Raw genomic sequence first — 60,948 nt, forward strand, 5'->3', positions numbered from 1 at the left:
ACGTGCCAAAACAAAATCTGGCACGACCACAGTACCAGAGAAGAAGGCCTCAGCAAAGGTCAACGCGGTAGACCGTCCAAGCAAAAACGGACGAGGCAGACGAGACAACGAAGAGAACCAGGATAAAAGATGGTTAAGAGTCCGCACTGCCATAACCACGGTCTTCAAGAAACCGATCTACCGAATTCTAAGTGAAATACGGGAAGAGCCTTTCGTCAGATGGCCCGCTAAGCTAGGAGAAGCACAGAAAGACTATGACGAAAGATCACGATGCACCTTCCACAAAGAAAAGGGGCACCACACTGAAAATTGCACGCCATTGAGACAGCACCTGGAGGAGTTGGTGGCAGCAGGTCACTTAGATAAATACATTGAAGGAGGGGCCCAACCAGCCCCCCAGGGCTATAATAACCCCAACGGAATGCCAATCGACACCCCACCTCAAGGCGTTATCAATGTGATACATGGAGTTTTCGAACCTGAGCGTGTATGCGAGCTCAGAGGATCAATCAAAAAGGTTGAGCATTTAAGAGAAGTACAAAGTGCCCAACCTGCCATCAAGAAGGGAAAGACAGAGGCCACGAACGTCATGTCTTTTTCGGATAAGGACTTGATAAGGATATATTGCCCTCACAATGATGCCTTGGTTGTCACTCTCCGAGTCAAGGGTTTTGACGTCAAGCGGATTTTGATAGATCAAGGCAGTTCATGTGAAATAATGTACTACGACACCTTTAAACAGTTGAAGTTACAAGATAAAGACTTGGCACCTGCCGTATCTTCCTTGATTGGATTCAACTCCATGCCAGAATGGCCCGTTGGCAAAATAATCCTCTCAGTCAAGGCAGGAAGCGTGACGAAACAAGTGGAGTTCTGGGTATTAAAGGTCCCCTCCACTTATAACATCATCTTGGGCAGAACATGGCTGCATGCCATGCGATCGGTGGCGTCATCCTACCACCAAGTAATGCGGTTCCCCAACGACACTGGTGTAATTGAAGAGGTCTATGGAGATCAGATTATGTCCAAGCAATGCTTTATCATGGTGAATGGCAGCCACGCTGCCAAAGGATACGTTCATTCGGTGGAAGAACCTGAGAGTAATGAACTATTCACAGATGTAGGCAAAGCAACTAATCAGAAAGCGGTGGAAGACTTGGTAGAGGTAAGAATAGATGAAAAGAACCCGGATAAGTTCTTTTTGCTCGGTTCATCGTTGTCCAGCACTGAGAGATTAGAGGTCTTGGAATTTTTAACCTCTAATATCGAAGTGTTTGCCTGGACACGATACGACATGCCAGGCATTGATCCCAACTTCATCTGTCACCAACTCAATGTCCACCCATCCGCCAGACCAATCATTCAACGCACCCGTAGATCGGCACTCCACCATGCCGAGATAGTGGCAGAAGAAGTAGGAAACCTGCTGGAGGCAGGAGCAATCAGAGAGGTGCACTACCCAAGATGGATCTCCAACACAGTCGTGGTGCCAAAGAAGAATGGCAAGTGGCGTGTCTGTGTCGACTACAAAACAGTCAACAAGGCATGTCCGAAAGACAGCTTTCCTCTACCACGGATAGATCAACTGGTCGACCTAACGGCGGGGCACAACCGACTTAGCTTTCTGGATGCATACAGAGGCTACCATCAAATCGCCATGCATGAACCAGACCAGGAGGTCACATCCTTTACTACTCCAAGAGGACTATACTGTTACAAGGTCATGCCCTTTGGCCTAAAGAACGCAGGGGCAACATTCCAACGGATGGTCACCAAGATGTTTGAACCATTGTTGGGTAGAACAATGAAGGCTTACATCGACGATATGGTGGTCAAGAGCAAGGATGAGAATGACCATCTCAAGGACCTAGGCGAGATGTTTGAGATCCTGAAGAAGTACAAGTTGCGCCTCAATACGTCCAAGTGTGCATTCAGAGTAGGATCTGGCAAATTCCTGGGCTTCCTTGTGACCAACCGGGGTATAGAAGCAGACCCCTCCCAGATCAAAGCAATCCAGGATTTGGAGAGACCAAACTCAGTAAAAGAAGTGCAGCATCTCACCGGCATGGCAGCTGCGCTCAATCGGTTCATAAGCCGATCATTGGACAGACTATGACCATTCTTCCATGCACTAAAAGCCAAGTTTGTGTGGGACGAAGAATGCGACCGCGCTCTAGAAAGCTTAAAGGAATATATGTCCTCTTCACCACTGCTTGTCACCCCAGTACCTGGAGAGGAACTCTTCCTGTACCTAGCAATCTCTCAGCACGCAATTAGCGCAGTGCTGGTCCGTGCAGAAGGAATCCAACATCTGCCCATCTACTATGTCAGCAAGACATTGCTGGGAGCTGAAATAAGGTACCTGCCACTCGAAAAACTGGCTCTGGCCTTGATGATAGCCTCAAGGAAGTTGTCACACTACTTTCACGCCCATACCATAGTTGTCCTCACAGCCTTTCCACTAAAAGCTTTGTTTGAAAGGGCGAACTTTTCTAGACGAACTCTGAAGTGGGCAGTAGAGTTGGGGCAATACGACATCAAGTTCCAACCCAGGACCACAATAAAAGCTCAAGCATTGGCGGATTTTGTCGCAGAATTCACACCAGGAAGTCATCACATCTGCCCAGTCGACATGACTGAAACAGCCGAACTGGGGACGGAAGTTGATGCCGGAATAGTGCAACCCCTGGTACGGGATACTCAGCCAGACACCAAGGCAGACCAAAGCAAAGCAAGGAAGGAAGACGCAAACCATGCTACACCAAGTCAAGACTCACCAACAAACAAAGACTTGGTACAATCAAATAGCGAGGGGCAGACAGCAAGCATGGACTTTGAAGAAAACACCAGCAACATTCTTGACCCCACGACATCATCTGATCCCTCAACTTGTTGGAAATTATTCGTTGGAGAGATGTGGAAACTCTTTGTGGACAGAGCATCCAACAGGCATGGTGCAGGACTTGGCATAGTCCTCATCTCACCAGACGGCCTGGTTGTGGAGCAAGCAATAAACCTTGGCTTCCCAGCATCAAACAACGAAGCGGAGTATGAAGCACTTCTTGCAGGACTCAAATCAGCATTCTACATGAAGGCCACCGAACTAATGGTCTACAACGACTCACAGCTGGTGGTAAACCAAATTTCTGGCGACTATGAAGCAAAGGATAACAGGATGGCCAAGTACCAAGAATTGGTCAAAACAGAGATCAAGAAATTTGAAGTAGTAAGGATAGAACAGATTGGCAGGGAGGAAAACAGAAGAGCAGACGAATTAGCTGGCTTCGCTTCAATGGCAGATACATCCATCCCTCATCCGTTGCTCATCGACTACTTACCAAGACCGAGCATTGAAGACCCCGAACTAGAAGAGGTATATTGTGCCGAACTAGGCCTCTCATGGATGGATCCCATCATACTGTTCTTAAAAGATGGCGTCTTACCGGAAGAAAAGAAAGAAGCCAACAAAATTAGAGCAAAGTCACAGCGATTTTGGCTCTCCCCATCCATGACATTGTACAAAAAGTCATTCTCTGGACCTTATCTAAAGTGTGTTCACCCCAGCAAAGTGGAAGCATTCTTGTTCAAGATACATGAAGGTGTGTGCGGAAGCCACCAAGGAGGAAGATCGTTAGCTTACAGAGCCATTTCACAAGGATATTGGTGGCCATACATGCAAGCAGACTCAGAGAAGTATGTGAAGAAGTGCGAGAAATGTCAGAAGTTCGCACACCAAATTCATCAACCAGCCAGAGAGCTCCTACCATTGACCAGCCCATGGCCCTTCGCAATGTGGGGCTTGGACATAGTAGGACCACTTCCAACAGCACCCGGAAACAGGAAGTTCTTTCTCGCAGCAACAGACTACTTCACAAAGTGGGTGGAAGCAGAAGCATTGGCATCAATCAAGGAAAAAGATGTGAAGAAGTTTGTCTGGAAAAATATCATTAGTCGATTCGGTATACCAAAAGCCTTAATATCAGACAACGGTACTCAGTTCGATGGCAGAATCTTCAGAGGCTTTTGTGATGAATACAAGATAGAGTTCTACAATTCTATACCGGCATATCCCCAAGCCAACGGTCAGGCGGAAGCATCAAACAAGGTCATCTTGGATGGACTAAAGAAAAGGTTAGAAAAAGCAAAAGGCAAATGGGCTGAGGAACTTCCTCATGTTTTATGGGCTTACTGCACCACACCTCGATGATCAACAGGAGAAACACCATTCTCCTTAGCTTATGGCATGGAAGCAGTAATCCCACTCGAAGTCGGCCTCCCCACAATTGGAAGCGAAAATTTTGATCCAGACTTGAATAGAGAAGCCATAGCATTGGAGCTCGACCTTGCGGAAGAAAGAAGAGAAAGAGCACTGGTTCACATTGCCTCATACCAACAAGAGTTATCTAAGAAATACAACAAAACAGTGCATCCAAGGCAATTCAAGATCGGAGATTGGGTACTGCGCAAAGTGATGGGAAACACCTTGGTACCAGGAGATGGCAAGTTAGGGCCTAATTGGGAAGGACCTTACAAAGTGGTCGGATTAGCTGGCAAAGGGGCATACCACCTAGAAGATGAGGACGGCAAAGCCATTCCAAGGCTATGGAACACTGTCAACCTCAAACTATTTTATTTTTAGCTTTTTTTTTTACAAGTATGTGTAATTTTCCTTTCTCTCAATAAAACAAAGTCAATTCTTTTCAGCATAGTTGTTTTTTAAGAGATTGTATTAGTGAATTAGGGACATCAAAAGCAAGGTTGGCTGGAAAAACCAATCTATAGGTTGGCTGGAAAAACCAACACCCCCTCCTAAGCCTAGGATAAGGATCCAGGCTGCAGGACGTTTGGTCGGAATAACAAAACATTTTACTCTAGATTGGCTGGAAAAACCAATCTATAGGTTGGCTGGACAAACCAACACCCCTCCTAAGCCCAGGATAAGAATCTAGGCTGCAGGACGTTTGGTCGGAATAACCAAACATTTTACTCTAGATTGGCTGGAAAAACCAATCTATAGGTTGGCTGGAAAAACCAACACCCCTCCTAAGCCCAGGATAAGGATCCAGGCTGCAGGACGTTTGGTCAGAATAACCAAACATTTTACTCTAGATTGGCTGGAAAAACCAATCTATAAGTTGGCTGGAAAAACCAACACCCCTCCTAAGCCCAGGATAAGGATCCAGGCTGCAGGACGTTTGGTCGGAATAACCAAACATTTTATTCTAACTTGGCAAGATTAACCAATTTAGAGGTTGGCTGGACTAAACCAACTCTTAATACTCTTTAGCCGAAGTAAGAACATCGGCTAAAGAGTGGTTGTCTGGACTAAACCAACTCTTAGTACTCTTTTAGCCGAAGTAAGGACATCGGCTAAAGAGTGGTTGGCTGGATTAAACCAACTCTTAATACTCTTTATCCAAAGTAAGGACATCGGCTAAAGAGTGGTTGGCTGGACTAAACCAACTCTTAATACTCTTTAGCCGAAGTTAGGACATCGGCTAAAGAGTGGTTGGCTGGATTAAACCAACTCTTAGTACTCTTTAGCCGAAGTGTGGACATCGGCTAAAGAGTGGTTGGCTGGGCAAAACCAACTTAGAGGATGGTCGAATTAAACTCTTATTACTTTTCAGCCGAAGTAAGGGTCTAGGCTGAAGAATAATTGACCGAATTAAACCACTCTTGGTACTTTTCAGCCGAAGTAAGTATATCAGCAAAAGGAGTGGTTGGCTAGTAAGGTCAGTCAAATGGCACAGGTAAGACTGAAATAAAGTATCTCGGCCGAAAAATAGTATGGTTCAAGTTACAGTTAGAAAGCATGCTCAAACAGGAAAGTAAACCAAGATAACAGTTGGAGCAATAGAAGTCATTGAAAAGTCATTACAGGTACAAGCATACAGATCAAACCGGAATAACAGTTAGTGCAAAAGAAGATGATTCTCATTAATCAAGTTCAAAGCGATTACAAGGGAGGGGCTCCCAGCCCGGGTACAAGTCGAAGCAAAAAGAAGAAAAAGAAAAAATACAGAATCAATCAAAAAGGTCTTCAAGATCGGCTTCAATATCAACTTGAACACCGGTTGCAGATGGAAGATCAGTCTCAGTAGCAACTGGCAGCACGGTGTCAGTCGGCAGCTCAACAGTTAGGTCTTCAACCGTTGGCTCCAACCGAGCTGATTGGTCGTTGCCTTGCTCATTGACTACCGGAGTAACAGTTGGCTCATTTTCTTCATCTTCATCATCTGAACCCTACAAAAATTGTTGTTGGACAGAAGCAGCATACTCCGCTAGTGAGGCCAGAATGAAATACTGAGGAGCATTGTAGACCTCGGTTTCGAGCCCACAGCCGAGCTGCTCCACAGCACTTCTCCAGCCGCACTTGAAAAATAAATCCTTCGCTGCCTCACATTGTGGAATGTAGAGGCCCTCTGCCTCCTTGAAACCTTCGGCATTGACACCATCCACCTTCTTCTTCAGTTCAGCGATTTCAGCGTCCTTCTTACCTTCGAGCTTGACTAGCCCACGAAGGTACTTATCCTTCATCACAGCTAGGGCCTTCTGTTTGTCTGCATCGGCCGAGGTAACTAGTCCGGTCAGTCGAGCTACCTCGGTCTCTAGCTCGGATGTTTTCTGGTAGGACTCCTTCAATTCGGTTGTTTTTGCTTCAACCTCTGCCATAGCTTGCCTCGCTGTGTTCCTGAGCTCCAACACCTTTTTGTGCACAATTTGGCCCTTTTGCACGGCCTGAAAGAGAAACTAATGACAAAACCAAACAGAAAGTTGGTGATATTTAGAGAGACAAGAAGAACAACTTACCAGGATCATTGATTTTGTGGCCGAGCGGATGGCCCTTAGCTCGGTCAAGTTCTTGTGGTGCTCCATGTCGGCTGGGAGGCACACACTCTTAGCAAGGTTGAAAGCCATCAGATGGTCTTTTTCAGCGACAACTAAATCACTGTCCTGAATATCACGATTCTGGAAAGTCAGTTTGGGTGCCCATTTAGAGGAGCTTGCTCGGTCGACGTGCTCCGGTTGCGAGCTCGGTGGAGGGCTTGGTGGTAGAGTGGTTTCGTCTTCATCAACTAAGTGTTGTTCGGTCAGAGAAGTACGGGCGCGCTTAGTTCGGCGTGATGAGGAGGGTTGTTGTGATGGTAGGGCCACCATGGTTTCTTTTGTTTGGTTTGGTGGTGGTACCTCGACCCTGTTTGTCTCGGTCAAGAGGGCCCTGACTCTGTTTCTCTTGGCCATTTCTTCTTCAGCGGTCAGTGGGATTAGTATAATTTGTGGCAAGGTTGGGTCTGGTTCGGGGGCGTCCTCCAACAGAAAGTTAGTTACTCTGGCTTTTCGGCGACCGCTGTAACGGTTTGTCGGCTCAAAATTAAGAAGTTTGGCCCAACTTCTTTCTGGAAAACGTAGTGCGGCGCGAAGTGTGTTCAGGTTGGGGTAACTATACAAAAGTTGAAGATGGGCTGAATCTGCATAATGAAAACAACTGTTAGTTCGGTTCAAGAGCATGTAAGTGAAATAAAGAGAAGCATGAAAAGTGACCGAAGTAAAGTATACCAGGGATTCCTTTATTCCAATTTATACTTCGGCCTGGGATCTAGGCTTGGTGGTCTTCAAAATTCCCAGATACCCAGAAAAAATCGTCATCGTTTATGTCTTTATCCGGCATATCTTTTATTATTTTTTCTCTGCGACGGCGTATCCTAAGGTAGTAGACCCAGCCGTCATCTTTGGAGCCAATGGAGTATTGGTGGAATATTTCTGCTAGACCGAGGTTAAGACCGGCTCGGCGGTTTAGTTCGGCTATTCCCATTATTATACGGTAAGAATTGGTGGAAAGCTGAGTTGGGCATATTCTGGTTTGTCTTAGAAATTCACAAATCAAGGGTTGGACGGGGAATCTTAGTTCGGTTTCTATTATTGATAGGAGGGTGAAAGGTACATAGCCCTCTTTTCCCCATAGAACGATAGCTTGTTCAGCCAGAATGAGTTGGACGTTGTCAGGGATGTTGTAATCCCTTCGGAATTCGGCCAGGCCACCAGGGGTTTCTACCAAAAACCTATACTTCCCCATTTATTTTTTAAGTTATGGATAAATTAGTTCGGTCGCAAAATTGTGCTCAGTAGCTCGGTTGAGCGCGCAGTGGAGTGCCTGGGCAACCTAAGTCTGCAAAGTGGAAAACAAAGGGGTTAAGCACAGATCATTGGACCGTGCTACAAAATAAAAGCAAGAATAGGAGTCCTACTTCGGCTATGTGGGATGCTACGGTTCTGTCTCGGTTTCAACAAGATGCTTGGTAGCTCGGATTGAGCAGGGGGTTCGATAGCTCGGTCTTGGCGAGCGATTCGTTATCTCGGTTAAAGAGAAGGCTCTGTTAGACCGGTTGAGCCTCTAGGGGCAGCTTTCTGAGTTCGGTCTAAAAACTTAAAAAACTGGCTTAGCCCCAAAGACCTAGCTCGGTCGAAAGTTAAGGTTTCCAGTATGCTAAGTTCAGACTTAGTTCGGTTCGTTTATCCCGACTAACGTAAATCAGAGGATGGTTTGACTTATTGAAATTGCTAGTATGAGTATGAAGTGCTAAGCTCGGTTGTATAGATAGATTAGTGTGGCATTAACTACAAACTACTTTTTAGTTCGGTTATATTGTAATTTTGGATTAAACACAGCGTTCTATAGACTACTTCATGAAGTTCAAGTGGTTCTTAAAAGGTTTTTTTCCAGAAAAATGCGGAAACTAGCAGGAAAAAGTGTTTTTCAAACATAGTATGCTATGGATTAAACAAAAGCAGAAACAAAAATAGAGAAACAGATTTATGATGCTTACCAGGTCCAGAGGCACAAGAAGATGGAAGTGGAAGTAGCAACAATAGCAAGAACACGCAGCTTCTTCGAAATACAAAAAACAGTAAGAGCTTAAAAGAGAGAAAGAGAGAGAAGAGCTTGAAACAGTAAAATGATTGATGAGGGTGATTCAAAGGATGAAAGTGTTGTTTTGGGATATAGGAAGGACGAAAACGCGCGGGACTGTTCAAATTTTGCGGAGTACGAGGGCGGCGCGACAGCTGCAGTCAACCAATACCAGCATGCCACGTGTCATAGGGATGAGAATCGATTCAGTTTCTGTGATTGAAGGGACATTGTGACCGGACAAGCACAACTCGGCTTAAGTTTAGCTCGGCTGGAAGGGTTAAAAGTATATAGCTCGGCTTTAAAGGCTTCATAGTTTTAGCTTGGCTGGAAAGGCTAAAGGGTTTTTTAGCTCGGCTGCAAAGGTAAAACTTTAGCCCGGTTTATAGATAGGTAATCCCTATCATGCTACGCAGATGGAATTAAGGGGCAATTGAGAGGGTAATTCAAATTACACGAATTGGGCCGAGCTGGGCCTTTAAGGGCCTCAGTACGAAGGGCTCAGTAAAGAGGTCATAAATTTACTCCGGTCTTAAAGAGGCTTAAAGTTAGCCCGGTCTCAAGCCCATAAGGTAGACCGGTCCGAGGACTCTTGATGTTAGTCCGGTCGAAGGACGCTTTGATGTTAGACCGGTTTAAGGATGCTTTGAACTTATACCGGTCATGGTGCAGTGAAACAAGATTGGTCTAAACCTTGATAAAAGATAGTTCGGTTTTGGGCATACGTGGTTTGTAGAAAACTATGGACAGAGAACCGAACTAGGTATGGTTCGGCTAAGCATAGTCGTGATTACTTCGGTCGTATGGTAGGTCGGCCATGGAAGAACCATCTCACTTGGTTTAAGCAGTGAGGGGGGTTGAAGGATAAGCATTATCCTTCAGGAATATGAATCCTATGAGGACTCTGCATGGAGGAGTAAAAGTCCTACTAGGATTGTGCCACGCAAAACCTATAAAAGCTCACAAACATCACTGTCTTGTTCCCCTGTGTCAGATTCGAACTTTCGAACTTTCTCACTTTTCGGTATTCGTCGTCAACCATATGGGGCGCATATCTCGCTAATTCGGTAAAGGCACGATCATACTCTGCCACTGTCTTGTTCCCCTGTGTCAGATTCTGGAACTCCGTGGTCTTTCGGTCTCGGACGCTAAGGGGAAAATGTTTGTTGTAGAATAACTCTAGGAATCTGGCCCAAGTCAAACCCGGATTACTTTCTCGAACCATCATCCACCATCTGCGGGCGTCGTCGTCTAACGTGAACGCTGCCAGAGATACCTTCTGAGCGTCTGTACTGGGGAAAATTTCAAACAGCTTCTCCATTTCTAAAACCCACGCCTCGGCTTTCATTGGTTCTATGCCCCCTTGGAATCTTGGTGGTTTCATTTTCTTGAACTCTCTGATCAGGGTTATCGTGTCGTTCCCATACAAAGCCTGTTGTAAAGGTACTTGTGGCACTGGAGGAGGTGGAGGCGGAGCTGCATATCGGCCATTGGTCTGCTCGGCCTGGGTAGAGGTGGTACCAGTATCCTGTGGCCTCGGTTGTCTCAGTTCACGAACCAAGCCTTCGACTAACCTTTCCAGTCTCTCCAACCTATCCTCAGAATGATCTCGGCCAACTGGAGGTCTACCTCTCCTCATGGCACTGGGGTGTGGAGGATGTGACACTTAGAACAAAATGAACAAGTGAACGTGTATGCAAGAGAGTATGATCATGTTGATGTAACAAATTGTTCATGCCAAGACGATGCACACCTTTTCAAGTAGCAAGCAACATGATGCAATCCTAACATTCTTCTAAGGGACATCCTATGCTCTTTAGGACTCAAAGTGTGTGAATAACGTACTATAAGGATCTTGGGCTCTGATACCATTCTGTCACGCCCCCAAACCGCCCCTAGTAGTTTGGGTGCCGTGATGGCCAGTAATCCGAGATTACCGAAAGCCGACTTACAAAATCACACACAATCAGAGTATAAAATATGGGGCTTACGAGTGCGGAAGCAATATATATATATACATTTACAGAATCTAAATAGTCCATGAGAGCCATGCTTAAGTCCAATGAAATGACATACATCTTTACAAAGTCTTACAACTTAAATACAATAAGGAAATGAGATACAAAACACATCTTGACCAAAAGGCTTCTCAAGCCGACGTATACAAGTACAAATGAAAACAAGCCGAGAAGCATGATCTTCAAGACGGTACAAAATGATAATCCAAAACATGTCGGCAATGCACCCAAAACACATCGGCATCACGTCTAGGCCTCAATGCCTTCTTGTTCGTCACCTACATATATATAGAGAGGGTGAGCTTGGATACTCAGTGAATGATATTAGAAATAAAGGTTTTGCATGACTGATATCCAAGATTTCTTTCAAAACAATACATAATACTTTACAATCAAGAGGGAAATCAAGTTCATTGCCGGCCTTTCAAGTTCTTTGGATGTTATTACATCTACTTAATACAAGAGGGTGATGACATTCCCAAGACAAGAGTGCAGTTGCATTATAGTCCCCTGCAACTAAGGACTTTCAAGACAAGCTGTGCTCCGAAAGTTTATAGTCCTCTAGCACTAAGGACTGTCAAGACAAGAGTGCAGTTGCATTATAGTCCCCTGCAACTAAGGACTTTCAAGACAAGCTGTGCTGCGAAAGTTTATAGTCCTCTAGCACTAAGGACTGTCAAGACAAGAGTGCAGTTGCATTATAGTCCCCTGCAACTAAGGACTTTCAAGAAATGTCATCAAAACAAGATAGTGCTTGATATGCAATTAGGGATAGTCATTCATGCTAAATCAAATACTTTTCAAGACAAGGCAAAACAAGATTTATCAAAACAAGTGTAACATAGCTTTATTAGAAATACCACTCACATAGTTTCTTCACACGTCGGGGTCGAGACAAGCCCAAGTCCTACAAACACATGGCAAAGCCTATTGAATGCACCTTCAACAAGTTTCGTATGTACACAAATGGTTTCGGAAAACATGCTGGGCACCAACCAGGTCCAGGCCGAGGTTCCACACCTCCTCGCCGAGGTGTGTCCCCGAGGGCCACATGCAAGGAAAAGAGGCCGGGAAACTCTGGGTTTCCCTCTGCTGATGAACATAAGGAACATGAGTGTGAAAAATATGAATGTTCGATTACAATCTGTTATCACAAATCTGGGATCTTCATGTTACGAGTTTGAAAACATGGACCTGGGTACCCATAGTTGAAAATCATGCAAGAACAAACACAAAACATGAGTCTAGGCAAAAAGCTTTCGGATCAAAACATGACTTTTCTTGAAGAACACATGAATGTCATTTTCTCTTTCTAAAATCGAGCTTCAAAACGATGCATGGCTTACAAATCATTTTCAATCATGTAATGCAATAACGTAAACATAGAGAACATCATGAGCAGATCAAGAATCTAACCTTAGAACGCGGATCTAACGGTCGGATCTCTAGGAACCAAGCTTGAAGATCTACTTCCTCACTCTAAAACTCTTTCTTCCTCCTAGAGCTTCTCTCTCTACAAGGCAAGGTTATGACACCAAATGATAGCTTTCTATACCCGGTTCTGGGGTTAACCCTCTGCTGAGACACGTGGCGGCGACTGGTTGGGTTCTTCCTGAAAAGGTGGCTGACAAACCAGACAAGGCATGGTGGAAAGGGTGTTCAACAAGCATAGCGGTATGGGCTCTCTGACGAGGCAATGACATCGGCTGACAACGAGGCGTATCTAACACGCTACACAGAATGGCACTCCGGCAAAGGAATGACATCGGCTAGCAAAGGACTTCGGCAACTAAGGTGACAATGACCTCGGCTAGGAAGGACAACACTTGACTAAGCTGTGCCACACCTCGGCCTAGATGCGCCACACCTCGGCCTAGGTCATACCACTCCAGGACGAGATCACTTGGGTGCAAGGTAACATCTCGGCTAATGTGGTCAAGGCAAGGACTGAGGTCGACAAGGGGTTCCAAGATACTATTACTAGACTAAGGATGACCTCGGCTTGGAATAACATCGGCTAGTATAACTCCGGCAAGGCGTGACCTAAGTTTCACATCAAGGAAGGAACAAGACAAGCATACTACACTTAGACAAATCACAAGGCTTCAAGACAAGGCACGGATCACATTAACTCAAGCGAAACAAATCACAACACACACATGCAAACTTAACAAATCATAATCACACAGATGCTCATGAACATGATGAGAACATAAAATGTGGGTTCCTACAGTCTACCCTCCTTAAGGAAGTTTGGTCCCCAAACTTAAGTTACCTTGTCCTACGAATAACTCCGGGTAACGGATTTTCATCTCCTCTTCCTTTTCCCATGTGGCCTCCTCGCCATAATGTTTCTCCCATTCGATTTTCACCATTGATATCGACTTGTTTCTCAACTGCCTCACTTGTCTGTCGATAATTCTCATCGGCTTCTCTTCGTAGCCCAAGTCTTCATTAACTACAACTCCGGAGTAATCTATTACATGCAGTGGGTCTCGAATGTATTTTCTCAGCATTGAGACATGGAACACACTGTGGACTTGGCTCAAATCTGGCGGCAAAGCGAGTCTGTAAGCAACGGTGTTAACTTTCTCCAGAATTTCAAACGGCCCAATATATCGGGGTGCAAGTTTACCCTTCTTCCCAAATCTCGAAACTCCTGTCATCGGCGAGACCTTCAAAAACACATGATCCCCAATTTCAAATTCTAACTCCCTCCTTCTTTGGTCGGCATAACACTTCTGTCGACTCTGTGCAGTTTTAATCCTCTGTTGAATGAGTTTGATCTTTTCGGTTGTCACCTGAACCAACTCGGGGCCAATTAGGGCTTTGTCTCCTACTTCAGTCCAACATATCGGCAATCTGCACTCCCTTCCATACAAAGCTTCATACGGCGCCATGCCAATGCTGGCTTGATAACTGTTGTTGTACGCGAACTCTACTAATGGCAAATGCGATTCCCAACTTCCCCGGAAATCCAACACGCACAGTCTGAGCATGTCTTCGAGTGTCTGAATCGTCCTTTCTGTCTGTCCGTCGGTCTGGGGATGAAAGGCTGTGCTAAATCTCAACTCTGTTCCCAAGGCTCCTTGTAGACTCTGCCAAAATCTAGAAACGAACTTTGGATCTCGGTCTGACACAATGGACATCGGCACACCATGAAGCCTAACGATCTCATTCATGTACAATTCGGCAAGTCGGTCGGCATTGAATGTAGTCTTGACAGGCAGAAAGTGAGCTGACTTAGTAAACCTGTCGACTATAACCCAAATGGAGTCCATACCTCTCTGCGTCCTCGGCAAACCCACTACGAAATCCATGGAGATGTGCTCCCATTTCCACTCAGGAATTGACAAGGGTTGAACAAGTCCTGCCGGTCTCTGGTGTTCTGCCTTCACTTGCTGGCAATACAGACACTGAAATACAAACTCGGCTATCTCTCTTTTCATGTTTGGCCACCAAAAGGTCCGCTTTACGTCCTGATACATCTTGGTGCTCCCTGGATGAATGGCAAACTTGGAACTATGGGCCTCTTGTAAAATCTTCCTTTTTAACTCCGGTACGTCGGCCACGCACAATCTTCCTTCAAACTTAAGCACTTGATTCTCCATAGTGTATCCCGGCCTCGGCTTGGTGACGAATTCATCAATTACCTTCTTGAGGAATTTATCCTCCCTCTGTCTGGTCTTCACTTCCTCCATGATGGTCGGTTCCACCGAAACCGCTGTCAGGCACGCCAATCTTCCAACTAACTTCCTGCTCAATGCGTCGGCTACGGAATTTGCCTTACCTGGGTGATACTGAATCTGCATGTCATAATCCTTCAGTAGCTCGAGCCATCTTCTCTGCCTCATATTTAACTCTTTCTGAGTGAACAAGTACTTCAGACTCTTGTGGTCGGTAAAAACTTGGCAAGATGTTCCATACAAGTAGTGACGCCATATCTTCAAAGCAAAAACCACGGCAGCTAGCTCCAGATCATGGGTAGGATAATTCTTTTCATTGGGCTTCAACTGACGAGACGCGTACGCTATGACTTTACCTTTTTGCATTAACACGCAACCCAAACCCTTATATGAAGCATCACTGTAAATCTGAAATTCCTCATTAGCCGATGGTAGCACCAGAACTGGTGCTGTGACTAACCTCGTCTTCAATTCCTGGAAAGCTGATTCTCTTTCATTGGTCCATTCATAAGCTGCTCCCTTCTTGGTTAGTTGTGTCAATGGCACTGCAATCCTCGAGAAATCCTTCACAAACTTTCTGTAATAGCCTGCCAAACCCAGAAAACTACGAACCTCGGACACGTTGGTCGGCGTCGGCCAATTCACAATGGCTTCAATCTTGCTGGGGTCAACTGATATACCGTCCTCGTTAATCACATGCCCTAGAAATGAAATGCTGGAAAGCCAAAACTCGCATTTACTTAACTTGGCGTACAACTTCTTATCTCTCAAGGTCTGCAGGGCAAGTCTCAGATGATTCTCGTGCTTGCTCGCACTCCCGGAATAGATCAATATGTCGTCGATAAAAATAATGACAAACTCATCTAGGTACGGCTTAAAGACTCTGTTCATCAAGTCCATGAATGCTGCTGGGGCATTGGTTACTCCGAAGGGCATTACCAAAAATTCGTAGTGGCCATATCTTGTCCGAAAAGCAGTTTTCTCAATGTCCTCGGCTTTAACCTTCAACTAGTGGTAGCCTGACCTAAGGTCAATCTTGGAAAAGACTCGTGCTCCTCGTAGTTGATCAAGCAAATCGTCAATTCTAGGCAATGGGTACTTGTTCTTGATGGTCACCTTATTAAGTTCTCTGTAGTCAATGCAAAGGCGAAGTGTGCCATCCTTTTTCTTAACAAATAGCACGGGTGCTCCCCACGGTGAAGTGCTCGGCCTAACAAATCCTTTGTCCAACAATTCTTGTAACTGCAATTTCAGTTCTCTAAGTTCGGCTGGGGCCATTCTGTAGGGTGTTTTGGAGATGGGTTGTGTTCCTGACAGGATGTCTACGGTAAACTCTATTCCCTGTCGACAAGGCGGCCAGGCAACTCATTCGGAAAGACATCGGGGAATTCATCAACAACGGGTATATCGGCTAACTCAACATTTCCATTCAAATCACTCAGTATACTGCATAAATAACCCTTACATCCTTTTTGGATCAACTTGTAGGCCTTCATGGATGAAATTAAGTAAGGTGGGGGTACTACTCCTTTACCCTGGAAAATGACCTCGGCTAGATCTGGGGTCTTCAGCGTGACGCTCTTAGTAACACAATTAATGGATGCATGATTCGCTACTAACCAATCCATCCCCAATATGACATCGAAATGAGTCATGTTCAAAGGCATCAAATCGACTAACAACTCTACACCCTCAATCATAACAACACACGCCCTATAAATGGATGCAACAATCATGTTTCTCCCAGATGGGGTAGACACGGACAATACGTAATCAAGGGGTGCTAATTCTCTATTCAACTTCTCAGCGACTATAGTGGACACAAATGAATGCGTAGAACCCGAATCAATCAGTACGTATGCATCTTGAGAACAAATCGAAATGGTACCTGATACCACTGCTTCAGCATTCTGGGCGTCTCCTGGCACCAATGCGAAAACTCGGCCCTGTCTCACCTGTACTCCCCCGATGTTATTCTTCTGTGCAGAGCCCGAGGTGCTTCCATTCCTCTTCCCATCATCGGTCCTTGCTTTCGGGCAGTCCTTCACGCGATGGCCTATCTCACCACACTCGTAGCAAGCTCCTGTTACCCAACGACAAACCCCGAAATGTAGCTTTCCACAACTCGCGCACATCGGCTTGGCGTTACCTTCCTGATTTGAGTTGCTGGAACTGTCCGTGCTCATTCTCTTCTTGGCATTGAACGGAACTCGGCGATTATCATAATTCTGTCTCTTCCTCTGACCCTCACTTGAACTCTGGTATCGGTTTAAATTAGCTTCAGCCAGGATGGCCTTGTCCAGTACTCCAGCGTATGTCGGCATATTGAGCATGTTGACCCTGTCTTGTATCGGTCCACGTAACCCACTTTCGAACTTTCTCACTTTTCGGTATTCGTCGTCAACCATATGGGGTGCATATCTCGCTAATTCGGTAAAGGCACGATCATACTCTGCCACTGTCTTGTTCCCCTGTGTCAGATTCTGGAACTCCGTGGTCTTTCGGTCTCGGACGCTAAGGGGAAAATGTTTGTTGTAGAATAACTCTAGGAATCTGGCCCAAGTCAAACCCGGATTACTTTCTCGAACCATCATCCACCACCTGCGGGCGTCGTCGTCTAACGTGAACGCTGCCAGAGATACCTTCTGAGCGTCTGTACTGGGGAAAATTTCAAACAGCTTCTCCATTTCTAAAACCCACGCCTCGGCTTTCATTGGTTCTATGCCCCCTTGGAATCTTGGTGGTTTCATTTTCTTGAACTCTCTGATCAGGGTTATCGTGTCGTTCCCATACAAAGCCTGTTGTAAAGGTACTTGTGGCACTGGAGGAGGTGGAGGCGGAGCTGCATATCGGCCATTGGTCTGCTCGGCCTGGGTAGAGGTGGTACCAGTATCCTGTGGCCTCGGTTGTCTCAGTTCACGAACCAAGCCTTCGACTAACCTTTCCAGTCTCTCCAACCTATCCTCGGAATGATCTCGGCCAACTGGAGGTCTACCTCTCCTCATGGCACTGGGGTGTGGAGGATGTGACACTTAGAACAAAATGAACAAGTGAACGTGTATGCAAGAGAGTATGATCATGTTGATGTAACAAATTGTTCATGCCAAGACGATGCACACCTTTTCAAGTAGCAAGCAACATGATGCAATCCTAACATTCTTCTAAGGGACATCCTATGCTCTTTAGGACTCACAGTGTGTGAATAACGTACTATAAGGATCTTGGGCTCTGATACCATTCTGTCACGCCCCCAGACCGCCCCTAGTAGTTTGGGTGCCGTGATGGCCAGTAATCCGAGATTACCGAAAGCCGACTTACAAAATCACACACAATCAGAGTATAAAATATGGGGCTTACGAGTGCGGAAGCAATATATATATATACATTTACAGAATCTAAATAGTCCATGAGAGCCATGCTTAAGTCCAATGAAATAACATACATCTTTACAAAGTCTTACAACTTAAATACAATAAGGAAATGAGATACAAAACACATCTTGACCAAAAGGCTTCTCAAGCCGACGTATACAAGTACAAATGAAAACAAGCCGAGAAGCATGATCTTCAAGACGGTACAAAATGATAATCCAAAACATGTCGGCAATGCACCCAAAACACATCGGCATCACGTCTAGGCCTCAATGCCTTCTTGTTCGTCACCTACATATATATAGAGAGGGTGAGCTTGGATACTCAGTGAATGATATTAGAAATAAAGGTTTTGCATGACTGATATCCAAGATTTCTTTCAAAACAATACATAATACTTTACAATCAAGAGGGAAATCAAGTTCATTGCCGGCCTTTCAAGTTCTTTGGATGTTATTACATCTACTTAATACAAGAGGGTGATGACATTCCCAAGACAAGAGTGCAGTTGCATTATAGTCCCCTGCAACTAAGGACTTTCAAGACAAGCTGTGCTGCGAAAGTTTATAGTCCTCTAGCACTAAGGACTGTCAAGACAAGAGTGCAGTTGCATTATAGTCCCCTGCAACTAAGGACTTTCAAGACAAGCTGTGCTGCGAAAGTTTATAGTCCTCTAGCACTAAGGACTGTCAAGACAAGAGTGCAGTTGCATTATAGTCCCCTGCAACTAAGGACTTTCAAGAAATGTCATCAAAACAAGATAGTGCTTGATATGCAATTAGGGATAGTCATTCATGCTAAATCAAATACTTTTCAAGACAAGGCAAAACAAGATTTATCAAAACAAGTGTAACATAGCTTTATTAGAAATACCACTCACATAGTTTCTTCACACGTCGGGGTCGAGACAAGCCCAAGTCCTACAAACACATGGCAAAGCCTATTGAATGCACCTTCAACAAGTTTCGTATGTACACAAATGGTTTCGGAAAACATGCTGGGCACCAACCAGGTCCAGGCCGAGGTTCCACACCTCCTCGCCGAGGTGTGTCCCCGAGGGCCACATGCAAGGAAAAGAGGCCGGGAAACTCTGGGTTTCCCTCTGCTGATGAACATGAGGAAGATGAGTGTGAAAAATATGAATGTTCGATTACAATCTGTTATCACAAATCTGGGATCTTCATGTTACGAGTTTGAAAACATGGACCTGGGTACCCATAGTTGAAAATCATGCAAGAACAAACACAAAACATGAGTCTAGGCAAAAAGCTTTCGGATCAAAACATGACTTTTCTTGAAGAACACATGAATGTCATTTTCTCTTTCTAAAATCGAGCTTCAAAACGATGCATGGCTTACAAATCATTTTCAATCATGTAATGCAATAACGTAAACATAGAGAACATCATGAGCAGATCAAGAATCTAACCTTAGAACGCGGATCTAACGGTCGGATCTCTAGGAACCAAGCTTGAAAATCTACTTCCTCACTCTAAAACTCTTTCTTCCTCCTAGAGCTTCTCTCTCTACAAGGCAAGGTTATGACACCAAATGATAGCTTTCTATACCCGGTTCTGGGGTTAACCCTCTGCTGAGACACGTGGCGGCGACTGGTTGGGTTCTTCCTGAAAAGGTGGCTGACAAACCAGACAAGGCATGGTGGAAAGGGTGTTCAATAAGCATAGCGGTATGGGCTCTCTGACGAGGCAATGACATCGGCTGACAACGAGGCGTATCTAACACGCTACACAGAATGGCACTCCGGCAAAGGAATGACATCGGCTAGCAAAGGACTTCGGCAACTAAGGTGACAATGACCTCGGCTAGGAAGAACAACACTTGACTAAGCTGTGCCATACCTCGGCCTAGATGCGCCACACCTCGGCCTAGGTCATACCACTCCAGGACGAGATCACTTGGGTGCAAGGTAACATCTCGGCTAATGTGGTCAAGGCAAGGACTGAGGTCGACAAGGGGTTCCAAGATACTATTACTAGACTAAGGATGACCTCGGCTTGGAATAACATCGGCTAGTATAACTCCGGCAAGGCGTGACCTAAGTTTCACATCAAGGAAGGAACAAGACAAGCATACTACACTTAGACAAATCACAAGGCTTCAAGACAAGGCACGGATCACATTAACTCAAGCGAAACAAATCACAACACACACATGCAAACTTAACAAATCATAATCACACAGATGCTCATGAACATGATGAGAACATAAAATGTGGGTTCCTACAATCTTCTTCTTTGAAAATCTGGACAGGTCCAACCCTAGAAACAACAAACAGCGCACTTTATAGAAAACAGGATTGCACAGACTGCTCGAGCACACATTTCACCGCTCAAGCAATGTGACTAAAGGTGGTGCGAAACATATAGGCTGACCACTCGAGCGCAACTTTCACCGCTCAAGCGGTAAAACTTTCTTTCCAAAACTTCAGGCACTCTGCAAAAATACTGGATGATTCCCGACATAATCAGCGAAATGACAAACATAAAAGAATTAAGATCACAAACTCCTCTGCAAATACACAATTCAGATTGGATTCTTGTCTAAATACTCATAGTCTCACTGGAATAAAAGATCGAATAAAATTACAACTAAAAGGAGTTTTGTTAAACGAGATTGCCAATTACAAAAACTTAACGACTTGTTATTAAAGGTTAAATGTTATCAGCAGATGCAGATTAGAACAAGAAGATATCACTCATTCTTAATCAACGATTCATCGGTGTACTCTTGTTTTGGTTGATTGAAGATAGGTAAAGTATTTTAATGGTTAATTTTTGAATATGTTATACTTCCTCGGTAATAGCTAAGTTCTATGGGAAGAAAGTGAGGCTTCTTTGAGTTATACACAGTTTTTTTTGTTTTGTTTTTTTAGTTAACCCATATAAAATTTGCTTTCTAGTGCTCCTTACCATATTTGCTTCCATGATAAATATGTGCTCTGTTATATTTTTTTTCTTTTTTTTCTCCTTATGTTATAAAGTTGATTGCTCCTGCACAACACACATGGCACCATTCAATGATGAATATTTATATGTTGAAATTGCAAATAAGGTATTGAAGCATTTGTATGGTCTATTATCACTATTATTTACTCTGCATATAAATATATGCCTGCTTTGGCTTTAAATGTTTACATGTTATTAGTATAACTTAATTTTCATTGAAACAAACATCCACTAACGATTATTTTTGTTTTTGATAACACTAAAATTTTATGGACTTGGCTTGGGGGATGCTGTTGCCACAAAGAACAGCTTTGGCTCTTCCACTTCAGTTGCTGATAATGGCTCATAGCAAATTACCCAACCTCAAAATCAGATACAAGTTGATATTGATGCACTCATATAGGCAAACAACCATAGCATTTCGACCTCACAAACGACCAACTAAACACCTAGCCTGTTGCTGTTGAAATGGGAATGCGACTGTGGGATTTGACTTTCATTGCTCTCTGGCATTGAGTTTTTGACCTTTAACATATAAAGAGTCTCAATATATTTCTGCACTCTTCTCACCTTCAAGAGAGTGATGTCAAAATTGAAAATTTAGTATCTTAAATATCTATAATTTAGAACTTTTTGGATGGTTTGAAGTTGAGGACAATTTTTTATGTTTAAAAACATAGTTTTTGGATAGTTTGGAATGTACAGATAGTTTTTGGATGTTCGAAACTTATGAATAGTTTTTTTGATGTTTGAAATAATATTTTGGTGTTTGATTAATACTTATATATATATATATATATATTGGTGAAATTTGTTTGTAATGCTTTTTTAGATTGTACAAAATAGGTGAAATAGAACTTGCTGAATTTTTTCAAAAAAAAATTATACATATTCTACGATGCGCAAAATAGGCCGTTGTGTTAAATATTTAGTGACAACCATTGTGTGTCGTGGTTTATCTCTTGAATTAACGGCGTGCAAAAGTAGTCATAGAAAAATTAAACATGACGTATAAGATACGCTGTTAAAAGATTTTAATGACAAAGTGAATGACTTTTCATGAGTGGTCATAATATAACTTTACCTTGCGTTGTATCCATGGCATGCATTTGGTGTCGTAAAAACCATTTTTTGTTGTAGTAGCTAATGTGGAGGTTGGAGAAATGAATGGAGCATGGTAAAGACCTTGAGAATGAAGACCTTTATACAGGATTTTCTTGGTAGCTTTGTCCTGAACAAGAAAACCATCAACATCAAATGCAATAGAGCAATTGTTATCTGAAACCAACTTACGCACAAAAAGTAAGTTAGAAGAGATGTGAGGAACATGGAGAATGTTATGAAGATGAAAAAAATGAAAAGGAGTAGGTAGTAGTCCATTACCAATGTGATGAATATGAAGAGTAGAACCATCATCGATGATGACTTGATCAGTACCTTGATAAGGCTGATAATCAGAGAGATGGTTTAAGTCATTTGTGATATGACTAGTAGCTGTTGAATCACCGTACCAGGTAGGAGGAATATGTGAACTCTAAGAATTAGGAGCAGAAGCCACATAAGCTTTAGGTATGGGTGGCCTGGTAGAAACTTGAAAATTTTGATCCATTAGATACCAACATTCCAAGCTTGTATGATTGTATTTGCCACAGATCTGACATACAATTCCAGAACCAATACCAATTTGAGAAGGAACACCAGATGATTGAGAAGTTTGATGAGAATTGTGAAAATTTTGCCTTCCTCCTATGCGAGAACCTCTGAAATATCTGCAACCTTTGAAGGATGAAGGACCTCGAAAACTGTCCTCTAGCAGATCCACCTTGATGAGAATAGGATTTTGTGGTTACAGCATAGGCAAAAGGATTATCAGAGGCATGAGACTATTTATGAGCATGCTCAATATGAATTTCTTCATAACAGAGTAAAGAACACAGTTTCAAGAGAAATTGAATCTAGCTCGAATAGTGGTTTTAAAAGCATTATACTCATCTGAAAGGCCATTTAAGATGTATAAAATGATATCCTCATCATCAACAAGTGCACAAGCCAAAGCAAGTTGATCAACTATGGTTTAAACTCAGTTAGATAGGCATCCATGGTAAATCCTTTCTTAGTGAGGTGACTCAGCTTATCCTTGAGTTGATGGATATAAGAACGAGAGATAGAAGTAAACCGAGATTGAAGAGTAGTCCATACCTCACAGCTTGTTTTACAATGAAAGATAGAAGTGAAGATGGTTGGAGATAGAGTAGTTGCAACACAACTGAGGAGATGTGCGTCAATACACATCCATTTTCATACTCAGGATTTGAGATTTCTCTGTTCTCAGAATCAATGATCACAGACGAAGGACAAATCGGTGATCCATCCACAAAACCAATGAGATTTGTCGCACGCAATATATTTTGCAATTGATTTTTCCAAACTATATAGTTTGTAGAATCTAACTTCACATTAACAAATGAGCTGAGATTCGAGATGAGTAAAGAAAAATTAGAAGGAATTGATGAAGATGATGAATTTGCCATGGAAAGAGCTTCGAAGATCTTCGAATGATCGTTAATGATCTATGAAGAAATTTTGAAGAAGTGATTTAGAGTGCTCGTTAGAGGTTAGAGTGCTCTGATACCATAAAGAAATATCTTTTGGTATTTTATTCAACAACACATTCACAGAACTTACACAATATTTATAGAGAGATTACACTTCAACTAACTATGGTTATAGTTTAACCAAAGTTCTAACAACTTTACCACGGATATAGTTATTCTAACTGTCTAACTAACTCTGCTGTTATAACTGTAAGCCTTAGTAGGGGAAGCCATGCACTGCACTCTTGGTTTTGACTGTGGCCTTGGCTGCAGTTGTACTGTTGTGGACTAAGAATTCATCTGTCAAGATTGAGCTTGATCATTAGAAGATTGAGCTTGATCAGTAGGAGCTTGAGGGTATTCATGAGCTTGAGTACCAGTGGTCTTATCAAAATGAATGGCAGCCAAGTAATAAAAGTTTTTGCCTTAGGATTAACCATAAATCTAGGTGTCTTAGATTTAATTTTTTTTAAGATTGTGTTTAATCTTTCAGGTGTTAAATATTGTTAATGTGAGAACCCGCATTTAATTATTCAAAAATAAAATAAATGAATAAATTAATTAATTAATTTTACCTAGAGTCTATCTAATATATATATATATATATATTATTGTATAAGTTAGTTTCAAATTAACCCAATTCAATCACTAACAAAGTCATTATTAAGAATAATAATCTAGTGTGTATTCATTATTTATTGTTTATAAATTAATTCAATAAGGATTCAACATGATAATTATCTTTGCTAAATAATTTAGTTAAAAACCTTAGTGTATTAATTTATTTTTTAAAAAAAATTCTGAAATTTCAGATTTTCTGTGGCAGTGAATGCCACATGTTTGCATGCATGCCATATAAGGACTATAACTCTATCATTCTTCTTGGAATTGAGATATACGAAATGACTAGATAGAATGAGGAGAGAGAGAGAGAAAGAGAGAGAGAGAGAGAGGGGGGGGGCTCAGCAAGTATTGTATATATATATATACATATATGCATGCTTGCATTCGGTGAAGAAAAGAAGAAAAAGAAATCTGTGAAGCAGCTGAGTTGAGTAGGAGAAAAAGAAGAGTGGGAGATTAAGAAAGCTAAAATTTTTTACTATTTCATCATTGTATTATTAAGTAAGAAAACCCTTTCAACTCTCTCATTTTTTTTATTATTGAAATTTTCAGATTATATTCATATGATAAAATGACTATACTTGTAGATAGAATTTTACTTATCGTTGTTAACATAAATTTCAGAACATAAACCTTACACTTTGGATCATTTACCATGTGTATTATCAAGAAATCAAAACAAAATGACATACCTGAATCCATTGATGAACGGTTAAACGGAAGCGTGATTATCAATGAACTCTTTGTTATGGATTATGTTATTGCCTTCTAATCCTTTCCCCTTTGGTACCTTATGTTTCTTCTTGAGAGGATTTAGAAAACAAACCTTTTTTTTTCACTTGGGAAGGAATAGGGACCATAACCTTTTAAAGGTTGTAATTGGTTTTCAAAACTGAAAGGTTGTGAAAGTTCAAAAGGAATGAAAACCAACTTTAACCAATACGTTTTAATTTCTATTTCTGCCCCTTATAGAAATAGAAATTATACAACTAGTATCTACACATTAGGTCCATAACACATATACCCTTAAGCTTATTAACTAAATTGAATCACTTAAATTGTAGGCTTCTTATAAATGATAACACCACATTTAATTATGTGGTCCCATTGAGACATTATCTAACAATCTCCCACTGGACCACATATGTATCCTGAAAAATGTGCTTAACTTTAGTGAGCTCAGAAATTTGTTATCATAACTTGATGGTATCCAAACAATCTTGTCCATTAACTATATTAATATATGATCAAAGCGGTCTTCGTTACATCAATCGTAACTCGACCCACCAATGGTCACGTATACTAATACAGCTAAATGACATAGATCAATCATGGATGCGTAGCATGGAAATTACATGTGATGTGATCCATACATGCCTATTTCCAACTGGTCCTACTTAACTTTATTGAGATCAATACTTCACAATACGTAACAGTGTGTAATAAACTGAATATTTCATTTCTGCAGAAATTAATCTAATTACATAGATAAAACTCAAGGCTGACATAAAGCAGTAATATAAATACAAACTCCCACTAAACTAGAATGTTCTCAAATAGAACAACACCCATCTGAGCAGTGTGCTCATGAAAGACCTTGGGTGGTAATCCCTTCGTAAGTGGATCCGCTATCATGGAGTTTGTCCCAATGTGCTCTATGGAAATCTGTCCACTCTGCACTCTTTCTTTTACAACTAGGAACTTGATATCAATAATTCCTTCTTTTTGAGTAAAGCCTTTGGCTATAAGACGTGCCTTATACCTCTCTACATTACCATTTGAATCCCTTTTGGTTTTAAATATCCATTTACAACCTACAGGCTTCGCACCAACTAGTAATGAGACAAGTTCCCAAACTTTATTGTCTTGCATAGACTTATATTCTTCATTCATGGCTTCTATCCACTTATGAGAGTTGGAACTTTCCATGGCTTGACGAAAGTTGATTGGATCATCTTTCGACATTCCATTTTCTACCTCATGTTCCTGGAGATATACAATATAATCATCTGAAAATGCAAATCTCCTTTTTCTGGTGGATCGCCTTAATGGCACAGATTCTTGAGGTTGAGGTTGTAGAGTTTGTTCCTCAGGAACAATTACCTCATCTTGAATGGGGGTTTGAACTATATTATCTTGAACAACATTGTCTGGTTGAGGATCCGAAATTACTTCTCGAGCAATGACAGGTATAGGAACCTGTGATTGGTCAAAAGTAGTAGTAGGAAGTGGGATTACTCCTGCTTCCTCCTCAAAAACAATGTCTCTAACTGGATTTCTCCCCCCAAACTCAACATCCTCAAAAAATGTTAATGACAACATCTCAAGATACCTAGCACAACATTAATACCAAGCCTTTGGGTAGTGATATTAACTGTAAGTGGTATTCTTGTTGTAATGATCAAACATTGACAATAAGTTATGTAAAATAACAAATCTATCTTTTGATGGATTTATTATTCACATTAGGTTTTCTTGACAATTGGTACATGTTTATCACCACAAAAATGTGTGTGTAATTCTGCCAAGTCTTAATCATGTCTTTGGACCAATAAATACCCGCATGAGATACAGAGACATGAACTTCAAAACATTCCATATAAAACAATCTAGACAAGAGAGATCACTTTTGTGACATCTTGTTTTAATTGACTTATATTGAGAATGTTAGAAAATTAAATTTCTGTAGACGTTGTATGAAATTACATTAAATTTAAAGATTTCTAAATTTGTGACCCCGTATATGTTATATAATCTGCAGCAATTCCAATTATATATATATACATATATAAATAGAATTGACGGGTCCAAAAAAAAACTGCCCACCGAATCATTTTACAATTCCAGAAAACAGATTGCCATTTTCACAGAACAAAACAGGAAAAAACAGAATTTACATCCATAAGAAAATTCAGAATCTAATTCCAGGAAACTAAATAGAATGAATAAAGCATATCAATTCCGATAAGACACATGATATGCTGGCTCTGATACCAATTGTTCAACATAAATTTCAGAACATAAACCTTACACTTTGGATCATTTACCATGTGTATTATCAAGAAATTAAAACAAAATGACATACCTGAATCCATTGATGAACGGTTAAACGGAAGCGTGATTATCAATGAACTCTTTGTTATTGATTATGTTATTGCCTTCTAATCCTTTCCCCTTTGGTGCCTTATGTTTCTTCTTGAGAGGATTTAGAAAACAAACCTTTTTTTTTCACTTGGGAAGGAATAGGGACCATAACCTTTTAAAGGTTGTAATTGGTTTTCAAAACTGAAAGGTTGTGAAAGTTCAAAATGAATGAAAACCAACTTTAACCAATATGTTTTAATTTCTATTTCTGCCCCTCATAGAAATAGAAATTATACAACTAGTATCTACACATTAGGTCCATAACACATATACCCTTAAGCCTATTAACTAAATTGAATCACTTAAATTGTAGGCTTCTTATAAATGATAACACCACATTTAATTATGTGGTCCCATTGAGACATTATCTAACAATCGTTGTATGTAAATTTATGATTTATATATCAAATATTTGAAGATATTGATAGTCTTAAAATCATTATAATATTGTGGAATTTGGACTTTCATGTGTAGTTTATGCCATTAAAAAGATTATTGAAGATTTTATTTGGCCCTTAAATTTGCTAGAAAGTTGTATGAACTTTTAGGCAATTTTATATTCAAAATTTTGAGATGATTTCTCTACAAAATTGTTTAAAATGATGTCTACTTTATCCAAGAATTTTTGCAACAATTATTGAGTTTTCTACGAATTTATACAAAATTTTAACCACATCTGGAACTATAGGCAGATTTTACTGTGTGTTTGAAAAATTATTAAAAATTTTTTATTAAACCAAATCTGTTAATTTCTAAATAAAAAATTAAATTTGAGAAGTCTAGTTTCATAATAAATTTTTAGATTATGGAATTGATTTATGAATTTAAGTATAGAATTAATTTAAGAAAATGTGATAAATCTGTGTCATGAAGTTTCTAGGAATTTTACAGAATTATTTATAAATTATTTGTGGGAAATTCTATCTGAAAAATGACCTAAACATCTTTATTGAATATTCTATAGATTTTCACAAATTTTAGAATTGCATAAATAATTTATTTATAATTTTTATTACCTAAGGTATATCCTGAAAATTTCTGGGCAGGTTTAAAATCATTACTTCAATTAATTAATTGGATAAAAATTAATTATTGTGTTGGTCTAATTCATTAAATATTGTAAATTAGTAATCCATGTATGGGTGTATTATGGTTTATTTTCTTTGTATCTAAATTATTATTTCATACCATGGTTTAAATTAATTGTTTATTTAAATTTTGTACATTGATTTGTTATTGTGTGACATGTGTAATATTTTATGTTGAGAATTTTAATGAGTTGGTATAACATTATTTGTGATTAATATAAAAACTAACTGAAATTATTAACGGCATATACAAAGTTAACAATTGAGGGTTAATACCGGTTGTTCAGGGTGAGTCCTGGTTTTGAGAATTCTTACATAAATTGTGTCGCGAAACCCTAAGATGGCACGAGACTTTTTGAACCCTTATCGGTATTTGGTTTTGGGATAAAGGTGGATGTGCGGGTGGCACGCAGGAAGCTTACATACCCCTGGCAGATCATTCCCTTGGGACAGACCATGGATGCCACGACTTGGGTATATAACTCTGGGTATGGGCATTCTTGGTAGTTCTTGAATATTTGACCGGGGGGTTTCCAAATTAACCGTGGCCATAGCTTAGTGGTTGGTAAGAAAATCTCTTTAGTGAGATTTTAAGTGTCACCTAAACTAATAAAATTGTTGAAATTATTTTAAATTGTTGTTATATTATCATGCTATTAATTCCGTCATTTTCTCTTAATTGTCATGATTGTAATCTGATTACTTTCTCTTAAAAAGAATGGTAGGTTAGTTATGTTTTCTTATTGTGTTGCAAAACTCATAGCATATATTTTGTTGTCCTGGCGTTTTATGCCAGATTATGACGAGGAAGGGACTGAAGCCGAAATTGGAACCGCTGCTAATATAGAACTGTGGCTAACTTGAAATCAATAATTTAGCAAAATGAAATTTTATTATCTTTTGTATTAATAATTACGAATGTTATAAAGTTGTTGTAATATTGTATGCAGACTCGTTATTTTGTTTTGTTGTTAACCTTTGACTATGTGAGAATTTAAATTTCTCTAATTAGTTGTTAAAAATTTTATTTAGTAATTTATTTGTTATTTAAATTTTATAATGTTCCAAAGAAAATTGGAGTGTCACAGTTAAAGTTCCCACTAATCATGAGAAGTTGTGCTTTTGGCCTTGACAATAGGAAGCAAGTGTGAAACATAAGAGTAAATTGATATTTTGATATTCCTTCATTTACTTATCTAGTACCTCTTATTTGAAAAGCAATGTAAAATAGTGTCCTAACTAAAGGAAAATATGAAGAAAATCAAGTGCCAAGCTTTTAACATAAGCAATTATATATCATCTTTTAGGGTGATAAATACATGCAATATATGACCTAATGTAATAGAAAACTTGATGATGTCAATACCTAGTAAAGTGCAGTTGTAATTTTATGAAGTTTATTGACCCCATTTGATGGGATTTAAGGCTTCGTTTGGTTTGGTTTGGTTATTGACCTACTCTAACAAGCATATGAATTTGACACCATTGTGAATCCTAAAACAGTATCGAGAGACTTAAAAAACATATAAAAAAATGTTACACCATAAATTTTTTTACAAGAATCTGCTTTCACAATGATGTAGCAATGACGTATTTGTAAATTATATTCTTAATCATAGGCTTTATGTTCTTCACAATTGAGATATGTTTTTGACTGCTAAATTAAAATTTCAAGGTGTGTTATAGATGTTAGTGTACTTTGTTCTGTCTGGCACACAATGGGAGTAGTGGTGGTAGGTGGAATGGCAGACAGTTTTGGTGGTGGTGGTGGTGGTGTTGAGGGTTAGAGGAAAGGAAGAGGTGGTGGTGGTGGTGGTGGTGGTGGTGGTGATAATAAGAGAAATAAAAGGAGGAGACTGTGGAACGAGGGAGTGTGAGTTTGCAGAGAGAATTGGTGATTGTGCGAGGAAGATAGAGAGGGTAGGTTAGGTGTACAACAGTGCATGAAAGAAGTTTGTGGGCTTTTGGTGAGAACAAAGAGGATTGTTTGCCTAAAAAAAAATAAATGAAACTGATGTGTTTGTTTGGTCACTAATATAGTGTTTATGGAAATTTAGTTTTGTAAAGAGGCAAAATGACAACTTTACATTTTCTATTAACCACCGTCATTCTGACAAGATAGCCCAGTATAATTTTAGAAACCATAAGAGAGATACATATTTAATCGTCGAACATGAAAGGAGAAATCCATGTAATTAAAGCTCCTTCAAAAACAGAACCAAAATAAATAAATACAGTACAAAAATGGCACCAACTAGGCATGCTTCATATCTATTGAAAAACCAATTCAGAACATCATAACAATACTAGTATAGCTTTAAAACATATGTTTGTCTAGCTTCCATACACACAAACATAAATATATATACATAATAGATATTTTCAACTCCAAACTGCTTCTTAGAATTCTTTTTCCAAGTATTCTAGAAACAATTTGGTAGGATTTTGCTACAATTCAGGGTCACAACCTTTTAAACATGATAATGAGTGGGGTTGGAGAGATTTGGGGATTGGTTTTTGCTAGAGCCGAATGATTTGGTGACCCAAGATTGGAGAAAAACACCATTATACCGGGGACAAACCGCTCCTATTTTCTTAAGTGAGTGCATGAAAGTTTTCATCAGCTCAATATATAAAGGCAAGTAAGAAAGTGCAAAGATACAGACCGGGAAGAATGCCACAGAGTATAAGGCAATTCTAGTCCATTGTTCCTTGTTGTGAAGCAATAGGATCACTGTTGCTGCAAATGCAAGCATCATCATTGACACAGAAAGGATCAATAATGAAAGTCCCAGCATAAGTTTTTGGGGAAGAGACCGCCTGAAGTCTTTTAACTGAAATGATGATGTGAGGATTGAAAAAAATGTGATGACGGCTGTCAAAGCAAATGTAAGGGAGATAACATCGGTCAAGGTGAAAATCACAAAGAATGGTTTGGTTTGGAGAAGTGGGTAACCGGTGTTTTGATTTGGACCTCCTGGTACTGTGTAGGCTGCAGCAAAGGCAACAGTGGCAATCAACACAGCAACAATGGAGCAATTTTCTGCAGTGCGCTTTAACCATTCTTTGGCTTCTTTACGAAGTGTAGCATTGTTTTTGGCAAAGAGCTTTTCAGCGGTCAGTCCATCATTGTTGAGGTGCTCAATGAAATGGGCTGTGGAGATCTTTTTCACACGCTGCACGTTTAACCAATCATAGAGAAGGCTGTTTCAATTCAATTGTAACAGATATTTTGAGCTTAAAACTCTTCCTAGCTGGAAGTGGGCTATTCAAGTTGTTGGACCATGATCCTTAATAGTGTGAGATAGAAATGATACCAGTCGTTGGTGCAACTTGTAGAGTTGCTTAGTAGTTTTTTTTTTTTTTTTTTTTTTTTTTTGGTTGAAAATTTGTGTTTGTTGTAGCTTCCGTTTGTAGCATATGAGGCGGAAATTATTTATATAAATTGAAAAAAGTTGATTATTGGAAAGCTGGAAAATGAGTGCTTTTATTTTCACTTTTTGATTATCAATTATTAGCTTGCAAAAAGTTGCACCAAACATGCTATTTGATCCAACAACTTGAAACGTTCACAAATCTAATGCTTAAATGCAAGGAAAGAAGCATTTGTTTGTGAATGTGCACATCAAGAATGAAACAACATAAGTGCACCTCAAACAAGAGCAAATCCTCTCGCAATGGTAGAGCAGGGCTTCGCATGTCTTCAGCATCTTCTGTCTTAGTCCCAACCATATGCAGTATAGAGTTCCCATCATTGTTAATCTTTCTTAAAAGCCTCATCATTGGAATTTCCAATTTCTCCACGAAATCAAAAATATGTATTTGGCGATACTTGATGGCTACATGAAGTATATTACGTCCTTCATGATCAATATGCTCGACTGCCTGAGGATACATGCGTAGTATTTCTTCAACAATCTCTAAAATGCCTGATTTAGTAGCCAAAAACAATGGAGTTTCCGCAGTCTTCCCTCCGATTGTCTCTTGACTTGATGTGGTTGACTTTTCTTCCTCCCTTATTACTTCTTGGCCATCGGAAGGGATGGAGGATGTTCTAGGTGATCCATATTTGTGAGTCCTAGGCTTACCGTCATCCATGGCAGATGCAGTTGCCTCCCATGAAGTATCTTTCGCTATTAAGTACTTGGCAAGCCTCACAGCTGATTCATATCTTTGGTTTTTTCCTTGAATAGTTCCCCACAGAGGGATTCTACAACATGATTCAACTTTTCAAGATACAAAAAGTCAGAATTAGTTGTGTTGTGTGTATAAGAAAATAAAGCTAGCACAACAATACGAAAACTATATCCACTTAAGAATGTATATGTGCACTAGCTTGTTTTGCCTCGAGATGTTGTAACTATCTAACATTCCATCTGGATCGCAAGATGAGAAAATAGAAAAAAAGATTGTGAAGAGAAATGATTGTATTTTCTCACTATTATGTTTAGATGAGTAAGAAAGTAAAATATGTGATATAGGAATGTAGATATGATATCATTTTCTTCTTCCTTTGTATTTTAACGAGCAATCTCAATATTACGAAAAATACACAACTAATCAATTCGTTTCTCAATAAATCTCACAACTTCTGTTAATAAATGAAACCTAAAGCATACAGTAAGTCAAGTGATTTAGAAATGCTCCTAAAAACTTGCCATGAAAAGTTGATCAAATGTGTGTATTTAAATTTTTGTCATGGGACCAAACCTTGAGTGAATCTATGTCACAGGATTCAAATTCTAGTGTTTTTTTTTTTTTTTTTTGGTTTCTAGCATCATTGTATAAAATAAGAGAGCTCTTTCTTGCAGTTTCCTATGATTTCTCACAACTTCTCACCTGACTTATAACCAAATATGAGAAAAGAGTTCTCTTTCTTTTCGTTTTTCATCATTTCTCATCAAATCATACCATCCAAACGGACTGTAAATGTAATAATATTACAGGAGCAAGGATGTAAACTTCATAAGGATAGCCTATTCCAAGCACTAAGATTTTCCTGTTTGGCCCTTTACCTTGCTCTGTCACAACAAAAGTATCTTCTTCCTTTGCCATAGGAGTATCTTCAGTGGAGACACCTGCTAGCACCCAATATTTTGTGACATTCAAACTGTTATTAACTTATAAGATAGATTAAATTTTAAAAAATTAAATAATAGACATACTAGAAATGCAAAATGACAAAGTACAAGATAAATTAGTCTAATGGAATGTTTGATTGGACATAAAAGTGAGTTCGGTTTCTCTATCAAGATTTTCCCGCAAGCTATTTTTTTTATTTTATTTATTGCAATCAGACATGTTAACAAAGTATAAAATCAAAGGGTTTGTGTTAAAACTAAAGCAAAATAATAATAAAATCATGCATCTTAAAACGACATAATTTAGCTTTAACTTTAAACATATGTCATTAGATTACCGTAGTCAGATTATTACAGAGAAATCCATTATAAAAAAATATATGTCCATAAAAAGTATCACATAATTACATACTTAGAAATACATGTCATCAAGGAAAATACAATATTATAGAATTTTTATACATAATTATTCATCATGACAATAATATCTTTATAAATTGTAATTAAATATAATAGTGACAGACATTTTGTTTAAAAAAGGTGGGTCCCAATGTGTCCATATCATTTTGTATACGTGGTTTTTTTTTTTTTTTTTTTGTATGTACTATGTAGCATCACTCATCATGAAATTATACCAAGGTTCATTGCGTTTTGCCCTGTTTGGTTTCCACTAAAAAACCCCCTTTTGGCTTTTAAAAAAAAAGGGGATAAATTACACTCACCTCTCCTTAGGTTTCTGACAATTATAAGGACTTTCCCTATAATTTTAATAATTACAAAAATTACCCTTACTTTTGAAACTATTATTAAGATTCCCCCACTGTTAATCTTCTGTTAATTTATTTAACAGAATATGATGACATCATGCTGATGTCATGTACTATGAGTACAAAATTCCAAGATTGCCCTTACATATTCAAATAGTAAATTTCACTCACCTCTCATGAGATTTTACAAAAAATTAATAAAGTCTCATACATTATTTTGATAATGTTAAACAAAATTATTACATTCTATACAATATTTAAAAAAATTCTAAATTGTTAAGACAAGCAAGTATATAGTAGAACAACCAAACATTACCTTATCTATATATATATATATATTAAAAAAAAGAGCTAATAAATTGATCACCATTAAATCTTATACTAGAATTAAATACAATCATTTATTTGAAAATTATGAAACAAAGTATAAAAGTTGTTTTATTTTTTAAAAAGACCACTAATTTTATAAATAACTATTTTTAGAAATTAGAGTTTGAATAAAAATTTAAAAATATATATAGGTATTTGAATTTTTTTTCCTGTATGGAAAATACACATTTGGAGAAACTATCCCTCTCTTTCCATTTTCTTTTTTGTATTTCTCTCATTTTTCTTTCTATTTATTTTCTCATTCATTTTTTCATAGTGCCATTGCAACAAACAACAGCACCATATAATTTATTATTATGATTATTAGTTTTAGTATTATTATTTGTTCTCTACTCTATGTTTTTTTCTCAACTTTTTTCACCATTTTTTTTTTCTTTCATCAATGTTTAGCCAATATCATCCAATACCATAGCAACTTACGAAATATGAATTTTTCTTTTGTTTTGTAAACATATTTGTGTATTAATTTTTTTTTAAAGATAAATAAACATAATAACATTTCATATTTATAATAAAAAAATTGACTTATAAAAATTACCAAATGTTACCTCATAAATATATATATAAAAAAATTATCATTTTATCTTTTCACAATCCTATATTATTCTCAAATTTTAATTGTCATTAAAAAAATAAGTCAATATTTCTCACCTTAATTATAAAAATAAATATAAAAGTGAAAAATAATCTAATCACATTACAATAAATTAAAATTAGATGATAGGGAATGAACGATAAAGAAATTATTTGAGAATAATAATAATTATTTAAATTTGTCATTTCTTACATCTAATTAAAATAGAATTTTATTTGAAAAAAAATAAAATACTCAAACAATTTGTTATTTATTACATCTAAAACCTATATCTTCGTCTTTGTTTTCTTTCATTTAAATTATTTTTATCAAATTAAATCTCAAAATTAATTCACATAAGAAACATGGATATTATTTCTTTTTTTTGATCGGCGAAAAAAAAATCTTTATTGATGACAACATACAAGGTATGGAATAGTACATCAATAAAGAGGAGCTTAGAGCTAAGGCAAAGCTCCAAGCTCCAAGCGCCAGCTGGTAAGAAACCAACCAACACAGACAAGATCAAAGAAGAGAAAGAAACAAGAAGAGAAAGAAACAAATACGGAAATGGCCACTAGATCAGCAATTTGTACACCAATGCAATCTGTACACCAAAACATCTTCCCACATCAGACCACAAACAACAGACTTCCCACATCAGGCCAATGAACTCCCACTGTACACATGCGCAATAGCAACACAACCAGCAAAAGTCTGAGTAGTGGCAAAGGTAGAACAGATCAACAACTCTTCATAACATCATTTTATTGACTCATAGTTCAGTAACACACCAATCCAGCAAAACATTACACAGCAAAACAGCAACACAGTGAAACAATACACACCCACTGTACACCAATCCAGCAAAACAACACAGTGTAACCGATCAGATCAGCAGAGTTTTACCACAAACCAACACAGCTATCCAAGGTCTACCCAAAGCAGTACACACAGCCACCAGGCCTCAGGGCCTAACAGATCTGAACACCACAGCTCAGCACCGTGTATCTCCTCACCCCCCCCCAAACACTCCCTTACTTGCCTCAGATTAAACATGAAATCCTGGACTGAAAAATTGAACTCGCGGAAGACATGTTTCAACCAAAATGCAACCCTGTATTTTATTAAATCACAGAGGTCCTCCAGATTTGGGGTAGATTTTCTGAATACACACTCATTCCTACACTTCCACACAGACCACATCACTGACAATGGGATCACCCTCCAGATTTTCCTTACCTTCTTCTTTAATTTCTCCCCCGCCCACCAGAGCAATAAACACTCAACCGAGCCCGGAATGGCCTCTTGGATACCCCACCAAACTAACATTTCAGACCAAACCCTCCACACAAAGGGGCACCAGATTAAGACATGACTCACAGATTCAGTGGCACTGCCACAAAACACACAAGCAATAGAATCACTAGAGTTGATCACCCCCAGTTTTTGCAAGAATTCCTTAGACTTAAGTCTTGTCTTCCATGCAAACCAACCAAAAACCTATACCTTAGGAGGTATATAATTAAGCCAAATCAATTTGGTAATGCTCATCGTGGCACCCATATTATCCACGCCCCTCTTGTACAAATCTGCCACTGTGAATAACCCAATAGATGAAGCTAACCATGTAAGCCTATCAACACCATCTGCGCACTGGACAGGGGCCCCCCTCAGGTATTCAAAAAGCCTTGTCAACTCTTGTTCCTCCCACTCATATAGCCCCCTTCTAAACTCAAAGAACCAGCCACCTACTTCACTTCTCTTATCAACCACACTTCTTAGGGACTCATTTTTATCCACAGTCAACCGAAACAAGATTGGAAATTCATCCTTCAAACACATAGTCTGCCACCACATATCAGACCAGAATCTGATTCTCCTCCCATCCCCCACCTTCAACTTAATATTATTCAAGTAGAATTCCTTGAGGCTACTACACTGATCAGCTACTGCAATAATCCCTTTCCAGATTCCTGAGTGCCTGTTAGATGGGGAGAAAGTTGGGATCCATCCATCAAGCTCCAACTTATACCTGCTACAAATAACTCTTTTCCACAACGTTCCCTTTTCGCAGCCAAACCTCCACCACCATTTAATTAGTAAACAGTTATTCACATCCCTAAGTTTCCTAATACCCAAACCACCTTTCTCCAATGTTTTTGACAAGTCTTCCCACTTTACCATATGAATTTTCCTATCCGAGGCAGACCCACCCCATAAAAATGCAGCTTGAATCTTCTCCAATTCTCTGGCTACCCCTTCAGGCAACTTGAACAAGGATAAGTAGTACACTGGCAACGCTGAAGTAACCGATTTGACAAGTGTTAACCGCCCTGCAAATGACAACATCTTTCTCTTCCAACCAGCCAGCTTGCTTTTGACTTTCTCCACCACTGGTTTCCATGTAGCTTTCATCCTTGGATTAGCACCTAATGGCATCCCAAGGTACTTTAGGGGTAATGTCTTAGTTTTGCAGTTCAACACTGCAGCACAGCTATCTAACAGTTCCTTGGAAGCACCCACACCGCATACTACGCTCTTGTGAAAGTTTATTTTGAGTCCCGACATGATTTCAAAGCACCTAAGCACCCTTTTCAGCTTCCTCACTTCCTCCACTTGAGCTTCACAGAACAGTAATGTATCATCTGCAAACTGGAGATGCGTTAACAGGACACTATTGTGGCCTACCTTAACACCTTTAATTAAATCTAACTGGGAAGCACGGCTTAACAGCTTATGAAGACCTTCCGCCGCAAGATTAAACAAAAGAGGGGATAAAGGATCCCCTTGCCGCAATCCTCTTTGTGGGCTAAACTCTTCCGTAGGAGACCCATTCACAAGCACCGAAAGCCTTACAGTTGTTACACACTCCTTAATCCACTTAATCCACTTCTCACCAAACCCAAAATTAGTTAACATTGAGAATAAAAAACCCCAATTAATTGAATCGAAAGCCTTCTCAAAGTCCAACTGAACAAGTAACCCCTTCTTTTTGGCTTTCTTCCATCCGTCTACAACTTCATTAGCTATTAACACGCCATCTAAGATATTCCTCCCACTCAGAAACGCAGATTGGGATTCACTAATGATATGGGGCAAGACAGATTTTAGTCTAGTGGCCAACAATTTTGCTAAGATCTTGTAAATAGAGCTCACCAAACTTATAGGTCTATAATCCGATAGCCCTATGGGGTTCTCTTTCTTTGGGATAAGGGTAATGAATGAACTATTAATACCCTTTACCAACTTCCCATTGGTTTGAAATTCTTTCACAAACTGGACCACTTCACCCTTCATGATTTTCCAGAACTTCTGGTAGCATAACAAATTAAACCCATCAGGACCCGGGGCCTTATTCCCATCACAAACCATCACTGCTGATTTAATTTCTGCTACTGAAAAGTCTGATTCTAGCCATCCAGAGCCCTTCCTATCACTGTAGAGAAGCAACCCCCCAACACAGGTCTTGATGACCAATCCTCAGTGTACTATTTTTTAAAATGATCAAATACCTTGCGCTTCACTGAGCCCGGATCTTCCACCATCACCTCCCCATCTAGCATAGAATTTATTTCATTTCTAACAGTTCTACCTTTTGCAACCACATGGAAGTATCTTGTATTCTTATCCCCTTTCATTGCCCAGGTAAGCCTTGACTTCTGTAACCATAACCACTCCACCATCCTGCTCAGCCTCCACATCTCAATTCTGGCTTCACTTCTCCTAGCTTTTTCTGCACCATCAAGTTCTCTATCTTCGGCCAAGATATCAAAATTATGGAGTTCAACCTCTGCTGCCTTCAGTTTATTTTGTACATTGCCAAAGACCTCCACATTCCAACTTCTGAGGCTACCTTTCAATATCTTCAATTTTTGAAACAGAATAAAGCCAGCCCAGTCTACGACACTGGGCTCTTTCCAATGCAACTCCCAGAACTTCCGAAAATCCTTATGTAAAAACCAAGCATTTAGAACCCGAAAGGGTTTTGGACCCCAATCTCTTTCGTCCTCCATCAGCAGAAGTGGACAGTGGTCAGAGACCAGTCTAGGGAGACCCCACAGTTTAGAGTTAAATACCTCAATCCATTTTGGGTCTACAAAAATTCTATCTATTCTGCTCCATTTCTCACCAAGACTAGAGTTGCACCAGGTGAATCTCCTCCCAAGTAATGGTAATTCAGATACCTCACACTTATCGATAAATTCATTAAAATCTTTCATTCCTCTATCTCTCCTCGAACAACCTTTTCTTTCCCCAATCTGCCTGATCTCATTAAAATCCCCTCCTAAAAGCCATGGATTAAGAAATTCCTCCTTCAGCTTCAACAAACACTTCCACAGATTCCCTCTAGATCCCACATCATTAGGAGCGTAGATGTTCAGAATAACACAATGAAAATGGTTAAAGAGCGTACCTGATAATATTATAAACCGTCTGCTGCTGCAACAGTCCTTAAGTTGGAATATATCAGGATCCCAAATACACAACAAACCCCCTGCAGAACCGTCCGCATCGACCCCCATATACTCCATTTTTCCCCTTACCCAAACTGTTCTGACGTCTTCCTCAGTTAACTCTGCTTTCTTTGTCTCTTGAAACAGGGCAATATCTACTTGTCTTTCCATCACAATCTTCTTGATTTTGCTTCTCTTCGCCGTCCTCCCTAACCCCCTAACATTCCATGAGAATATCTTCATAAGAACATCATGTCTTCACCGAAATCACCCCAGCTGGTGCACCTACTCCCCGGCTCCCTCCCCCCCTGCAATTCGGTCCATATCCTTCAACTCAAGGTCCGCTATTTTTCCCAATACTTCGGCCCTCTTCCCATTTAGCTTCACCCCAAGGAGTTCCCCCAATTTTAGTGTTGCTTCAGCCTCGTTAAGGACGATTCTTCCTCTATCCATACCACCCTCTATAGATGCAGATAAGGACGAACCCGCCACTGCTGCTCTCCAATCTGCTGCCTTGGGCCATGCCGAGCTTGTTGCCGCTCCTTTGCTCCCGTATCTTCCCATGAGATCAGTTGACCTTCTTCGTATTAAATTTGTATTATATTTCTTAATACTTTTGATCCTCTGCTTCCCTTTTTTATTATTTCGTAGACTGCAACTGGGTTCCTTTTCTTGAGCTTCTGAAAGACTTGATAACCTCCCAGCTGGCCCATCTTCTCTTGCCTTGTTACTACCAGAATTTTCTTTCTGCCCCAGCCCACACCGTGGTAAGCAAAGCCCATTCCCCTTATTTGGTGAATTAAACTGGCCCAACATTACTTTAATATTTACCCCAGGCCCTTCTAAACTGGGTCTATCTAAACTTCTAACAAAACCTTGCATACTGACCAGATCTTCCTTGCTCTGGCTAACTACCGTCTCTTCCGAAGAGCCGTTCCTCTGGTTTCGCACATCCATCATTGCGCCACAGACATCAGCAGCCTCTATGTTAACCCCTACACTTCTATCAGCTATAGCTTCCTCTACACTCCACCGACCTTCCACGTTGTCCACCTCCTCGCTCCGATTTTTGCCATTTGGCCTACCTACGTGAACCTCATCGCACCCATCCGCCATATCATCGGTTGAGTCATCCTCCACATCAGCATCTTCATCTTCCACCTTCCTAGTATGATCTTCCATGACATTCGAACTGCCGATCTCCACCACATGTTGAACCTTATGACAATTGCAGGGGCATTTTCCTGATTTGAGATGATCACTTGCTCTTCACACACACTCACTGGAAACACCCTCCCCCTGCATTCTAAATTTACAACCGAATTTATAGATTCCATACTTTTGGTAGAGATCTTCACCTTTGCACATGCAAATGTCACTGGTTGACTCGTGTCTCCTTCAAGACATAACACTTGCCCCCACACCTCACCTATCTTTCTTATATTGGTACTATTCCACAAATGCAAAGGGATACCATAGCAACTGAGCCATACATTTCTTTCCTGCTCCAAAACCTACCCAGGTTTTCCTTCAGTCATTTCTTCACACCAATCAACAATCAGCTCCTTGATAGCTGGAAATTTCGATGCTCTCTCCTCCTTTGAGTTGAATGTTATAACAACATCCCTTCCCCCATTATCTCTTACCATTACATCCTCTACTCCTATCGCTGCTATCTCTTTCTTCAGACTGATATTAGCATATGGAACCTTCAATCTGATTATTATACTCTCAAACAACCAACCATTCCCTATCTCTTCTGCCTTCACCAGGATACCCTGTCCTCCTTCTCCCCTTTTGCCAGCCACCGCGTCTAAATATGACCTTCTATCTCTAATACCACTATACCCAATTGGAACATCTCTCCATTTACCAGTATAGACTGTTGATCCCCGAGCTTGGTTATGTCGTGGCTTCTTTTCAACTTCGCCCCTATCCGTAACCTTCCCATACTCTGCATGTTTTACCTGTAAGGTTCGATCATCCACCCATAACCCGTGTGCTTTCTGAACAGCTATATTAGCTGCCACAGAACAACCATACCTCACAAATCCAAACCTTGTGTTAGTCATCCTGCGCGTCTTCTGTGGTATGAAGACATCAGTTACCACTCCAAACTTTGCAAATAAATTATATAGGCCTTTCGAGGTCAGCGATGCTGGCAAGTTATCCACGAACACATTGAAGACACTCACACTTCCTTCCATCCTCCACGGTCCTGATCTGCCCCTATCTCTAACAACCGGTATCCACCCTCCTTTTCCTTTTCCTTGATCCATGATCACTAGATTAGTTACATGGATATTATTTCTTAATTTCATTAATGGTTGATTTTTTTTTTTTTTTTAACTTATAAAAGTTCAAAACTTAAAGTGGAAAAAAAAATACAAAGTCAAAGAAATACAAAAAAAAAAATTGTGAGAAATAAAATGATAATTTAATATATAGGTAAATTATAATTAAAGGGTATTAAGTGTAAAGGGTATTATGTTCATTTGTACAACCAAGTTAACACCGTTTGGCTTAAATTAATGGGAGAGGAGAATCTTGACAATTTCAAAAAAAGTAAGGGAGGTTTCTGTAATTATTGAACCTACATGGGAGGTCCCTGTAATTGTTAGAAACCTTAGGGGAGGTAAGTGTATTTTACCAACAAACAAAAAAAAAAGAAAAGTTAACGGGTCTTTAACTTTTTCTTTTTTTCAAAAAAATAAAATAAAATAACCAAACATATTAATTTTTGGAAAAAAAAATTTAAAAAAAAATTGACCCTTATAACAAAATAAATCCTGAATTTTTAATTTTAACAATTTAAATCTCAAATTTTTAATTTATTTTCAATCTAAACAATTTGTCTATTTATGTTAAGTAAAATTGATGAAAAAGTGAGTATTTTAGCCATTAAACTCAATGAGAAAATATATTTTAGACATATTATGTAACCTAAATTGAGTTAAATGACTAAAATACTATTTTCAGTCAGTTTTATTTAATGAAAATAGACGAATGATTTAAATTGAAAACAAATCAAAATATTAGAGTTTAAATTGATAAAATTAAAAACTCATGATTGTTTTTGTTACAAGGTTTAAATCCTAAGAATTTTTTTTTTTTTTTTTGTGGTAATTTTCTCTTAATTTTTTTAATAATAATTTTAGGGGCAAATTACAACTATGGTCCTTACATTTTGTCTCTTGTGTCATTTTGGTTCCTAAACTTTCAATTAGCATAATTTTGACCATTAGTTTATGATTTTGTGTCAATTTGGTCCAATTAATAATGCCGTTAGTGTTTTTGACTGAAAATATTTACTGAATTGGTTGAAAATAACTCACTGAGGTTAGCAAATTTATATTTTTTTTCTAAAAAATATGATACATGCTACTTATATGCACATTTTTCATAAAAATATTAATTAAGAGTTGTAATCAATTAGACCAATTTTAAATGAAATTATGAATTTATAGTCAAAATGGAGCTAATTGAAATTATAAAGACCAAATGACACAAGAACCAAAGTACAGGGACCACTGTCGCAATTTATCCATAATTTTTTTTTTTAAATATAAAAAAAAAAAAAAAAAAAAAAAAAAAAAAAAGAAGTACTAAACGAGCCTAAGTTAAAAGAATCTTACAAGAGTTGTTGATGAACCGCTTTGGGCATCTTCGTTTTCGACCATCATTGAATGCTGAGGGATTGAATGCAAGAAGTTGAAGAGCTGTCATCCCATCTCCGTCTTCTGCACTTACTAAATCTTTGTGCTTTTTGGCAATATAAAAGGCCAAGTCTGCTTGATTTTCATAGTAAAAAATCAAAGAAAACCCAAAAAGCAACAAACAAAAGAAGAATTAGAAGCTCTCAACAAAACAAAACAAAACAAAACAAAAAAAGACAAATTATATATGTGATTAATTTGGTGTTTTTGGTTCTAAATGTATCAATTTTGCATTTTAATGTTTTATATTATGTCAATTTAGTCAAATTGATAAGATCCATTAAGAAATTGAACGAAAATTAAGAGCACAATAGTCTTTTGAAAAGAGAATGAACTATTTCAAATTAGATGTTAACCTTTCAGTAATTTTGAGGAGAATAAATAAATTATTTTGCCAATTGATTTTTGTCTAATTTCTAAAGTGACATTATGAGTTAAAATAAATTGACACAATATAAAAAATTTAAATGTAAGATTGATGCAAATAGAATTTAAAAGACATAAGAAACAAATTACAAAAACTACAAATGTTATTTGCTCTAAACCATATCATGTCAAGGAGCAAGCATCAACAATTAGTCAACATGGTAACTCCAAACTACATGGTTTTCTTCTAACATGATTTTGAATACAGACCGATAAGCATAAGGTTTTTGTCATTTTGATAGTAATAAATCTCAGTATATTAATTGAATTGAAAATCACAAGCATATTTGCTATTTCTTGAAAATCACATTGCCTATTCACAATCAATATGACTAGTTCACAAACAAGCTAAATTGTTTGTGTCAGAATCTTCCCCTTAAGTATCTAGGACTACCTCTGGGTGCTAGTCCTACAAATAGGAAGACATGGCAACCGGTGGTGGATAAAATAAAGTTAAAGTTGGCATCATGGAAAAGGAAGCTCTTGTCATTTGCAGGTAGGTTGACACTGATAAAGTTAGTGTTATCAAACCTTCCTTCTTACTATTTGTCCGTCTTTAAAGTTCCTAAAGGAGTGGCTAAAACCATATGTGCAGGCAGCATTCTTGTGGGGCAGCTCTGATGTGAAAAGAAAAGTGTATATGGTTAAGTGAAAGGAAGTGACCAAGAGTAAAGAACATTGTGGTTTAGGTGAAAGGATGATAAGGGAGGTGAATGAGAGCTTGTTAATGAAGTGGTCGTGGAGATATGGAGTTGAAGACATGGCTCTGTGGAAACAAGGTTTAATATGCACATATGGGTCACAAGGAGGGAGATGGCTACCATCACTGGACTACGAGGGAAAGATTTCAAGAGTTTGGGGTGATATTCTGTCAGTAGCACAATCTAACCCCCCTTTGTACAATTTTTTTGTAAGCAATGTTATGGTTGAGATTGGGGATGGACGTAGGATTCAGTTCTGGTTTGGCAAGTGGTATATGAATACTCAATTGAAGGAAGAGTTTCCTAGATTGTTTAGTATCTCTAATGACAAAGAAGGGTCCCTTCAGGATTTTGTGCAAAGAAGAGATAGAAGTGGAGATTGGAAGCTCTCTTTTAGAAGACCCCTTCTAGCATGAGAAGAAGAGGAGGTTGGTAGGTTGCATGGTCTGCTTAATAATGCCCCAGAGCTAAGACCTAATTATTCTGATTCTCTCAAGTGGACTGCATCTGATTCAAGTCAGTTTACTGTAGCATCATTGGGGAAGTGGGCTGAAGGCATGGATGGCCTAAGCTGCAAATTTCGAGGATGCTGTGGCATAAGTTTGCACCACCTAAAGTTCAATTTTTTTGGTGGTTAGCATGGAAAGGGGGGTTTAAGACAGCAGCTTTTTTACAAAGAATTTGGGTATTAAGCAGTAGTGTGAATAATGTGTGCGCTTGTTGCAAAGCTGAGGCTGAAACTGTTAATCATATTCTCTTACATTGCTATGGGGTTTGGAAGATTTGGTCAGAAACTCTGAATTGGTGGGGAGTCAGTTGGGCATCACCAAGTACAATTGAGGAGGTGTTTTATTGGTGGAAGGGTATCAGATTCTAGAAGAAGGAATTGTAGATATGGAAGGTATTACCTCTTGCCTTATTGTGTTCAGTGTGGAGTGTTCGAATTGATTTGTGTGTTCAATGGGTGCAACCTAAACTGTTGGAGATTGGAGAATTAATCAAGGTAAGGATGGCAGTATGGGCCAAGTATAATTTAAAAGGAGTGAATTATGTTGTGCAGCAATCTTGTTCTGTTGTTGCTGGTCTAATTTCATTTTAAATATGGGTTTTTTTTGCTGTTGGTTGCTGGTTTTGTCGGCACCTGTTGGTTTCTCACCAACTTTGAGGTTTGTGTAAGCAAATGATTGAGTATTCTTGTTGGTGCGAATCTAGTTAGGATTGGGTTGTTATACTTTGATGCTTTTTATACTTTTTCTACTTTATTGATGTAATCTCATATGTTTTTTGTTGGCACCTGTTTGTGGTCATGATTTTAAAAAATTCATAACTGCAATGCTTAAGTCACAATACGTATCACTCAATATTTTTAACATTATTAAATCGCGACGAAACAATACAACTATTTAAAACTATGTTAATTAGTCACATACAAAAAGCAACTATTACTCCAATATTTTTAACATTACTAATCTATTTAAGTTCATTGCATAGATTACAAAATGCAACAAAAAAACTGTTTATTTTTATTTAATCATACCTAGTTAAGCTATTTTTATTTAAAATTAATGTTAGTAAAATTTCTAAAAATTACATCAAATTTATTTATTTTTCAAAATCCATCTTGATTCATTTTTTTTTTTTTTTAAAAAAAATTAGCATCGTTTAGTCGAGACAAACCTAAATTTTTTTTTTATTTATTCGAAGTTGAAAGAAATCCAGAAAAATAGAGGAAATTTCATTTTGGCCTTCAAATTTTTACTCAAAAAATTAATTTAACCTTTATTTTTTTTAATAATATCAATTTTATACCTAAATTATTCACTTTTATACTAATTTTAGCCCTGTTGGTAGCTGCCGTATATAATCAAACAGAAGTTGCTGACGTGGTATCGAAACTTATTTTGAAACTTCATTTATTCTTCAAACTATTTTCAAAATATCAATTAGACCCCTAATATATATATAATTAAATTTAAATATCTAATAATAATGTTGATCTAAAAAGGCGAGAAATAAATTTTAAATAGTAACATTTACAAAGAAATTATTTAAAAATATGATTCATTTAAAATTGTTGCTTTAAGTCTTAAATTACCTTGAATCAGTCCTAGGAAAACTAATTGAGCCCAAAATTCCAAGTCTACACACTCTCTCTCTTAGCAATTGTAACTAGTTTGTCTTCTAGATTAATCTCAAAAAGACTGATCGACAAATAGTTGGTGAGAGGGTAATTTTTGGGAAAGAATTGGGCCGAGCTGTGAGTTGGGCCCTGCGGCCCAAAGTGTGAAGGAATCGGTAAGAAGCCGTAATGTTATTTCAGCTCAGTAGAGGTATAGGTACTCCGGCCCAGGAGAAGTGACGTTATTCCGGCCCAGGAGGGGTGTGGTTACTCCGGTTCAAGAATGTGCAAAGCAACTCCGGTCCGGTGGCAGTTTGAAGTGAGTCCGGCCTTGCATTTAGTCCGGTCGTGACATATTATGGTTAGGTCGGTCAGAACTTGCCATTTGGAAGTTTGATCTAAACACACCATGGTTGAACAGGGGAAAGCCGAGATAAGGAGTTGGAGGAAAAGACCGAGCTTAGGACAGTTCGGCCTTCTCTGTGGCTCTGCATAGCCAAGCCTATTTCGGTAATATAGTAGTTCGGCCATGGTGAAAACCATCCCACTTGGTTTAAGCAGTGGGGGAGGGTGTAAAAGGATAAGCATTATCCTTAGGAGTATGAATCCTAGGAGGACTCTGCATGGAGAAATAAAAGTCCTACTAGGATTGTGCCACTCGAAACCTATAAAAGCTCACAAGCACCACCTTGGAGGAGGTAATTGAACATAATTCTTTCTGAGAGCATAAAACTTTGTCTATTTGTCAAGCTTACTGACTTAGGCATCGGAGAGGTTTCCGGCACACACCCGCCGGCTAGCTCACTTTTGTGTTTTCAAGTTATAAAGCGACGTCGTACGGAGGAGCGTGGACTTGGTCAACAGGATTATACGAGAAGAATTATTTCTTCCCCGTACAATTGGCGCCGTCTGTGGGAACATACAGACAAGAACAAAAACCTCTTGACTAAGCTTCTCCTCTTTTCAATCAATGGCACACATTGAAGAGCTACCGCAGTCCGCCGTTGATGGGCTAACTCCAGACGGGGGCGCAAGGCGAGAAGGATTACCCTCTGTCCCTCCTATGGAAGATCTGGAGCCCCAACAACATAACTCCAGGAGGAGTGGCAGGAGAAGGCGGAATAACAGCCCTCGTCACTCTCAAAGTCCTGACAGGCAAAGGAGGAGGATTGATCCTCAAGCCATGGAAGATCGCGTGAAGGAGCAAGATGAACTAATTCGGAAGATGGCGGCGGACATGGAGGCTTTGAAACGCCAGATGAAGACTAAAGATGTGGCGACAGGAGAGGGGCGCAAGCACAAGACGCCCCCTCGCCACTCAGAGAATCATAGTAGGAATACTACACCCTCCTAAGGAAGGAGCAGAAGCCTCAGGACAGGCGACACTCATTCCTTATCTTCCAGGACTCGTCACTCCAGGTCTGAGAGGACGAGATCCGAAAGATCATACACTGAAGGAAGCACGTATTGGCCTTCACATTCACACCAAACTAGATCTAAACAAACAGAGCTACCCAGGTCATCCGACTTACGAACCGTGCTCGAAGAAAAAGCACGATGCAAGGAGGATGCCAGGGCAAGGGACCCACACCGAGTCTCGGTCTTACAACGGTTGGCTCCTCGGACGCATGGAAGCGTCGAGGTTGGAATGCCAATACCGCGACCGGCCTACGAACCAACGGACAAAGCATTGGCAAGACTACAGACTTCGCCGTTTGTTCCAGCAATCGAAAACGCGCCCCTACCATCAGGCATCCTTCAGCCGAAATTCAATACATATGAAGGGAAGACGGACCCGTATTCACACCTGAGCCACTTTCGCCAAGTCATGGCTGTGTACAGGCGAAACGAGGCCTTAATGTGCATACTCTTCCCGTCAAGTCTTGGCGACCTAGGCTTGACTTGGTTCGAAAAGCTCCCAGAGGGCAGCATAGCCTCCTGGGCCCAATTGGCAGAAGCGTTCGTAACGAGGTTTCGAACAAATACTAAAACACCGGTGGAGATAGACCAGTTACTCTCCATCGACATGGGTGAAAAAGAGACCCTCAGATCTTACAACAGTCGCTACTGGGAGACATTCAACCAAATTGGAGATTGCCCCACCAATCTAGCCATTGCGCAATATAAAAGAGGCCTACCAATAGGAAACAGACTAAGGGATTCGATTACCATGACGCCACCCCTCACCATGGAGGCCCTGATGGAAAGAGTGCATCAGCACATCAGGGTAGAAGAGGATGGCGCACGTGCAAAAGCAAAATCTAATGCAACCGCAGAACCAGAAAAGAAGACCTCAGCAAAGGTCAATACAGTAGATCGGCAGAACAAAAACGGGCGTGGCAGACGAGATAACGGAGAAGACCCAGACAAAAGATGGTTGAGAATCCGCACTGCCATAACAACGGTGTTCAAAAAACCAATATATCGGATTCTGAGCGAAATAAAAGATGAGCCTTTTGTCAAGTGGCCAGCCAAACTAGGGGAAGCTCAGAAAAATTACGACGACAGATCACGGTGCACCTTCCACAAAGAAAAGGGGCACCGAACTGAGAATTGCACGCCACTGAGACAGCACTTGGAAGAATTGGTGGCAGCAGGCCACTTGGACAAATACATTGAAGGAAGGACGCAACTGGCCCCCCAAGATCATAATGACCATCCCAACAGAATGCCAATCGATGCACCGCCTCAAGGTATTATCAATGTCATACATGGAGTTTTTGAACCTGAGCGGGTATGCGAGCTCAGAGGGTCAATCAAAAAGGCTGAGCACTTTAGAGAAGTGCTAGGTGCCCAACCTACCACCAAGAAAGGGAGGACGGAGGCAACAAACGTCATGTCTTTTTCGGATAAAGACCTGGATCGAATATACTGTCCTCACAATGATGCTCTGGTTGTCACTCTCCGAGTCAAAGATTTTGACGTCAAGCGGATTCTGATCGACCAAGGTAGTTCATGTGAGATCATGTACTACGACACATTCAAGCAACTGAAGCTGCAAGACAAAGACTTGGCGCCTCCAGTTTCTCCCCTGATTGGATTCAACTCCATGCTAGAGTGGCCTGTCGGCAAAATAATCCTTCCAGTCAGAGCAGGGAGTGTAACAAAACAAGTGGAGTTCTGGGTATTGAAGGTCCCCTCCACATACAACATCATCTTGGGCAGAACATGGCTGCATGCCATGCGTTCGGTAGCGTCATCATACCATCAGGTAATGCGGTTCCCCAACGACACCAGCATAATCGAAGAAGTCTATGGTGATCAGATCATGTCAAAACAATGCTTCGCCACAGCAAATGGAAGCCGAGCTGCCAAAGGATACGTTCATTCGGTGGAAGAACCAAAAAGTAATGAACTATTCGCGGACGTCGGCAAAGAGGCTGATCAGAAAGCGGTGGAGGACTTGGTGGAGGTAAAAATAGATGAGAAGAACCCGGATAAGTTCTTCTTGCTTGGCTCATCGTTGTCCAGCACTGAGAGATTAGAGGTCTTGGAATTCTTGACCTCTAATATCGAAGTGTTTGCCTGGACACCCTACGACATGCCAGGCATTGATCCAAACTTCATCAGTCACCAACTCAATGTCCACCCATCCGCCAGACCAGTCATCCAACGCACACGAGATCGGCACTCCACCACGCCGAAATAGTGGCAGAAGAGGTAGGCAACCTGCTGGAGGCAGGAGCAATAAGAGAAGTGCACTACCCAAGGTGGATCTCCAACACAGTCGTTGTGCCAAAAAAGAATGGTAAATGGCGTGTCTGCGTCGACTACAAAACAGTCAACAAGGCGTGCCCAAAAGATAGCTTTCCTCTACCAAGGATAGATCAACTAGTGGACCTAACGGCAGGGCATAACCGACTTAGCTTTCTGGATGCATACAGAGGCTACCACCAGATCGCCATGCATGAACCAGACCAGGAGGTCACATCCTTCACAACACCAAGGGGGTTATATTGCTACAAGGTCATGCCCTTTGGCCTAAAGAACGCAAGGGCGACATTCCAACGGATGGTCACCAAGATGTTTGAACCATTGTTAGGCAGAACAATGGAGGCTTACATCGACGACATGGTGGTCAAAAGCAAGGATAAGAATAACCACCTTAAAGATCTAGGCGAGATGTTCCAGATCCTGAAGAAACACAAGTTGCGCCTCAATGCGTCCAAATGCGCATTCGGAGTTGGATCTGGCAAATTCTTGGGCTTCCTGGTGACCAACCGAGGTATAGAAGCAGACCCATCTCAGATTAAAGCAATCTAGGAATTGGAGAGACCAAACTCAGTCAAAGAAGTACAGCATCTCACTGGTATGGCAGCTGCGCTCAACCGGTTCATAAGCAGGTCATCAGACAGACTACGACCATTCTTCCAAGCTTTAAAAGCCAAGTTTGAGTGGGACGAAGAATGCGACCGAGCTCTGGAAAGCTTGAAGGAGTACATGTCTTCCCCACCACTACTTGTTACTCCAGTACCTGGTGAAGAACTCTTTTTGTACCTGGCAGTCTCTCAGCACGCAGTTAGCGCAGTGTTGGTTCGTGCAGAAGGAATACAACACTTGCCCATCTTTTATGTCAGTAAGACATTGTTGGGAGCCGAAACAAGGTACTTGCCCTTGGAGAAACTAGCATTAGCATTAATGATGGCATCCAGAAAATTGGCGCACTACTTTCACGCCCACACCATAGTCGTCCTCACAGCCTTTCCACTAAAAGCTCTGTTTGAAAGGGCGAACTTTAGTGGGCGAATTTTGAAGTGGGCAGTAGAGTTGGGACAATTCGACATTAAGTTCCAACCCAAGACCGCAATAAAAGCCCAATCTTTGGCAGACTTCGTCGCAGAGTTTACTCCTGGAAGTCATCATATCTGCCCAGTCGACCTAACTGACACAACCGAACTAGGGACGGAAGTTGACGCCGGAATAGCGCAACCCCTAGTGAAAGGTAGTCAATCAAGCACCAAGGCAGACCATACTAAGGACAACAAGGAAGAGGCAAACAAAGGCTCACCAACAGTTCAAACAGAAGACGAAGGGCAGACAGCCAACATGGACCTGGAAGAAAACACCATTCTTGACCTCACGACATCATCTGATCCTTCCACTTGCTGGAAACTATTCGTTGGAGAGATGTGGAAGCTCTTTGTGGATGGAGCATCCAACCGACATGGTGCAGGGCTTGGCATAGTCCTCATCTCTCTAGACGGCCTGGTTATAGAGCAAGCAATCAACCTTGGCTTCCCAGCATCCAACAATGAAGCGGAGTATGAGGCGCTTCTCGCAGGACTCAAGTCAGCACACTTCATGAAAGCAACCGAACTAATGGTATACAGTGACTCTCTGCTGGTGGTAAACCAAATTTCTGGCGAATACGAAGCAAAGGACGACAGAATGGCCAAGTACCAAGAGTTAGTCAGAACAGAGATCAAGAAGTTTGATGTAGTAAGAATAGAACAAATTGGCAAAGAGGAAAACTGCCGAGCGGACGAACTAGCAGGCCTTGCCTCAATAGCAGATACATCAATCCCTCATCCATTACTCATCGACTTCTTACCAAGACCAAGCATAGAAGACCCCGAAGCAGAAGAAGTATGCTGCACAGAATTAGGCCCTTCTTGGATGGATCCCATCATCCTGTTCCTAAAAGACGGCATCCTACCAGAAGAGAAAAAAGAAGCCAACAGAATAAGGGCAAAGTCGCAGCGATTTTGGCTATCTCCATCTTTGGCATTATACAAGAAGTCATTCTCTGGGCCTTACCTCAAGTGCGTTCACCCCAGCAAAGTAGAAGCATTCTTGTTTGAAATACACGAAGGGGTGTGTGGAAGACATCAAGGAGGAAGACCGCTCGCTTACAGGGCTATTTCGCAAGGATATTGGTGGCCCTATATGCAGGCAGATTCAGAGAAGTATGTGAAAAAGTGTGAGAAATGCCAAAAATTCACGCACCAGATACATCAACCAGCAAGAGAACTCCTACCACTGACAAGCCCATGGCCTTTCGCAATGTGGGGCTTGGACATAGTAGGACCACTTCCAACAGCGCCCGGCGGCAGGAAGTTCTTTCTCGCAGCAACAGACTACTTCACAAAGTGGGTAGAAGCAGAAGCGTTGGCATCAATCAAAGAGAAAGACGTGAAGAAGTTTGTTTGGCAGAATATCATCACTCGGTTTGGCATACCAAAAGCACTGATCTCAGACAATGGTACTCAATTCGACGGCAGAATCTTCAGAAGCTTTTGTGAAGAGTACAAGATAGAGTTCTACAATTCTACACCAGCATATCCTCAAGCAAATGGGCAAGCAGAAGCATCAAATAAGGTTGTCTTGGATGGACTAAAGAAAAGGCTAGAGAAAGCAAAAGGCAAGTGGGCAGATGAACTTCCTCACGTCTTATGGGCTTACCGCACCACGCCTCGGCGATCAACTGGAGAAACACCATTCTCCTTAGCCTATGGAATGGAAGCGGTGATCCCACTAGAAGTTGGCCTCCCCACAATTCGAAGCGAAAATTTTGATCCAAACTTAAATGGAGAAGCCATAGCCTTAGAACTCGACCTTGCAGAAGAAAGAAGAGAAAGAGCACTAGTCCACATCGCCTCATACCAACAAGAGTTAATCCGAAAATACAGCAAAAAGGTTCATCCAAGACAATTCAAGATTGGGGATTGGGTACTACGCAAAGTAATGGGAAACACCTTGATCCCAGGAGACGGCAAGTTAGGCCCAAATTGGGAAGGTCCTTATAAGGTGGTTGGGTTAGTAGGCAAAGGGGCATACCACCTAGAAGACAAGGATGGCAAGGCAATCCCTAGGCCATGGAATACGGCCAATCTCAAGTTATTTTACTTTTAGCTTTTCTTTTTCAAACATATGTAATTTTTTCTTCCTTCAATAAAACAAGCAATTCTTTTTCAGCACAAGTTATTTTCTGTAAGAGTTAGCCTTAGTATAGATTAGGTTTAATACAGGCATTTTATTCTAAGTTAGCTGGAAAAACTAACTTAGAGGTTGGCTGGAATAAACCAACACTTGTTACTCTTCAGCCAAAGTAAGTGTATGGCTGAAGAGTGGTTGGCTGGAATAAACCAACACTTGTTACTCTTCAGCCGAAGTAAGGGTAAGGCTGAAGAGTGGTTGGCTGGAATAAACCAACTCTTATTACTCTTCAGCCGAAGTAAGGGTATGGCTGAAGAGTGGTTGGCTGGAATAAACCAACACTTGTTACTCTTCAGCCGAAGTAAGGGTAAGGCTGAAGAGTGGTTGGCTGGAATAAACCAACTCTTATTACTCTTCAGCCGAAGTAAGGGTAAGGCTGAAGAGTGGTTGGCTGGAATAAACCAACTCTTATTACTCTTCAGCCGAAGTAAGGGTAAGGCTGAAGAGTGGTTGGCTGGAATAAACCAACACTTGTTACTCTTCAGCCGAAGTAAGTGTGTGACTGAAGAGTGGTTGGCTGGAATAAACCAACACTTGTTACTCTTCAGCCGAAGTAAGGGTAAGGCTGAAGAGTGGTTGGCTGGAATAAACCAACTCTTGTTACTCTTCAGCCGAAGTAAGTGCATGGCTGAAGAGTGGTTGGCTGGAATAAACCAACACTTGTTACTCTTCAGCCGAAGTAAGTGCATGGCTGAAGAGTGGTTGGCTGGAATAAATCAACACTTTGTACTCCTCAGCCGAAGTAAGCATATCGGCTAAGGAGTGGTTGGCTGGCAGGTATAGTTTAACCATCTAAAACCGAAATAACAGTTGGAGTAACTGGAGCATTACAAAGTACAGGCATACCCATCAGAACCGGAACAAGAGTTAAAGCAAAATTTTTCATTCATTGAAACTATTACAAAGGATGTTCATAGTTCGATTACAACGGCAAAGAGCAACAAAGAAAAAATACACAATCAGGAAAAAAGTTCTTCAATTTCGGCGTCAAAAACAGCGTCACCAGCAACTTGAAGACCGATTGCAAGAGGAAGTTCACTCTCGGTTGCCAGAATGCTTTCGGTTGGAACCACGGTTTCATTTGGCTGTTCGATAGGTAGGTCATCCACCATGGGCTCCAACCGAAGTGACGGGTCTGCACTTACAACCGGAATGTCTTCGGGAGCAGAGGAGTCATCAGAGTCTGAGTCCTCCAGAAACTCTTGTTGCAAGGCGTCTGCATACTCCGCAAGGGACTTCGGTATAAAGTAAGCTGGAGGGTCGAAGACCTCGGTCTGTTGATCATAACCGAGCTTCTCCACAGCCGCCCTCCAGCCGCACTTAAAGAACAGCTCCTTCGCGGCGTCGCATTGTTTGACATAGGCGTCTTCTGCCTCCTTGTAACCTCGCTTTTACCCCTCCTTTTCGGCCGCCTCCACGCTCTTTTTTAGTTCGCTTATTTCGGTGTCTTTTCTCTTCTCAAGCTTCACCAACTCCCGCAGATATTTGTCCTTCATAGCAATGGCCGCTTTCTGCCTCTCTACCTCCGCCGAACTAACCAGATCGGCAAGACGGCCGTTCTCCGCTTGTAGCTCGGCCATTCTCTTTTCGGCTTCTTCTAGCTCGGCCGCCTTTGCCTCGGCTTCCGCCATTGCTTGCCTTGTGGTTTTTCTCAGTTCTTGGACTTTCTTGTAAGTAATATTGTTCTTTTGTAAGGCCTGGCAAAACAAAGATTTCCTTTGAGCCGAAGTAAAAGTTGGAAAATTTAGGCAGAAAAAACAGACAGAGCTACTTACCAAGATCATGGACTCCGATGTGGACCGGATTGACTTCATTTCGGTGTTTAATTGCTTTAAGTGGTGCTCCATGCCCTTGGGGAGGCACACACTTTTGGCCAGGTTAAAGGCCAATTGGTGATCTTTTTCAGCCACGACCGAGTCAGTAGCTTTGATGTCTCGGTCATTGAAGGTCAGCGGCGGAGCCCACTTCGGAGATTCAGCTCGGTCAGTTTGCTCCGGTTGGGGGGAAGGTTGAGGACTTTGGGGGACGGATTCAACCTCATCGACAAGTTACTGTTCGGTCGATGTAGATCGGGCGCGTTTGGAAGGGCGAGATGAAGAAAGCCATTGAGAAGGGAGGGCCACAACGGCAGGCTGCGCTTCAATAGTTGGTGGTACTTCGGCCCTGGTTGTTGCGGTCAGAAGGGCCCTAACTCTGCTTTTCTTTGCCATCTCTTCTTCAGCAGTTAATGGGACAAGTCGTATTTCAGGTAAGGTTGGGTCCGGTTCTGGTGCTTCCTCGAGAAGGAAATCGGTCACTCGAGCCTTCCGACGACCGCTATATCGGTAGGTCGGTTCAAAGTTTAGAAGCTTGGCCCAACTCCTTTCTTTACACCGTAGTGCGGCTCGCAAAATCGCAAGGTTGGGATAGCTGTATAGGGAATGGAGGTGGGCAAAATCTGCAAAAAGAGAAGTGTTAGTTCGGCTAATAGACTAAAAAAACCGAAATAACATACAAGGAAGAAGATCGAAGTTAAATTACCGGGCTCTCCCTTTTTCCAATTTATAGGTCGGCCAGGAATTTGGGCTTGAAAATCCTCAAAGTTCCCAGAGACCCAGAAAAAATCATCGTCGTTAAGATCTTTGTCCGATGTGTTTTTAACTATCTTCTCTCGGCGGCGGCGAATCCTAAGGTAATAGACCCACCCAGCATCTTTTGAGCCGATGGAGTATTGATGGAAAATTTCGGCCAGGCCGAGGTTCAGTCCGGTTTGGTGGTTCAGTGCGGCTATTCCCATTATGATGCGATATGTATTGGTGGACAGTTGGGTGGGGCATAATCTAGTCTGCCTAAGAAATTCGCAGATCAACGGTTGGACAGGAAACCGTAGTCCGGTTTCTATTATGGACTGAAGGGTAAAAGGGACGAAGCCTTCATTTTCCCAAGGAATAACATCTTTTTTGGCCAACGTCAGATGGACGTCATCAGGAATTTGGTAATCTTTCCTAAATTCGGCCATGCCACCAGGGGTCTCAACTAGATACCTATACTTACCCATCTGATGAATAATTTACTTATAATTTATATCGGTGCAAAAATCGTGCTCAGTAGCTCGGTTGAGCGCACGCAGGAGTGCCTGGGTAACCTAAGTCTGCAAAGTAAAAAACAGAGGGGGTTAAAGCACTGATCAATGGACCGTGCTACAATTTAAAAGCAAGGTATAAGAGCCCTACTTCGACCTCAAGAAACTGGTTCTATCTCGGTTCATCAAAAGGTTTGGTAGCTCGGTTTGAGCAGTTTGCTCGGTAGACCGGTTTAACGTCTAGGGGCAGCTTCCTAGTTCGGTCTAAAAAACTAAGAAAGCTGGTTTAGCCCCAAGGCCTAAATAGGTTGCAGTGTGAATAAAGTTACTTCGGTTAAGCCTCTAGGGGCGGCTTTCTGAGTTCGGTTTAAGAACTAAGAAAGCCGGCTTGGCCCCAAAAGCATTTGTTCGGTTGAAAACCTAAGTTCCTAGTTTGATATATTCAAAACTCGGTGATCTTATTTCGGCTAAAGTGAGTCAGGCTCTGGTAACCCTTTGAAACTTTCAAGTTCTGGTTCGGTTATTGACTACAGTGATCTACCTATTTGGGGCAAACAGGATCCTAGTTCGGTTGCTACCTAGTTTTGGATCTAAGGCAAGTTTTTTTTATAGGAGTTCATGCATATATAAGCTCTGCTATTGTTTTTTCGTGAAAGTACAAAAGCGAAGCGTCAAAAATGAAAGAAAATGTTTGCAAAAAACATACAAAACAAGATATACAGATGCGAAAGCAAAATAAAGGAAGCAAAGTGAGTCTACTTACCAGATGGAAGAAGTGGGATCTGATGATGGGGAAGTGGCAGCAAAATCAGTTCTCAAAAGTGAAGGAAGAACATGAACTGCAAGAACACAGAAAGAGGAGATGAAGAATGGGAGGTGAATAATCCAAGAAAAAGAAGGGTTGTTTTGTGAAAGAGGAGAGAGAAAAACGCGGCAAAAAGGGGCGGGACTGTTCAAAAAGTTCGAAGTACGAAGGCGGCGTGATGACAGCTCACGGCTTATCAGAGCCCGCCACGTGGCAAGGGAAAGGGAAGCGTTACAGTCGCGATTGAAGAGACGTTTTGACCGGATAAAACAGAGTTCGGAGTAAAACTAGCTCGGCTGGATACACTGAAGGGTTTTTATCTCGGCTGGAAAGGCTTATAGAACTTCAGCTCGGTTGAAGGATTTGTAATCTCAATCATGCTATGCAGATGAAATTAAGGGGCAATTGAGAGGGTAATTTTTGGGAAAGAATTGGGCCGAGCTGTGAGTTGGGCCCTACGGCCCAAAGTGTGAAGGAATCGGTAAGAAGCCGTAATGTTATTTCGGCTCAGTAGAGGTATAGGTACTCCGGCCCAGGAGAAGTGACGTTATTCCGGCCCAGGAGGGGTGTGGTTACTCCGATTCAAGAATGTGCAAAGCAACTCCGGTCCGGTGGCAGTTTGAAGTGAGTCCGGCCTTGCATTTAGTCCGGTCGTGACATATTATGGTTAGGTCGGTCAGAACTTGCCATTTGGAAGTTTGATCTAAACACACCATGGTTGAACAGGGGAAAGCCGAGATAAGGAGTTGGAGGAAAAGACCGAGTTTAGGACAGTTCGGCCTTCTCTGTGGCTCTGCATAGCCAAGCCTATTTCGGTCATATAGTAGTTCGGCCATGGTGAAAACCATCCCACTTGGTTTAAGCAGTGGGGGAGGGTGTAAAAGGATAAGCATTATCCTTAGGAGTATGAATCCTAGGAGGACTCTGCATGGAGAAATAAAAGTCCTACTAGGATTGTGCCACTCGAAACCTATAAAAGCTCACAAGCACCACCTTGGAGGAGGTAATTGAACATAATTCTTTCTGAGAGCATAAAACTTTGTCTATTTGTCAAGCTTACTGACTTAGGCATCGGAGAGGTTTCCGGCACACACCCGCCGGCTAGCTCACTTTTGTGTTTTCAGGTTATAAAGCGACGTCGTACGGAGGAGCGTGGACTTGGTCAACAGGATTATACGAGGAGAATTATTTCTTCCCCGTACAGTTGGTTAAATTCTGTGGGTTAAAATCTAGACCACACAGGTTTGAAGAAAAATATGTTCTTCCGAAATTTGGGAAACGATATTGGATGATGAAAATTATTATTGAATAATTAAACATTTAAATTTAGAGAAAATATTATTTTGCCCATCCAAACTATTATTCAAAAATTAATTCAATTCATATTCTCTTAATAATATCAATTTTATACTTAAATTATTTGATTTTGCTTCAATTTTATCTCACCGCCAATTGATTTTTGAGTAATAATTTGAGGGGCAAAATGATATTCCCTTTTAAATTCATTTACTATTATTTTTATATATCTAGAGGTCTAATTGATTATTGATATTTTGGCGATAATTTGGAGGGACAAAATGAAGTTTTGAATAAAATTTCAGAATCACGTTAGTGACTTCCGTTTGATTGTAGATGGTAGTTGTCGGTAAGGATTAAATTGATATAAAATCGAATAGTTTGAGTATAAAATTAATATTATTAAAAGGACATGAGTTAAATTGATTTTTGAGTGATAGTTTAGAGGGCAAAATAAAATTTTCTCTAAAAAAATAAATAAATAAATAATTGAAAAATAAAATTTTGGGTAATTTATACTTTTTGTCTTTATAATTTGACTCAAATTTCACTTTTGATTTTTATTATTTTAATTTGAATAATTTAATTCTTACACTTTATGTCCAGTTTTAATTTCAAATTAGATGTTAAAATTAATAATTTTGTCACAGAGTTTCTTAAAATATACCCATGAAAAAATTTGGCACCAAAATAAAATTTGAGTTAAATGCGAAAAGTATGCATGTGTGGGCAAGATAAGGGTAACAAACCGAAGTGCTCAGTGAGGATGGAAATGTGAAGAATGGTGGTATTATCGTCCCTTTGATAAAACTCTCTGCATCTTTCTGTCTTTTCTATTCTTTCATTTTCACAGACTCTATTGACTTCATCATCAAGGAACTTGAACATCTCCATTTTCCCGTACCGGGCGGCTCGGAAAAGAGCAGTCTCTCCCCTCCTGTTCTTCTTTCTCAACAGCTCGGGAGCTTTTCCCAGCATTTCTTTCGCCGCGAGGACGATCCTGTTGGAAGTAGCTGCCTCATGGAGTATAGTGTTTCCAATATCATTCTCTGCCATGATGTCTTCATTGCTATCTTTATCAGGCAACAATTGAAGCAATTGAAGCACTAACTGTTTTTGTTTTGAGTAAGTAGCCATGTGGAGGACTGTGTCATTGTGTATGGTTAGTGAGTGTAATGGGCCTTGTGGGATTTTCTTGCAGTGTTGAATTACCTTATTCCCATCTCCTCTCATCAGAGCACTGTACAAGTCTCTGTTGAGTTCATGCTTCTTCTCATCATGTTCTGGGTGAGCCATGAGCGAGAGAGAGGGATAGAGAAAGAGAGAGAGAGGTGAGGGGGTGCTTTAGGAAAGAAAGTTATTATGTTGCTATTTATGCACACAAAAAGTTTGTTTGGGGTCCATAAAAAAAAGGAGAAAATCTCATTTCAACCACCTTTCAATCACCAAACTATTTATAAAAAAATCAAGAGGAACTTACCAATAAGTCCCATATATAAAGTTCAAGACCCATCTAATCCTCAAACAAAACACTTGTACCAATTAGTCTTATATATTTTTAATTGTGACCAAAAAATCTTTTTTTTTTTTTAATTTACAGACACTGTTGCATTATACTAGCGTCGGACTTTCGTCAAACGGTCACCGGAGACTCGTCGGAATGTTCAACATCACCGGGAAGTTGCCGGAGTATCGCCGAGAAGTCACCAGAGTATCGCCGAAAGTTCATCGAAGTGTTAAAAACGTTAATGGAAGTCACCGGAATGTTCAGAACGTTCACTGGACGTTAAGAACATCATTGGAGACTCACCGAAATGTTTAAAATATTGCCGAAAAAAAAAAAGAATAAATTGATAAATTAGAGCGAAAAAACATAGCAAAACACTACAAGAAAGAACAGATTCGGTGACTAATTTTGCCGACAAAACTAAATTTAGTCGCCAAAGGTGTACGCGTTAGCTACTAGAACTTTTTTGGTCACCAATGGTAGAAACATTAGCTACCAAACAATATTTGGTCGCCAAATGTTCACATATTAGCTACTAAACTGTTTTGATCAGTAAATATCCACTATTTCGCTACTAAAAATATATGTAGTCGGAATTGTCTTTACTTTTGGCGACTAATTACACGTTAGTCGTTAAAAATATCATTTTGGCCGACTAAATATGATGTCGGTCGCTAATCGTAGAGTCTTTATAATTTTTTTTTTATTAT

At 40.3% G+C, this 60,948-nt stretch overlaps 1 protein-coding gene and 1 long non-coding RNA gene across 3 annotated transcripts; both read right to left on the reverse strand.

Annotated features, from left to right (window-relative positions):
• Positions 1-30,647: 30,647 nt before the first annotated feature.
• Positions 30,648-60,157, reverse strand: LOC114271008 (uncharacterized). Of its 2 annotated transcripts, XM_028212630.2 has the most exons (5): positions 59,481-60,157; positions 43,307-43,459; positions 33,418-33,480; positions 32,054-32,628; positions 30,648-31,578 (listed from the first exon to the last, which is right to left on the reverse strand). In XM_028212630.2, exons 1-5 carry the CDS (start codon positions 60,025-60,027, stop codon positions 30,874-30,876), a joined length of 2,043 nt encoding a protein of 680 aa, XP_028068431.2. In that variant the 5' UTR covers positions 60,028-60,157; the 3' UTR covers positions 30,648-30,873. The 2 variants fall into 2 exon arrangements, with proteins under 2 accessions (XP_028068431.2, XP_028068432.2); XM_028212631.2 differs by lacking the exon at positions 33,418-33,480.
• LOC145798927 (uncharacterized) lies at positions 54,434-59,468 on the reverse strand. Its single transcript, XR_014340824.1, has 2 exons — positions 55,345-59,468; positions 54,434-55,266 (listed from the first exon to the last, which is right to left on the reverse strand). It is a non-coding gene; the product is annotated as an uncharacterized LOC145798927 (long non-coding RNA).
• Positions 60,158-60,948: the final 791 nt, after the last annotated feature.

The sequence above is a fragment of the Camellia sinensis genome, chromosome 9, assembly GCF_055761805.1.
Source record: "Camellia sinensis isolate YWXY chromosome 9, ASM5576180v1, whole genome shotgun sequence".
Lineage (NCBI taxonomy): Eukaryota > Viridiplantae > Streptophyta > Magnoliopsida > Ericales > Theaceae > Camellia > Camellia sinensis.

Bases quoted from the DNA above. Each gene is read 5' to 3' on its own strand.
- LOC114271008 (XM_028212630.2), bottom strand. From the start codon at position 60,027: ATGGCTCACCCAGAACATGATGAGAAGAAGCATGAACTCAACAGAGAC. The intron at 43,460-59,480 runs GTTTGTTACCCT...AAAATCAAGCAG, and splicing joins CATCCTCACTGAGCACTTCG to ACTTGGCCTTTTATATTGCC. The intron at 33,481-43,306 runs GTAAGATTCTTT...GGGTGCTAGCAG, and splicing joins GCGGTTCATCAACAACTCTT to GTGTCTCCACTGAAGATACT.